This window comes from Sorex araneus, chromosome X (genome assembly GCF_027595985.1).
Source record: "Sorex araneus isolate mSorAra2 chromosome X, mSorAra2.pri, whole genome shotgun sequence".
Classification (NCBI taxonomy): domain Eukaryota; kingdom Metazoa; phylum Chordata; class Mammalia; order Eulipotyphla; family Soricidae; genus Sorex; species Sorex araneus.
Genome location: NC_073313.1, coordinates 143,901,717 through 143,973,805, shown reverse-complemented (window position 1 = coordinate 143,973,805; position 72,089 = coordinate 143,901,717). Strand labels below are relative to the sequence as shown.

General features: G+C 40.8%; 2 pseudogenes; both read right to left on the bottom strand.

The window, feature by feature from the left end:
* Window positions 1–39,307: 39,307 nt before the first annotated feature.
* On the bottom strand, window positions 39,308–40,315 carry LOC101557368 (tubulin beta chain-like; annotated as a pseudogene).
* Window positions 40,316–40,572: 257 nt separating this feature from the next.
* On the bottom strand, window positions 40,573–70,380 carry LOC129399789 (heat shock protein HSP 90-beta-like; annotated as a pseudogene).
* Window positions 70,381–72,089: the final 1,709 nt, after the last annotated feature.

The window sequence follows — 72,089 nt, the reverse complement described above, 5'->3', positions numbered from 1 at the left end:
TTTTTCTAGGTTCTCTTGTTTTGTGGCGTACAGTCTTTCAAAATAGTCTCTGATGATATTTTGAATTTATTTGGTTTCTGTAGTGATGCCTCCCTTTTCATTTCTTATTCTGTTTATTAGTGTTCTCTGTCTTTCTCTGTGAGTCTTACTACTGGTATATCAATCTTGTTTATTTTCTTGAAGAACCAGCTCTTGGTTTCATTGATCTTTCAGATTGTTTTTTGGTCTTCTGTGTCGTTGATTTCTGCTCTAAGTTTTATTATCTCTTTCCATCTCCCTGTTTGGGCTACTTTTATTGACCCTTTTCTAAAACCTTGAGCTGTTAATTCAAGTTATCTATGTAGGCCCTTTCTTCCTTACTGAGAAATGCTTGCAGATCTCTAGATTTTCCCCTAAACACCGCATTAGCTGCATCCCACAGGTTCTGCTAGCTCGTGTCTTCATTCTTATTTGTTTCCAGGTATCTTTTGATTTCTTCCTTGATTTCCTTTCTGACCTACTCATTGTTCAACATTGAGTTGTTTAATTTCCAGGTATTTGATTTGATTTTTTTGCGTATGTACGTGATTAACATACAGTGAATCGTGGTCTGAAAAGATAGTTGATACAATGTCTATCTTCCAGATTCTGTTCAGGTATGTTTTGTGACCCAGCACGTGGTCTATTCTGCAAAATGTTCCATGTGCACTGGAAAAAAGGTGTACTGTTATTTTTAGGGAGATGTAAAGTTTTGTAGAGATCTATTAGCCCTTTCTCTTCTAATTCTTCCTTCAAAGTCAGTATTTCCTTGCTGAGTTTTAATCTTGCTGATCTATTCAGATGTGATAAGGCTGTGTTGAAGTTTCTAACTACTATTGTGTTGCTAGCAATGTTCTCCTTAAAGTCTGTTAGCAGTTGGTGTAAGTATTTAGCTGCTCCATCATTGGGTGCGTATATGTTTAGGAGTGTGGTTTCTTTCTGCTGTACATATCCCACGATTAAGAAAAAGTGGCCTTCACCATCCCTTCTAATCTTTTTCAACCTGAAATCTATGTTGACAGATAGTAGTAAGGCCACCCCTGCTTTTTTGAGGGAGTTGTTTGCTTGGAGGATTGTTTTCCATCCTTTGACTTTGAGTCTGTATTTGCTCTGACTGGTCAGATGTGTTTCTTGTAGGCAGAAGAAAGTTGCGTTCAGTCTCTGAATCCATTTTGCCACTCTGTGTCTCTTAATTGGTGCATTTACACCACTGTCATTGAGAGAGATTATTGTCACAGGGTTTTGTGTCATCTTTCTGTAAGGGTTTGTTGTGCTTGTAGGGGTTTTTCTTGTCTTAGAGTAGCCCCTTTAGCCTTATTTTAGGTTTGGTTTTGAGTCTATGAAGTTCCTGAGCTGCTGTTTATCCATAAAATGGTGTATTGTTCCTTCAAATTTGAGTAAGGTTTTAGCAGATAAAGTATTCTTGGTGAAACATTCATTTCATTGAGGGTTTTTTTTTACTAGATTCCACTATTGTCTTCGGGCTTGGAGGTTTCCTCTGATAGGTGTCTGTAAATCTAAGGGGTTCTCCTTTGTATGTGATTTCCTTCTTTGACCTTGAATCTTGCAGTATTGTGTCTCTATCCATGGCGTCCATCATTCTGACTCTGATATGTCTTGGAGTCTTTTTATTAGGGTCTCTTTTAGCTGGCACCCTTTGGGCTCCTTGGATCTAGATGCCTGCATTCTCCAGCTCTGGGAACTTTTCAGCAATGATTTCTTTAGCTGTGTCCTTTTCATTGAGAATCCTTCCCTGTCCTTCTGATACTCTGATGATACTTATGTTGTTCCTCTTGAAATCTTCCCCTAGGACTTTGATTTACCCTATAGCTATTTTGAGGACTCTTCCTATTGTTTGTTTTTGCCTGTAAGCTTCCTGCAGCTCATCTTCAAGCTCTCTGATTCAGTCTTCAGCTGTAGCCATTCTACTTTTGAGGGCACCCACTGAGTTTTTTTTTTTTATTTCATCTGCCGAATCTTTTATTCAAGACACTTCTTTTTGTAGCTTTTTTTTTCTGCTCTCATTTCTTTCTGTATTTTGTTGTTTGCCCGTTCCATTGTTTTGTTCATGTCCTCCTTTAATTTGCTGCATGCCTGTTACACCATTTCTTTGAGCTCATTGAACATCTTCAACATTTTATCTCTGAATTCTTTGTTGGAAAGTTCACATATGTGGGTAATGCCTATTGAGGCTTCTGGACTCTTTTCATCATCCTCTCCTAGTGGTGGGGATTTGCGCTGTTTCTTCATGTTGTTGTTGTGTATGGAGGTGTGAGCTTCTAGTTCACTATCACTATTCCGTCTTCTTAAGAGAGAGTATTCTGTATGAGTTCAGTCAAATATGATCATCTTTTCATTTTCCCCTTCTAGAACATGTCCTTTCTCTCAGGTGTTCCTCTGTCCCTTATGTGAGGCATCCAGTGAAGCTTTTGTAGGGCGTGACCTTTAAACTGGGCTTGTATAGCTTCTTGTGTTCATTAGTATTTTGGTGAAATTGGAGTAGACTAGTAGACTATTGGCCTATTGTACTTGAGATAGCTGGGATATTTATTACTCACGGACTTGGGCAATGAAGACTGATAAGTTACTCCAGACGGTCGGGAATGGAGAAAATAACGGCAGCCACCCCCAAACTAGGCCACGCCCACCATTTCGGAGGCCATGCCCCCATTCGCAGATTCCACGCCCCCAGAAACCCTGTACCTGGGTCCTGGCTACGGGGTCACACACCTGGGGCGGGGAATAAAGCAGCTGCGGTGCTGGGGAATAGCGCACTGCCAGCCAGGGCCGATAGTTTCTATTTCTTTATTGAACTTCTCCTTTTATGCATATATTAATTTACTAATTTTATTTAGTTGTTTATAGACTCACATATCTCATTTAAGTTCATTAAGTGGATTATTTTAATTCTTAGTTGGGAATTGTGTTGCCAAAGGCTCAGTATAGTGGAGAGCAAGAGAGGTTGTCTAGAGAAATGAACATTTCTACCTCTCTGCTCAGCCAATGGACTGGAGCGATAGCACAGCGGATACGGCGTTTGCCTTGCATGCGGTCGACATGGGTTCGATTCCTCCGTCCCTTTCAGAGAGCCTGACAAGCTACTGAGAGTATCCTGCCCACACGGCAGAGCCTGGCAAGCTACCCTTGACGTGTTTGTTATGCCAAAAATAGTAACAAATCCCACAATGGAGACGTAACTAATGCCTGCTTGAGCAAACTGATGAACAATAGGACGACAGTGCTACAGTGCTACATTGCTCAGCCAATCTTAGCCACCAGTGTTCAAAGAAATGCCTACCCTAGATCAGGTCAGTCCCAACCTTGGCACAGGCATTCTGGGCCTTTGCCTCACAGAAAAAAACATTCAAGATATGGCAAAATAATGAAGCAAGGTTCATTATTGAAGAACAGAACGACGTGTGGAAAGAGATAGGGGAATATTTTCAAGACAGAACACAGGCAGCAAATGAGATTCGTGTTCAAGGGAGAACGCGAGTGTGAGAGCAGTCCCGAAATGGATTTGGGGATAAACTTCTATAACATTCTTCCAAGTGTTTTTTTTTCTGGAATTTTGCTTATATAAATGTTTAATCTAGTGATATCACAGGAAATCTTTGCATTATTTATGATTTTATAATCTAGTCCCTTGAACTTGTTGATGTCTCTTCATAATCACATAGATTCTCCTGTAGTTTCTTCTTTTCTGAGGGGCCCATGCTTCTCTGGATAAAACCTTTGATTTCTGCATGTGGGTGGTGCCTCAGTTTCTCCTCTCAAAGATCTCAGGATTTGTATCTCAAATGCATGGCATTGCACTACAATTCAGGGCTATGAAAACTTCTTTTTAAGTATTATAATTTCCCAAAAGCATATTTCCCGGGCCCCCTACCTATATGCCTACAATTTCACAGATCACTATTTCTCTGGAGTTAGTTTTCTAGAGTTTTATTTGTTTCCTTTTGTATCATCATTTTTATCTGAGTTTTTATGATATAAGTGGTGCAGAATGATAGGGGGCCTGGGGGAAGGCGGGTAACAAATGAGCTTTTGGAAAATAATAAAACTTCAGATAAATTGCTCAGCCCCACCCTCACCAAAATGGGGTTTGGAGGAACTTTCCTCAAGATAGTCGAAGCCATCTACCACAAGCCTACGGCAAGCATTATCCTCAATGGGGAAAAACTAAGGGGCTTTCCTCTAAGATTAGGCACAAGACAAGGATGCCCACTCTCACCACTTCCTTCAATATAGTACTGGAAGTACTTGCGATAGCTATTAGACAAGAAAAAGAGATTAAGGGCATCCAGATAGGAAAGGAAGAAATCAAACTCTCACTATTTGCAGACGATATGATACTATATCTAGAGAAGCCAAAAGTCTCTACTAAAAAACTTTTAGAAACAATAGGCTTATACAGTAAAGTTGCAGGCTACAAAATCACTACCCAAAAATCCATGGCCTTCCTATACACAAACAATGAGGCAGAGGAAAGGGAGATGAAAAAAGCAATCCCATTCACAATCGTGCCCCAGAAAATCAAGTACCTCAGAATCAGCTTAACCAAGGAAGTAAAAGACCTCTACAAAGAAAACTATAAAACGCTACTCCATGAAATAAAAGAGGACATGAGGAAATGGAAACATATACCCTGCTCATGGATAGGGAGAATCAATGCTGTCAAAATGGCAATACTCCCCAAAGCATTATACAGATTCAACGCCATCCCTATAAGGATACCCATGACATTCTTCAAAGAAATGGATCAAGCAATCCTAAAATTCATATGGAACAACAAACACCCATGGATAGATAAAACAATTCTTGGGAAAAAGACGATGGGAGGCATTACCCTCCCCAACCTCAAACTTTATTACAAAGCAGTAACAATTAAAACAGCATGGTACTGGAACAAAGGCAGAGCCGCAGACCAATGGAACAGGGTGGAATATCCCTACACACAACCCCAAATGTATGATCATCTAATCTTTGATAAGGGAGCAAGAGATGTGAAGTGGACAAGGAAAGCCTCTTTAACAAATGGTGCTGGCACAATGGACAAACACGTGCAAAAGAATGGGCTTAGACCTCGACCTGACACCATGCACAAAAGTCAGATCAAAATGGATTAAAGACCTCAACATCAGACCACAAACCATAAGGTACAATGAAGACAAGGTCTGCAAAATCCTCCACGATATTGAAGATAAAGGTATCTTCAAAGATAACACGGAACTAAGCAATCTAGTAGAAACAGAGATCAACAGATGGGACAACATTAAACCAAAAAGCTTCTGCACCGCAAAAGATACAGTGACCAGAATACAAAGACTATCTACAGAATGGGAAAGGATATTTACACAATACCCATCAGATAAGGGGTTGATATCAATGGTATATAAAGCACTGGTTGAACTCTACAAGAAGAAAACATCCAACCCCATCAGAAAATGGGGTGAAGAAATGAACAGAAACTTTACCAAGGAAGAGATACGAATGGCCAAAAGGCACATGAAAAAGTGCTCTACATCACTAATCATCAGGGATATGCAGATCAAAACAACCATGAAAAACCACCTCACACCACAGAGACTAGCACACATCCAAAAGTACAAAAGCAACCGCTGTTGGAGAGGATGTGGGGAGAAAGGGACCCTTCTGCACTGCTGGTGGGAATGCCGACTGGTTCAGCCCTTTTGGAAAACAATATGGACGATTCTCAAAAAATTAGATATTGAGCTCCCATTTGACCCAGCAATATCACTGCTGGGAATATATCCCAGAGAAACAAAAAAGTATAGTCGAAATGACATCTGCACTTATATGTTCATTGCAGCACTGTTTACAATAGCCAGAATCTGGAAAAATCCCTAGTGCCCTAGAACAGATGACTGGTTGAAGAAACTTTGGTACATCTATACAATGGAATACTATGCAGCTGTTAGAAAAAAGGAGGTCATGAATTTTGCATATAAGTGGATCGGCATGGAAAGTATCATGCTAAGTGAAATGAGTCAGAAAGAGAAAGACAGACATAGAAAGATTGCACTCATCTGTGGAATATAGAATAACAGAGTAGGAGACTAACACCCAAGAATAGAAGACTAGTAGAAATAAGTACCAGGAGGTTGATTCATGGCTTGGAAGCTGGCCTCACATTCTGGGGAGAGGGCAACTCAGAGAAGGGATCATCAAGTATAATGCAGTTGGAGGCCATGCGGGGGAAGGATGAGGCGGGCTGAATGTAGACTAGAGACTGAACACAATGGCCACTCAACACCTCTATGGCGAACCACAACACCTAAGTTGAGAGAGAGAACAAAAGGAAATGCCCTGCCACAGTGGCAGGGTGGGGTGGGGGGAGATGGGATTGGGGAGGGTAGGAGGGATGCTGGGTTTACCAGTGGTGGAGAATGGGCACTGGTGAAGGGATGGGTCCTCAATCTTTGTATGGGGGAAACATGAGCACAAAAATGTATAAATCTGTAACTGTACCCTCACGGTGATTCACTAACTAAAAATAAATAAATTTAAAAAAATAAAATTTTTTCTAACTTAAAAAAAAGAAATTGCTCAGCCCCAAAGTACTCCAAAGCTGAGAAGACCACATCCTTTTGAGATGCAAATTCTGAACTTTTTTCAGATACAGAAGCTGAGGTACCACCGTGAAACAGAGGCCCCACCTAGAATAAAGGTAGACTACTCAGCAAAGTAGAAGCTACAACAGAATCGAAAGGTAGTAATAAGAATATTAAAGGACCATCAACAATGTAAATTTTTTCCTGTGACTATTTCCAGGGTTAACTTTTATGTATGTAGCCAAGACAATTTGGTGGAATTGTATAATACCTCCCAAAAGTCATTAGAGGCATTTTCTTCCAAGCCCCTATCTCTCTTTTTCTCTCCTCTGCCTTTTTCCCTTTTGGCGAATCCATGTTCTTTCTTGAACATTTCTCTCCCCACAAATCTCTAAGTATCATTCAATAAAAACTATTTTTGTTTCACTATATTGCCTACTCCTGAAATTCTTTCCTATAGGAGAAAACAACGGACCTGGATCGCCTGTGCGTAGGTTAGGAATGACTTTTTCTTTTCTGCAAAGAGCAGTTCCTTACTCCAGCCTGAGTTCATACCTCCCCATAATTCATATGGTGGAGACCAGTTTCTGTGCTGTGCAGAACAAACGGGCTTCAGGTATAGCTTCACAGCTGCCTTCTGGAACTGGTAGGATGTATGCAACCATGAAATGTAGGTATAGGTGCTCATTTCAGACTGACTCCAGTCCTGACCCACTCCTGGTTTTTCCAAAAAGGTTGAAGTGGGTCAAGCAGAGATGGAAGCACTGTTTTATTGAAGCTTCCTTCCTCACTCCCCACTTTAACAGGCCACCTACAATAACTGTAATCTTGTGCTGTGAATTTAAAGCAAAAGTAGATTTTCCAGTTTATAAAAACTGTTTTGTTTTATTTTTAGTGAAGCAAAACAGTTTTTATTAAAAGAAAATTATAGAGATGTTAGGGGAGAAAAAGAGAGTGATACTCAAGAGAGGACACAGTTTTCTTCAGAAGTGAACAAAGAGAAGCAAATTACTCCAACAGGTCTTGTACTGGAGTTCTCTGCATATGTGAAAATTAATATGACATTGTCAAAGGGAAGGGTTTGCAGTCTTGATAGTCCTTTCATATTCTTATCATGGCCTTAGATGAGGGGGCCTTTCTCTAGGTGGTACATTTGCTGCTCCAAAGAGTTTAGGTTTGCATGTCAAAAAGATGTGTTCAATGTGCTTTTGGATTACTTAAGGGCTGGGAAATTTCTTCTTAAGTTTGATTATTTTCAAAAAGTACATTACTTGGACACTTTACCAATCTGCCTGCAATCCACCCCAGAGACATTATCCTCTTAAATCATTAAGGACATGGGTGAAAGTATGTCTGCTCTAATTTCCTCATTCTGACCAAAGTGTTAGCACAGATGATTTTTACTGTGCTCATGGGTTTTTGAGAGTTGTATAAAAGAGTTCCACACAAAACTCAGATGCTTAAGAAAATAAAGTATATTATCCAATTCAACTCAATGAATACATGCTCCTCATGTATGATGTCAACCATCTTATCTCTCTATGTCTGCTCTGGAGTACTACCTCCTGATCACCTCTAGCATGAGTGTGAGTGGAAGGGTGGAGCAACAGATAAAGTAATTGACTGAAGGTTAACCTAATCTGGTTTTGATCTCACCCAGAGAAAAGGTATCCAATCAAGAATAGATGATGGGATGACTAGAGTGGGAAATAATAGCAGATAAAAGGACTCCCCAGTCAGGAAAGGTAACAGTACATAAAGACCCACAGAAAGAACAACAGGAAGAAGAAAGCTCTCTTCACCCTTTCACCTAAATCACCTAAATTCAGGAAGAGAGCATATCAGATAGGATTCGTATGCTCAGACAAATGACAGAATCAGGCAGGGTTCGATTCAGCTCAGATACCTAGACAAAAGGCTAAATCACGCAGGGCTTGAATACTCAGGCAGGTCTTTGACAAGGTACTGAGCACAGGAGGTACTCAGAAAGCAAACAATGGAAACTCACCCATGCATATGGCCATGTCTGGAGACATGAAACACCAGGACAACAGTTAACAGCTGGCTTATAGTACTTGAGAGGCCTAGTGACAAGTTACAGAGCAAGTCCCAGCAAGGAGACATAATGAGAAGGTTCCTCTCAGCTAGACAGATTCCACATCAGTAGCATTGAAGGTAAGAATGGATTAAGGACAAGTTCAGATAGATCATCATACAGCTAGGATCTAGACCAAAGAGAAAGAGCTTGAAGAGAGAAGTGATACTCTAAACATAAAACACGGACCCTACTATATAAACTGTATAACAACTTTAACTTCTTAAGCATCTGAATTCAGTAACAAATATTTATACAATTCTTAAGAACCAATTAGAGAAGGAAAAATCTACTATTGCAGGAATAGTACAAAGATCTGGTCTAGTTTGGTTCATTCCTTTACTTTCCTTACTTTATTTTCCCTTCTCTTCCCTTGTTATTATTTATTTATTTATTTATTTATTTATTTATTTATTTATTTATTTACCAGACCTGGTGATGCTTATTGCTTACTCTTGGATTTGTGCTCAGGGAGCACTCTTGGTGATGTGGAGTGGTGGGAGGGATACTGGGATCATTTGTGTTGGAGAATGGGCACTGGTGGAGGGATGGGAACTCGATCATTGTATGCCTGAAATGTAAGCACAAAAGTTTGTAAGTCTGTAAATGTACCTCATGGTGATTCATTAAATAATTTTTTAAATTTATAATATTAGGGGTTGGGGTTGCTCAGGGCTTACTCCTGGCTCTGCACTCAGGAATCACTCCTGATGGCCTCTGGAGACAATTTGGGTTGCAGGGATCAAAACCAGGTCTACCACCTGCAAGACAAATGCCCTCCCTGCTGTACCATAGCTCTGCTGCCCCAAATTCTAATATTTTCATCTCTAACCATTATATCTTTACAATTTCTATATATCTACATTATCCATCTATTCTTTTTATTTATTTTTTAATTAATGAATCACCATGATGGTACAGTTACAGATTTACATGTCTTTGTGCTTGTGTTTCAGTCATACAATGTTCAAGTATCCATCCCTCCACCAGTGCCCATTCTCCTCCAACAATAACCCCAAGTATCCCTCACACCCCTGATCCCATCCACCTCACCCTACCATGCCTCTGTGGAAGGGCATTCCATTTTGTTCTCTCTCTCCTTTTGGGTGTTGTGTTTTGCAATGGAGGCATTGGGTGGCCATCGTGTTAAATCTATAGTCTGCTTTCAGCACACCTCTCCCATCCCGAGCGGGTTCTCCAACCACACTTTAGTTGGTGTTCCCTTCTCTATCTAAGTAGGCTTTTCCCCCAGCATGTGAGGCTGGCTTTCAAGCCATGGAGCAAAACTCCTGGTACTTATTTCTACTACTCTTGGGTGTTAGTCTCCCATTCTGTTGTTTTATATTCTGCAGGTGAGTGCAATTCGTCTATGTCTGTCTTTTTCTGACTCATTTCAATTAGCATGGTACTTTCTATGTTGATCCACTTATATGAAAAGTTCATGACTTCATCATTTTTAACAGTTGCATAGTATTCCATTGTATAGATGTACCAAAGTTTCTTTAACCAGTCATCTGTTATTGGGCACTTGGGTTTTTTTCCAAATTCTGGCTATTGTAAACAGTGCTGTGATGAACATACAAGTGAGGATGTCATTTTGACTATACTTTTTAGCCTCTCCAGGATGTATTCCCAGAAGTGGTATTGCTGAGTCAAATGGAAGCTCAATTTCTAATCATTTGAGAAGTGACCATACAGTTTTCCAAAAGGGCTAAACCAGTCGGCATTCCCACCAGCAGTGTAGGAGTGTCCCTTTCTCCCACATCCACACCAACAGCGGTTGCTTTTGTTATTTTGGATGTGTGCCAGTCTATGTAATGTGAGGTGGTTTCTCATAGGTGTTTTGATCTGATCTGCATCTCTGTGATGATTAGTGATGAAGAGCATTTTTTTCACGTGCCTACTGGCCATTCATATTTCTTCCTTGAGAAAGTTTCTGTTCATTTCTTCTCTCCATTTTCTGATGGGGTTGGATGTTTTCTTCTTGTCGAGTTCAACCAGTGTCTTATATACTTTTGATATCAACCCTTTGTCAGATGTATATTGGGTCAATATCCTTTCCCATTCTGTAGATTGCCATTGTATTCTGGTCACTGTATCTTTTGCGGTGCAGAAGCTTCTTAGTTTAATATAGTCCCATTTGTTTATCTCAGTTTCCACTTGGTTGATCAGTTGCATGTCATCTTTGAAGATATCTTTAGCTTTGAAGATATCTTTGCCGAACTCGTCTTCAATCTACCTTGTAGATTCTCATCTGATGTTGAGGTCTTTAGTCCATTTTTATCTGACTTTTGTGCGTGGTGTTAGGTGGAGGTCTAAACCCATTCTTTTGCATGTGGTTGTTCAGTTATGCCAGCACCAATTGTTAAAGAGGCTTTCCTTGCTCCACTTCACATTTCTTGCTCCCTTATCAAAGATTAGATGATCATACATTTGGGGTTGTGTGTAGGGATATTTCACCCTGTTCCATTGGTCTTCGGCTCTGCCTTTGTTCCAGTACTATGCTGTTTTAATTATTATCGCTTTGTGGTAGAGTTTGACTTGGGAAGGGTAATGCCTCCCATCATCTTTTTTCCCAAGAATTGCTTTAGCTGTTCGTGGGGGTTTGTTGTTCCATATGAATTTCAAGAGTGTTTGATGCGTTTCTTTGAAGAATTGCATGGGTATCATTATAGGGATCGCATTGAATCTCTATAATCCATTGCGGAGTATTGCCATTTTGATATTATTAAGTCTTACTGTCCATGAGCAGGGAATGTTTCCATGTCCTCGTGTCCTATTTTATTTTGTGGAGTAGCCTTTTGTAGTTTTCTTTGTAGAGATCCTTAACCTCCTTAGGCTGATTACGTGGTACTTGATTTTCTGGGGCACGATTGTGAATGGGATTTTTTTATGTCACATTCCTCTGTCTCGCTATTTGCATATAAGAAGGCCATAGATTTTTGGGTATTGATTTTATAACCTGTGACTTTACTGTACAAGTCTATTGTTTCTAGGAGTTTCTTAGTAGAGGTTTTAGGATTCTCTAGGTATAGAATCATGTCATCTGCAAATAGTGAGAGCTTGATTTCTTCCTTTTCTATCTGTATGCCTTTAAGTCTTTTTCTTGCCTAATCGCTAATGCAAGTACTTCCAGTACTATGTTGAACAGAGGTGGTGAGAGTGGGCATCCTTGTCTTGTCCCTGATCTTAGAGGAAGGCCCTTAGTCTTTATCTATTGAGGATAATGCTTGCCACGTGTTTGTGGTCGATGGCTTTGATTATCTTGTGGAAGGTTCTTTCTAACCCCATTTTGGTGAGAGTTTTCACCATAAGTGGGTTTTGGATCTTGTCAAATGCTTTCTATTCATCTATTGAAATGATCATGTGGTTTTTATCTTTAATAATGTTGATATGTTGATATGATGGGTTATGTTGATTGATTTCCGAATGTTAAAACATCCTTGTATCCCCGAGGTGAATCCCACTTGGTCATGATGTATGATCTTTTTGATGAGTTGTTGGATTCTATTTGCTAATATTTTGTTGGAGATCTTCGCATCCATGTCCATCAGGAATATTGGTCTGTAGTTTGCCTCGTTAGTGGTGTCTTTATTTGCTTTTGGTATTAGGGAGATATGTGCTTCATAGAAACTGTTTGGGAGAGTTTCTGTTTCTTCAATTTCCTGGAAAAGCTTGAAGAGAACTGGCAACAGGTCCTTTTCAAATGTTTGGAAGAATTCGCTAGTGAATCCCTCTGGGCCTGGGCTTTTGTTTTTGGGAAGATGTTTAACTATAGTTTCAATTTCCTTGATGTTAGTGGGTCTATTCAGTTATTCCAAGTCTTCTTGGCTCAGTCTTGGGAGATTGTAGGAATCAAGGAATTTATCCATTTCTTTTCTGTGCTCTTATTTCGTGGCATAAAGTCTTTCAAAGTAGTCTCTGATGATCCTTTGAATTTCATTGGTTTTTATTGTGATGTCCCATTTTCATTTCTGATTTGGTTTATTAGGGTTCTTTATCTCTCTTTCTTTGTAAATCTTGCTTGCAGTTTATTAATCTTGTTTATTTTCTCAAAGAACCTGCTCTTTGTTTCATTGATCTTTCGGATTTTTTGGGGTTTCCATGTCACTAATTTTTGCTCTAAATTTTATTATTTCTTTCCTTTGGTCTGGTTTGGGCTCCTTTTGCTGGTCCTTTTCTAAGATCTTGAGCTGTGAAGTCAAGCTTGAGCTGTGAAGTCAAGCTATCTATGTAGGCCCTTTCTTCCTTCCTGAGGAATGCTTGCAGAGCTATAAATTTTCCCCTTAACACAGACTTGGCTAAGTCCCATAGGTTCTGGTAGCTTGTGTTTTCATTCTCATTTGTTTCCAGGTATCTTTTGATTTCTTCCTTGATTTCCTTCCTGACCCATTCATTGTTAAACAATGAGTTGGTTAATTTCCAGGTGTTCGATTTGGTGCTTCTCGTTTGTTTGTGATTAGCTTCTATCTTCAGGGCATTGTGGTCTGAAAAGATAGTTGATACAATTTCTATCTTCCCAATTCTATTCAGGTAAGTTTTGTGACCCAGCACGTGGTCTATTTTGGAAAATGTTCTGTTTGCACTGGAAAATAATGTATATTCTTTCTTTTTGGGGTGTAAAACCCTGTATAAGTCTACTAGCCCTCTCTCTTCCATATCTTCCTTCAGAGCCTTTGTTTCCTTGCTGAGTTTTGTTCTTGTTGATCTATCCAGAGGTGATAAGGCAGTGTTGAAGTCTCCGACTACTCTTGTGGTGCTAGCGTTGTCCTCCTTAAAGTCTGTTAGGGGTTGTATTAAATATTTAGCTGGTAGCTCATTGGGTGCATATACATTTAGGAATGTGAATTTTTTCCTGTTGTACATATCCATTGATGAATAGAAAATCACCTTCGTTGTCCCTTCTAATATTTTTCAACCTGAAATCTATGTTGTCGGATACTAGTATGGCCACCCCAGCATTTTTGAGGGTGTTGTTTGCTTGGAGGATTGTTTTCCATCCTTTGACTTTGAGACTGTCTTTGCTCTGACTGTTCAGGTGTGTTTTTTTTAGTCAGCAGAAAGTTGGGTTTAGTATCCGAATCCATTTTGCCACTCTGTGTCTCTTGATTGGTGCATTTAGACCATTGACATTTAGAGAGATTATTGTCATGGGATTTTGTGCCATCTCTCTGTAGGGTTTGTTATTCGTGCAGGGTTTTTCCTTGTCTTACAGTAGCCCATTTATTCCTTCTTTTAAGTTTTGTTTTGAATCTATGAAGTTCCTGAGCTGTTGTTTGTTTATCCATAAAATAGTGTATGGTTCCTTCGAGTTTAAGTGAGAGTTTATCTGGATAAAGTATTCTTGGTGAGGCGTTCATTTCCTTGAGTTTTTTCAATATGCCCCACCATTGTCTTCGGGCTTGGAGAGTTTCCTCTGATAGGTCTGCTGTAAATCTAAGGGGTGATCCTTTGTATGTGATTTCCTTCTTTGACCTTAGTGCTTGCAATAATGTGTCTCTATCTGTGGCATCCATCATTTTGACCATGATATGCCTTGGAGTTTTTTTTTATTGGGGTCCCTTTTAGCTGGCACTTTTTGGGCTCCTTGGATCTGGATGCCTGTATTCTCCATTTCCGGGAATTTATTAGCAATGATGTCTTTAACTGTGTTTTTTTTCATTGGGATTAGTTCCCTGTGCTTCTGGTACTCCAATGACACTTATGTTGTTCCTATTGAGGTCACTCCCTAGAATTTTGAATCGCTCTATAGCCATTTTGACTTTTTTTGCCATTACTTGTTGTTGCCTGTAAGCTTTCTGCAGCTCATCTTCAAGCTCACTGATTCTGTCTTTGGCTGTAAACATTCTACTGTTGAGAGCTCCTACTGAGTTTTTTTATTTTATTTACCGGTTCCTTTATTTATGTGACTTCTGTTCATAGCTTTGAAATTTCTGCTCTCATTCCTTCCTTTATTTTGTTGGTGGTCCATTCCAATGTTGAGTTCATATCCCCCCTTAATTTATTGATTGTCTGTTCCATGGTTGTTTTGAGTTCATTGACCATCTTCATGATATCCTCTCTGAATTTTTTGTCTGATAGGAGGTCATAGTTGTGGGTAACCCCTGTTGAGACTTCTGAAATCTTTTCTTCTTCATTGTCTCCTGGTGGTTGGGATTTTCACTGTTTCTTCATGTTGTTATGGGTCTATAGAGGTGGAACCTTCCATTTCTCTATCCCTATTCCCTTTTGCTGCAAGAGGGGATTATGGATGAACTAAGTCGATAATGGTAGCTTTTTTCCCCTTCTAGAATAGTTCCTTACTCTCAGGTGCTCTTACTAGTTTATGTAGGGCTTCTAGTAAAGACTTGAGGCTATGATCTCTTTATGAAGGACTCTGTGTAGCTTCTTGTGTTCACTGACGGTTTTTGTGAAATGAGGACATGCTAATGGACTATTGGCATATAGTGGTTGAGATGGCCAGGGTGTTCTTCACAGAAATAGGTTATACAGATTGTGACCTAAGTGCACATTGCAGGAGGGGAAAAATAACTGCGGCCACTTTAGCGGCCACCCACCCCACAGGATTCCACACCCCTTTTGTGTCCATGTTCTCTGATGTAGAGGACATGCCCCCACCAAACTATTGGTGAAGCAGGCCGGAAACCTGGAGGATGCGGGAGAAGATGGTGGCAGGAAACAGGGGGTTGTGGGGCTTCCAGGCAGGTGCAAGTGCTCCTTCAGGCCAGGTGGGTAGGGCTGAGGGCTATCCATCTATTCTTTTTTTTATCGAATCACCATGTGGAAAGTTACAAAGCTTTCAGGCTTAAGTCTCAGTTACACAATGCTGGAACACCCATCCCTTAACCAGTGCACATATTCCACCACCAAGAACCACAGTAAACCTCCCACCCACCCCCTACCCCCCAACCTCCCACACTGCCTGTGTAGCTGATAAATTTCCCTTTACTTTCTCTTTACTTGCTATCCATCTATTTTTACATCTTAAACTTTTCCATTAAAAGCGGATGGAAATTCTGCTATTTTAGTAATTAAGTCCAGAGGTAATTCTGCCAGCAGCCGCTGTATTCCGAGATTGGTTTGTGTACCTCTGGGTTCATGGCTATTCAGGACCAGAGGAGCTATTCGAGGGCAGACGCTCAAGGTCTCTTCAGGTCGGGGAATAGGGTTGGTTCCGCTCCCTCATCTTGAGATTTTCCATGCACTCCATCACTGCAAGCTTCTAACTCACTGTCAAATTGGCTTTGTAAGGTGGTGGTCGCCATGCTGCCGCAAGGGGGAAAAGGCTGAGGGAATAACCTTCTCCTCTAGGGTGGCACACAACCATAGCAAAGTTCAGAGTCCAGGAGCATTTCTGCCAGCAGTGCTGAGTCCCAAAATTGGTTTCTGTGTCTCTGAGATCATAGCCATTCAGGGGTGGAGGAGTTCGAGCATTTTTTTGTATATTAGGAAGGGTCGCATGTGCGTGGAAGCCAGTTTGGAGAAATAGTCCTGGTTCCCACATAACAAAGCCATGTTTGTAGAAGCTTATGGTCTCTGGGATGTCATCTGGAGAAGGCGGAAGACTGCACCTACTCCATCGGGGGCACACAGCTGTTAATGTCTCGGTTTGGGGTCCAGAGCATTCTCCAGTGTTAAAGTGCCTGCCAGTCAGGATTCTTCACTGCTGAGCACGAAAAAATGGCGTGGGGGGGTGGGTTGAGGGCTTGACTTCCGGGATTGAGTGTGGGCTGGGAACCAGGATGGAATTGCCCAGTTTCAGTGCCCCCATGCGATTTGGAGAAATAATCCTGTCACCACATACTGAAGAAATGTTTCTAGAAGCTTATGGTTGTCGGGATGCCATCTGGAGAAGGTGGGAAGACTGCACTTGCCCCATCTGGGGCATCCCGGTGTTATCGTCTCAGTTTGGGTTGCAAAGCATTCTCCAGTGTTGGAGTGCCCACCCTCCAGGATTCTATACTGCTGAGTGGGGAAAGATGGGACTGGCAGCAGGTTGAGGGCATGACTTGCCTGTCAGGAGCGGGCTGGGAGCCAGTATTGAACTGTGCAGTTCCAGTGCCCCCATGCAGTTTGGAGAAATAGTCCTGATTCCCACATATAGGAACACAATTTGTAGAAGCTCATGGTTGCTGGGATTCCATCTGGAGAAGGTGGGGTTGCTGCACCTGCTCCATCGGGGGTACCTTGGTACTATCGGCTTGGTTTGGGGTACAGTGAATTCTCCGGTGTTGTACTACCCATCTGGCAAGGGATTCTTCACTGCTAAGTGAGGCAACATGGCCCTGGGGGTGGGTTGAAGGCACGACTTCCGGGGTCGGGGGCTGGCTGGGAGCCAGGATGGAACTGCCCAGTTTCAGTTCCCACATGTGGTTTTAAGAAATAGTCCTGGTACCCAAATACTGGAGCCATGTGTGTAGAAGTTCATGGTCACCAGGATTCCATCTGGAGAAGGCAGGGAGACTGTACCTGCTCAATCTGTGGCAGCCCGCTGTTTTCGGCTGTTTGGGGTCTGGAGCATTCCCCTGTGTTGGAATGCCCACTGGCCAAGATTCTTCACTGCTGAGTGCCGCAAGATGATGTCAGGGGGGCGATGTGGGCGTGACTTCCAGGGTCAGGAGCAAGCTGGGAGACGGATGAAACTACTCAGATCCAGTGCCCCCATGCAGTTTGGAGAAATAGTCCTGTTCCCCACATACCGGAGCCATGTTTGTAGAAGCTCATGGTCGCCAGGATTCCATCTGAAGAAGGTGAGGAGACTGCACCTATTCCATCCTGGGCACCCCAGTGTATCACATCGGTTTGGGTCCAGAGCATTCTCTGGTGTTGGAGTGTCCGCCGGCCAGGATTCTTCACTGCTGAGTGCCACAAGATGGCGCTGGGGGCAGGTTCAGGGCCTGACTTATGGGGTCAGAGGCAGGATGAGAGTTGGGATGGAATTGCCCAGTTCCTGTGCCCCCAGGGGTATGGAGACATATTCCTGGTCCCCACATAGCAAAGTCTTGGTCGCCAGAATGCCATGTGGAGAAGGCGGGGACACTGCGCCTGCTCCATTTGGGGCACCCTGCTGTTATCGGCTCAGTTTGGGGTCTGGAGTATTCTCCTGTGTGCCTGCCAGCCAGGACTCTTCAGTGTTAAGTGCATCAAGATGGAGCCGAGGGGGCGTTGACTGTGTAACTTCCAGGGTCAGGGTGAGCTGGGAGCCAGGATGGAACTGCCCAGTTCCAGTGCCCCCATGAGGTTTTGTGAAATAGTCCTGGTCTCCACATACAGGAATCATGTTTGTAGAAGCTCATGGTCGCCGGGATGCCATCTGAAGAAGGTGGGGAGACTACATGCTCCATCTGGGGCACACCGGGGTTATTGGCTGGGTTTGGATTCCGGATCATTCTCTGGTGTTGGAATGCCTGCCGGTTAGGATTCTTCAACGCTGATTGAGGCAAGATGGTGCCGAGGGCGGGTTGAGAGCATGACTTCTGTGTTCAGGGTCGGGCTGGGAGCCGGGATGGAACTTCCCAGTTCCAGTGCCCCCATGTGGTTTGGGGAAATAGTCCTGGTCCCCAAATATCAGAGTCATGTTTGTAGAAGCTCATGGTCACCTGGATGCCATCTGGAGAAGGAGGGGAGACTGCACCTGCTCCAGCTGGGGCACCACGGTTTTATCGATTTGATTTGAGGTCTGGAGCATTCTCCGATGTTTCTAGTGCCTGCTAGTCAGGATTCTTCACTGCTAAGTATGGTGAGAAAGGCACGGGGGCGTATTGAGGGCGTGCATACTGGGGTTGGGGGCGGGCTGGGAGCCTGAATGGAATTGCTCAGTTCCAGTGTATCCATGAGGTTTGGAGAAATAGTCCTGAAATACCGGGGCCCTGTTTGTAGAAGTTCATGGTCGACAGGATTCCACCTAAAGAAGGAGGGGAGACTGCACCTGCTCCATCTAGGGCACCTCAGTGTTATCGTCTTGATTCGGGGTCCGGAGCATTCGCGGGTGTTGGAGTGCCCACTGGCCAGTATACTTCACTGCTGAGTATGGCGAGATGGTGCCAAAGGCGGGTTGAGGGTGTAATTTCCAGGGTCATGGGTGGGCTGGTAGCCAGGATGGAACTGCCTAGTTTCTGTGTTCCCATGAGGTTTGGAGAAAAAGTCCTGGTACCCAAATAACGTAGCCATGTTTGTAGAAGCTCATGGCCACTGGGACTGCATCTGGAGAAGGTGGGAAGACTGCACCTGCTCCATTTGGGCACCCCAGTGGTTTGGGTTGGGCGCATTCTCCATTGTTGGAGTGACTGCCAGCCAGGATTCTTCACTGCTGCGTGCAGCAATATGGCGCTGGGGCCTTGTTGAGGGCGTGACTACTCGGGTTGGGGGCTGGCTGGGAGCCAGGATGGAAATGTCCAATTCCAGTGCCAACATGCAGTTTGGAGAAATAGTCCTGGAATACACATACCAGGGCCATGTTTGTAGAAGCTCATGGTCGCTGGGTTTCCATCTGGGGAAGGCAGAGAGACTGCCCCTGCTCCATCTGTGGCACCCTGGTGTTATCGGCTCGGTTTGGAGTCCAGAGTATTCTCCTGTGTTGAAGTGCCCACTGGCCAGGATTCTTCACTTCTGAGTGCGGCAAGATGGAGCCGGGGTGTGTTGAGGGCATGAGTTCTGGGGTCGGGGGCAGTCTGGGAGCTGGGATTGAACTCTCCAGTTCCAGTGCCCCCATGCGGTTTGGAGAAATAGTCCTGGTCCCCAAATACCGGAGCCATTCTTGTAGAAACTAATCGTCGCCAAGATTCCATTGGAGAAGGTGAAAGATTGCACCTGCTCCATATGCGGCTCCCTTGTGTTATTGGTTCAGTTTGACTCTGGAGCATTCTCCAGTATTGTAGTGCCCGCCGGCCAGGATTCTTCAGTGCTGATTGTGGCAAGATGGTGCTGGGGGTGCTTTGAGGAAGTGACTTCCAGCGTCGGGGGCGGGCTTGGAGTCAGGATGGAACTTCGCAGTTCCAGTGCCCCAATGCCGTTTCGAGAAGTAGTCCTGGCCCCCAAATACTGGAGTCATATTTCTAGAAGCTCATGGTTGCTAGGATGCCATCTGGAGAGGGCAGAGAGACTGCACCTGCTACAGCTGGGGCACCCCAGTGTTATTGGATAGGTTTGGGGTGCGGAGCATTCTCCAGGGTTGTAGTGTCTGCTGGCTAGGATTCTTCACTGCTAAGTGCAGCGAGATGGCGCCGGGGGTGTGTTGACAGAGTGACTTCTGGGGTTGGGGGCGAGCTTAGTTGCAGGGAGGGAAGTGCACAGTTCCAGTGACCCCATGCAGTTTGGAGAAATAGTCCTGGTCCCCAAATACCGGAGTCATGTTTGTAGAAACTCATGTTCACCGGGATGTAATCTGGAAAAGGCAGGGAGACTGTACCTGCTCTATCTGGGGCACCAAGGTGTTATTGGTGCAGTTTGGGGTCCGAGGAAACTCTGGTGTTGGAGTGCCCATCGGCCAGGTGTCTTCACTACTTAGTGCAGTAAAATGGCACCTGTGGGATGTTGAGGGTATCACTACCGGGGTTGGAGGCTGGCTGCGAGCCAGGATGGAACTGCCCTGTTCCAGTGCCCCCAAGTGGTTTGGAGAAGTAGTCCTGGAATACTCATACCGGCGCCATTTTTTTTATAAGCTCATGATTGCCAGGATTCCATCCAGAGAAGACAGGGAGACTGTGCCTGCTCCATCTGGGGCATCCCGGTGTTATCGACTCATTCTGGGGTCTGGAGCATTCTCCGGTGTTGTCATGTCTGCCGGCCAACGTGCTTCACTGCTGAGTGTGGCAAGATGGCACTGGTGGCGGGTTGTGGCCGTGATTTCTCACGTCAGGGCTGGGCTCGGAGCCGCAATGTAACTGCCCAATTTCTGTGCCCCCATGTGGTTTGGAGAAATAGTCCTCGTCCCCACATACCGGAGACATGTTTGTAGAAGCTTATTGTCACTGGATTCTATCTGGCGAAGGCAGGGAGACTACAGCTGATCAATCTGGGGCACCCCGGTGTTATCAGCTCGGTTTGGCGTCCAAAGCATTCTCCAGTCTTGTAGTGCCCGCTGACCAGAATTCTTTACTGCTGAGTATGAAGAATTGGCACTGAGGGCGGGTTGAGTGCATGACTTTCGGGATCAGGGGCTGGCTGGGAGCCAGGAGGTAACTGCCCAGTTCCAGTGCCCCCATGCGTTTTGGGGAAATAATCCTGGTCCTCACATACTAGAGCAATATTTCTAGAAGATCATGGTCGCCAGGATTCCATCTGTAGTAGGCGGGGAGACTACACCTGTTCCATCTAGGGCACCCCAGTGTTATCAGCTTGGTTTGGTGTCAGTAGCATTCTCCGGTGTTGTAGTGCCCACTCGCCAGGATTGTTCACTGCTAAATGTGGCAAGATAGTCTGGAATATTTTTAGGCTCCTTCTTTTCGTCCCACCTGGAAGCACATGAGATATTTTTTCTCTGATATTCAACATGAGAATCTTATAAATTTCATGGGAACACAATTATCAGTTTTCCAAAACATGAAGAAACCAGTTATAGTTGGAATTTTGTTGGGCCACCACACTCAATGGTATTCACGGTCTACTTTTAGCTCATTGCTCAGGGTCCATTACCAAGAGTGCTCATGTGGTATGGGGGAAAAAACCTGGAACTCCTGAGTTCAACTCCTGCATGCAAAGCAAATTATCCAGCCCACTAACCTGGGTTTTTTACTATTAAACTTGTCACTCTCAAATTCCACCCGTTTATCAATTATGCTTCTGTTTTTCCTACCTGGCCACTGGTTCGAACAATTTCTTCTCATATACTTTTACTCTGTGAAGTTGCGATGTTTTATCTGCTTTCAAATTTGAAGGCCAACACATTGCCCCATTATCTCACTTCTCTGACAGATCTAAGAAGAGCTGATTTTTCAGTTTGTTCATCTTTTATTTTTAGGATATTGTAGTGCCCTATAATCCCTTGCATATTAGAATGGAACCAAAAGTACTATTTGTTAGTTTCAAAGTTAAGTTTTAAAGAAAAACATTTCTTAGCTGCACATATAGTATAGGTAAGACACTTCACTGCCTCTTGTAATGATGCCGAAAAGTATGATTAGTCTAAGATACGAGTTATAAATGTTCAGTTATAGCTTATCTTTATGCCATTGAATACATAGATGTTTTATCTTCAAGTACAAGAGATTCAATTTCAATTAAATCAGTAGTTTTCAAAAGTAGTTGGTATCAGAATTATTTTTTGAAACAGTTAGTTATCACTGTCCATCCCCAGAATTTTATTTAACAAGTCATCGATACCCGAATACTTACTTGGAGTTTTGTTTTGCTGTTTACCTTTTGCTCCTTGAACACTTTGATTCTAAACTGCTAGATCTCTGTTTTATTTTTTAATAGTTATAGAAATTAGGGTAAAATAGTGTTTGTTTCTGGTATTGATGTTTATAGATATTGTACATCCCACACTGAAGTACCCATGTTCCTCCCCTATCCTTATAACACCTCCAGTACAATATTTCTTCCCCCTACTGCCTCCATATTATATGCTGATTGACAATTATTGATTCAGATTTTAAGATTTTAATTTAAAGCCATGAAAATGCATTTTTGTGTGTCCTGCAGGTGGTGCTGCTGTAGTATGTCAGCATAATTCAGACAAAGAAACAAAGGAAAACACAGTTCAGGGAAGAAATGAATACAAATTTAGGTCCTTAGATATAGCAGAAATAAAAAATCTTACTGGCTTATGCCAGAATTATAGAGATTAATTTTCACATATTATATTACAAATATAATCCAATGTTATTTGTAAGTGGATCTTAAATACCATTTTCACCTTTTCATCGCAAATGAGGCTTTCTGTAACTAGCCAGCATGTACAAGTTCATAATTATCAGACTTGTTCTCATAACATCATTGCTTTTAATAACTGACATCACATAAAATCTTTTCTCTTAAGTTTAAAAAAAGAGTTATCTTTCAATGAAAGAACTTAAAGATTTAGAAAATCTCTGCTATATGCAGAATCCTTGAGCCTGGATTTCTGAATCCGAGTATGAATACATTCACTTTTCAAAAATTCACTTTCCAAGGCATATAAGACTTAAAAGTCGGTTGAAGGTATGCTAGGGAAAAAAATATTTCCATCTTCTATTTCATCCCCTTGCTACCTCCTGCCAGATAAGTAATAGCTTAGTTGGAAAACTGGATTATCTAGCCATGAGGCTGATCCAAAGATAATGGTGGTAGCACTTTTATAAGTTTAGTGACTCACTTGCTCTAGGACATGGTTCAGTTGTAGGTTGTAAGATCGGCTTATCTACCTCTCAGTGTCTGAAATACAAACCATAATGCCCAAAAGTAGAGAGAGAGTATGGGGACTATTGTATGCTGTAGAGGCAGTGGGAGAGTGGGAAAGGTGGGAGTATAATGGGGATATTGGTGGTGGGGAAAGTGCACTGGTGGAAGGATGGGGGTTTGATCATTGTGTGACTGTAACACAAACATGAAAGCTTGTAACTATATCTCACGGTGAATCAATAAGGTTTTTAAAAATCAGTTTATCTAAGATTGAGCTGACACATCCTAATTACTTATTTCTGAGTTGCAAAGGTATAAATATCATCAGAAACAAAAACCTTCTGATAAAACAGAGCTCCCCAGTTTTTTTAAATTTATTTATTTTTTAATTAGTGAGTCACAGTGAGGGTACAGAGTTACAGATTCACACATTTTCGTGCTTGTTTTTCCCTCATGTAATGTTTGAGAGCCCATCCCTCCACCAGTGTCCATTCTCCACCACCAATGAACCCAGTATCTCTCCCACCCCCCAATACCATCCCCCCACCCCACCCCACCTCTGTGGCAGGGTATTCCAATTTGTTCTCTCTCTCTATCCTTTTGGGTGTTGTGGTTTGCAATAGGGGTATTGAGTGGCCATCATGTTCAGTCTCTAGTCTACTTTCAGCATGCATCTCCTTTCCCGCGCGGGATCTCCAATAACATTTTACTTGGTGTTCCCTTCTCTATCTGCGATGACTTTCCCCCAGAGTGTGAGGCCAGCTTCCAAGCTATGGATCCAATCTCCTGGTATTATATACTACTATACTTGGGTATTAGTCTCCTACACTGTTATTTTATATTCCACAGATGAGTGCAATCTTTCTATGTCTGTCCCTCTTTCTGGCTCATTTCACTTAGAGCTCCCCAGGTTTTATGTCATAACTCTGATATTAATTCCCTCAGTCTTCAGTGACTGGGGAGAATATGAGGCAGCTATAGTTGAGGACCATATGGAATACAATGAATTGAACCAACACTCTATCTGCTATGCTATAGCTCTGGCCCCCACTAAGTTAATTTATATTGGGCATCACTACCTTCTTTACAGTTTCTCTTATATCCAGGATATCTCCTGACTCCTCACACAAAATGAAAGTTATGTATGAGATCACCCCATTTTCTTCTCACTAGCAGTAATAATAGTTTCAAGTTATGGGTTTAGGTCATGAAGTACACACCTATTGTGGTCTGCTTATTGTTATTATAAATTAGCACTCTATGCTTTCCAGACCATATTCTTATGTGCTTATACTACCGTCACTGCCCCTACCCCCCACAGTGCCACTCTTACACAGTGAGAACATATGTAAGCACCAAAGCAACCTCTGCAGGTATTGCAAATAAAAGGTGTATGTATGAGAACCACTATCCCTGGTGAGCAAGTATGTGTGCAAGTACAATAATTAATGAAGCATAAACTTTGGCAAACACCATGGATAAGTATATGAGCACAATAAATTTATGTACAACTCCCAGAAAAAAAAACAACTAAATGCGTCAGCACCACACCCAGGCATGTTTATAATCTCCATACATCATAACAACAAAATCAAAAGTAAATAGAAGGCAAAGAGAAAAATATAAATATGAAATAACTTGACTTGTATCACTTGTTATCCCGTTGATCCTCAATTTGCTCGAGCAGGCTCCAGTAACGTCTCCATTCATCCCTGTCACGTGCTAATGAAGCCCAATGATATCTGCTTGCTCAATGAACAGGAAGAGCCTCAAATAGTTCATTCAGGGTTTTGAGGAAGAAGTATGACCATCTCATTGGTGGGTGGCCACACGGTCTTTTGACATCCTGTGAAATCCAGTCGGTAACAGCTCTAGTCCAGCGGTCATCTCGGAATCTCATTACGTGTCCAGCCCATCTGATTTTCGACGCCTTTGCAAATGAGACATCTTCCCTGATTGTTGACCATCGATAGAGGTCAGAACTCCGGATTCCTTCTCTCACTTCAGTGAAACGTGATACTCCTAGCATAGCTCTTTCAATTTCTCTTTGGGATACCTGAATAGCGTTCTCATCCTGTTTGCATAGGGTCCAGGTCTCTGAGGCGTATGTTAGTGCAGGAAGAACGGTGGGGACAAAAAAATGTGCCCGGAGCCGGAGGTTCTTCATCCTCTTAACCACTTCTTTGATGCTCTTGAAGGCGTTCCATGCTGCTCTCTTCCTCCTGCGCAGTTCTTGCGCCAAGTCATTCCTCATGTTGAGTTCTGGACCCAGGTACACATAGCTGCTGCATTCAGAGATGATCGTTCCATTGAGAGCAAATGGAACATCAGGGACTGGTTCGTTTTTCATGAATATCATTTTGCTGAGATTCAGCTGCAGTACGACCTTTCCACACTCATGGTCAAAGTCGGCCAGCATTTGTGCTGCTTGGCTAATATTTGGCATTATGAAAACGATGTCATCAGCAAAGCGGAGGTGGTGTAGTTGCCAACCGTCTATCTTCACTTCCATTCCTTCCCATTAAAGTCATCGCATGATGTTCTTGAGGGTGGCACTGAAGAGTTTTGGTGAAATGGTTATCACCCTGCCGAACCCCTCTCTTTACCCCAATGATCACATCCTTGTAGAATGGTGAGAACCTGGTGGTGAATCCGTAATACAGCTCGTGGAGGATTTTGATGTACTGAGTTTGAACGCCCTGTTTGGCTAGGGCTTCAATGATTGCTTCAGACTCAACAGAATCAAAGGCCTTCTTTAAATCGATGAAAGTTAGACAGAGTGGCATCTTGAACTCTCGTGAAACTTCAATGAGTTTGGTTTCAGTGTGGATATGTTTAATGGTGCTGAATCCTTTTCGGAAGTCAGCTTGCTCGCATGGTTGTCCTTCATCTAGTGTTCTGCCTATTCTATTTAGGATGACTAGAGTGAACAACTTGCATATGAGAGACAACAGGCAGATTAGGCAATAGTTGTCAACATCGTGGATGTCTCCCTTCTTGTACAACAGAACGGTCCTGCTGGTTTTCCATTGGGATGGAACCTTGCATTCGGACATGTAGCATGTGAAGAGCCGAGCCAGTGTATTGAAGAGAACTGGCAGCAGATTCTTCAGGTATTCGGGTCTGACCTTGTGTGGACCGGGTGCTGTACATCTTTAATGATGAAATGGCATGTCGGATTTCAGAAGGGAGAATGTTGGGAACAACATATCCATCCTGCGGAATTTGGTATGTGTGCAGGTGGACGTGACTGTTGAAGAGATCCGAGTAGAAGTCATGAATAATCCTCTCCATTGCTCTCCTGGAAGATGTGATAGATCCATCAGGACGTCGGAGGGCAGTCATCTTGGTCTTGTAGTTGGCAAAGTACAGACAAGAGTTGCAAATACTTTCCCCAGCTTCTGCCGCTTTGGCCAACTCTGCTGCTCTTCTCTCTGTGAGGTCTTTCTTTATCTTTCTTTTCTCTGCACAGCTTTGTGAACTCGGACATTAGCTTGTGGTTGCCTGAGGCACATGCCAAACCACATTGGTGAATGAGCTCAAGAGTTTCTGAAGACAGGTGTCTGTTTGTGGCTTTCCCACAAACAATAATGCGCAATCATGGAGGTGCTAAACCGGTCGATCATAGTCCTCATCGGTGTTGTCAATGACGGCATCTTCCCACGTTGCCACAATAGTGCCAAAGTGCTCCCAGTTGGTGGTCATTCTGGGAGTTCTCTTCTTAAACTTAAACTTTGCGGACCTTTCTCCCCGCTCTGTGAAGTAGAATTCTTCATGAAGGAGACGGTGGTCCGATCTCGTTTGGAATTTTGGGACAACAGCGACATCAGTCAGGCATAACCTTAGAATGAATATGATGTGATCAATTTCATTGTGGAACTGTCCACCAGGAGACTCCCTTGTCCATTGTTTAGATTCGGCATTCTGGAACTGTGAGTTACCATTAATAATCTTGTTTGACACGATGAACTATGATAGTCTCTCACTTTGTTCGTTCCATTCTAGGCCATGGGGCCCAATGTGGAGTTCTTCAGCGACCTTCTCGTCCTATCTTGGCATTTAAATCACCATCAATGATCTTTTGGAAGGTATGGTCTTCTTTATAGAGCTTCTCCAGATTTATGTGGAACTTCTCAATGTCTTCTTCATCATAGTTGGATGTTGGTGCGTAGACGACGAAGATAGAAATTGCCGGCAGTGAGCCACATCTATTCAAGCGTAATCATCCGATTCGGGTTGTTAGGCAAAGTAAGTCTAGTATGCCAATAATTAGCCCTAATGTCAACGGTCTGAATGCATAAAAAGGACACAGAGAATCTGAATGTATTGAAAAGAAGAATCTGTCTATACTGTGCACACAAAAATCATGAGCATTTTGAAAAATATAGGTGTAAAGTGAAAGTCTGGAATAATGTGTTCTAAGCTAATAATAAAAATTATAAGGAACAGCCTGTTTCATATCTGATTTAGTAGACTTTCAACCATGAAAAGGAAATAAGAGAAACAGAAAGGTGACACTAAATTACCTAGCGTTAAATTATTAAGAAGACATATAATGGTCACCAATATACATGTACCCTACAAAAGGTATGCAAATATTCGAAGCAATTATTTACATTGATACAGAGAAACACAATATTTGTAGATCTCAACATGCCACATATAGCAGTATACAGAGCATTCATACATTAGCAAGGAAATATGACATTAAATGAAATAGTTGATGAAATGGGCTTAATAAGTATATACAAAAATTTTGATACCAAAAGAAATGAGTAAACGTTTTTCTCAAGTTCATATGGAGAATTTAAAAAAAATTGGGCCCTGTGCTCAGTAGTGACCCATAGCAGTGCTTAGGTGAACCATATACAGTGCCAGGAATTGAAATGGGGTCAGCTGCAGGCAAAGAGAGACTGACACACTTCCAAAAGTACAAAAGCAACCGCTGTTGGAGAGGATGTGTGGAAAAATGGACCCTCCTACACTGCTGGTGGGAATGCCGACTGGTTCAACCCTTCTGGAAAACAATATGGTCGCTCCTCAAAAAATTAGAAATTGATCTCCCATTTGACCCAGCAATACCACTTCTGGGAATATACTCCGGAGAGGCAAAAAGATATAGCCAAAATGACATCTGCACATGTATGTTCATCGCAGCACTATTTACAGTAGCCAAAATCTGGAAAAAACCCGAATGCCCAAGAACAGATGACTGGCTAAAGAAACTTTGGTACATCTACACAAGGGAATACTATGCAGCTCTCGGAAAAGATGAAGTCATGAACTTTGCATACAAGTGGATCAACATGGAAAGTATCATGCTAATTGAAATGAGTCAGAAAGAGAGGGACAGACATAGAAGAATTGCACTTATCTGCGGAATATAAAACAACAGAATGGATGCATAACGCCCAAGAATAACAGAAATAAGTACCAGATTTTCTCCATGGCTTGGAGACCAGCCTCACATGCTGGGGGAAAGGGCAGCTCATATAGAGAAGGGAATATCAAGCAAAAATGTGGCTGGAGTACCCGTTTGGGATGGGAGAGAAGTGCATGGAGCAGACTATAGACCAAACACATTGGCCACCCAAGTCCTCCATTACTAACCACAATGCCCAAAGGGAGAGAGGGAACAGAGGGGAATGCTCTGCCAATAAGGCGTAGTGGGGAGGAGAATGGGGTGGGAGGGGTGGGAGGGGGTGGGAGGGATAATGGGGTTAACAGTGGAGAACGGGTACTGGTGGAGGGATAGATACTCAAGCTGTATATGCCCGAAACACAAGCACGAGAATATGTAAACCTGTATCTGTACCCCCACGGTGATTCATTAATAATTTTTTTAAAAGTGCCTTAACTCCTGTATTATCCCTTCAGCCCTTCACATGGAGCATTTCTATTTATAAGTGAATCAAATTTTAAAGATAAAATAATTCTTTACAAATCTTTGTAGATTGAATCATTAAACATCTTTTCTAATCATAATCCTTTTTAAGTCACTGGGTCCCCAGGGTGGGTTATATGAGGCAGAGGGAAGAGAGATGGCCGCTTTTTCATGATCCTCCTCTGCTAACCCAGGATGGGTTGGAAAGGCTAGGACTGATATAGTCTGTAATAAGGCCCTGCAAGTCATGGACGAGAGCCCCAGCAGCTCCACTAGGTGACTGTCGAGCCACACCTGATGCCTACTAGACACTCTTGGCATGGTTGTTTAATCCCCACCATACGATTTCTTGGGGAGCTGTGGACTCAGGCTGAAGCAGGATTTGCTCATAGTAGAGAAAAAAGCCAGTACAAGGCCTTATCCAGGACTTACAGTTCCTTTTTCTTCTCATAGAAAAGAATTTCAGGAGGAGACTAGCAGTGAAGTAAACACAAATTTTATCTGGAGACATTTTTTAAAAAATATTTTTATTGAATCACTGTGAGATAGTTACAAGATTTTATGTTTGGATTACTTTTTGAGGAAAGAATAGGAGGGAGAGTAAGAAGGAGAGTAACACACTAAATATAGAACACAAGCTTTTCCAAAGGCAGAGATCCCCAGTACATATCTCCAGAGGGGAGATGCAGGTAACATATGCGTTTAGGCACCACATGTGCTTGGTCACATGGACACAAGCAGCACATGGGCTTGGGCAGCATCTGTGTGTGCTTCCTTTGTTCAACTTGGCTTTTATAGGGTTTTTCCCAAGCAGCTCCATCTGGAGCTTCCAGCTAAATAAGAGTCCAATACTAGAGAGGTTGCCAAGGGGATAGAGTTGGAGGTGGGTGATCATGGTCTTCTTTGAAATTCCCTTTCTTTGCATTTGTTCCAGATGGAGTTTCTCTCAGAGGTGTTGTCCAGACTTCTCTGGGTCTGTTGGTGCAAAATGAAGTCTTATAAGACTTTAGTTCCTGTGAATGCAAGGTGGGCTTTTTGCAGTCTTGGACTATTCATTTTATTATTTCCTAGAAATTCCCTTGCCATGGGGGCCCTTACCTGTCTGTCTGCCTACATCACTTTGGAACTAAAATTCAATAACAAAAAAGAAAATAAGGGAGAGTGCTCCAGGCCCCAAACTGAGCCGATATCACAGGGGTGCCCTAGATGAAGTACGTGCAGTCTCCCTGCCTTCTCCAGATGGAATCCCGGTGACCATGAGATTCTACAAGCATGAATCCAGTATGTGGGGACCAGGACTATTTCTTTGAACTCCATGGGGGCACTGAAACCAGGCAGTTTTATCTTGGGTTCCAGTCCGCCCCTGACCCCAGGAGTCACTCCCTCAACCCGCCCCCAGTTCCACCTTGCCACACTCAGCAGTGAAGAATCCTGGCCAGCGGGCACCACAACACCAGAGAATGCTGCAGGTCCCAAACCAAGCCGATATCACTGGGGTGTCCCAGATGGAGCAGGTGCAGTCTCCCTGCCTTCTCCAGATGGAATCCTGGTGACCATGAGCTTCTACAAGCATAGCTCCAGTTGGTGGGGACCAGGACTAGTCTCTGAACTGCATCAGGGCACTGGAACTGGGCAGTTCCATCCAGGCCTCCAGTCCACCCCTTACCCCGGACTATTTTTCCAAACTGTGCTGCCGCTTCTGTGGCCACGTGACCTTTCCTGATATACAAAGTGAGAAAATGGGGATATTGGTGGTGGAAAGTTTGCACTGGTGGAGGGGTGGGTGATCGATCATTGTTTCGCTGAATATCAAACACGAGGCTATTGGCATAAATGCATCCGGAATACACATTAGGCTACCTGTGCTGGACCATCCCTGGTGGAAATGGGTTTCATGCCTTGGCCTGTTTCCCCTGGCGGTTCAGTCACTGCCACCATCTTCCAGAGGCCTAGGAATAGCCAGGGAGGGGCCCACAGTGATGAGGAACTCAAGGCCTCGTAGGATGGGGGTGGAGCCAGGCCTTTCCGTCCCCTTGCTCCTATGAGAACCCGAGTTTCCGCCCACAAATAGCCCTCTGGCTGCTGATCAAGCTGCTTATCAGCCATGATCCCAGAGACTCAGAAAAAAAGTTCAGAACAGTGCAGCTTTTGGCAGAAATCACTTCAGATTTAATTATTAAAACCTCAGAATTCCAAAATCACATGGCCGCAATAGCGGCTGCACATAATCATATGCAATTTATAATCAGCAATAGAAAACAAATTTTCTGATGTTGCCTTTTTGGCAGATCTGAGTATTGGGGTAAAATCCCAAATAATAGTGGTGGGTTTGGTGTCAAAATATTGAATGTAATCAAAGTAGAGAGAGAGTAACATGGAAATCATCTGCCGCACAATTAGGGGGAGGGGGAGGGATGGGGGTGATACTAGGGTTTTAGTTGGTGGAAAATGTGCACTGGTGAAGAGTTGGGTGTTTCATAATTGTATGACCGAGTCTTAAACCGAAAACTTTGTAACTGCTCTCACGGTGTTTCAATAAATAAAGAAAGAAAATGAGAATAATTTCAAATGTGGAAATTAAACATCATTCTTCTGAATAGCTCAGGAATAATAGTAGAAATAATAGTTGAAATTTATAATGAATAACAGCGAAAATTTTAAAAATTATCTAGAGAGCCATGGGAATGAGGAGATGAACCATTAGATCCTGTGGAATGCAACAAAAGCAGTGTTATGGGAGAGTTCATTACAAGATAGGCCTACACCAATAAACAAGAACACTCACAAACAAGCAACTGAAGGAACTAGGAAAGAAGGAACAAATAAAAGTCAGCAGGTGAGATGAAATGATATTGTATTGAATACAAGACCATCCTGTGAGATCACTGAAAGCTTCACAGGAGACCCTAAATCTAGGACAGTCCAAGTGTGTTTGTCTCCATATGTTTTGTTTGTCTGATTCTCTGTAACTGACCCCCAAAGGTGAAAGGTAGGTCCAAGGTGCCAATCTGATAGGCATTAGACAAATGGTGACCCTGATGTGATAGAATAATGATGGAGTGGTGACAGCAGGTCTCTGTTCATCCGCAATTTCCAAATTCTTCAATATTTTCAAAAATGAAAATATTGAGTAACAAAGATGCTCAGCCTTAGAGTTTAAAAGTAGAAACATGTTTTGAAAAACAGAAGGAAAAGGAACTTGTCATTGGGGAGGAATTTAACATGTAACTAAGTTAATTATGGCTGATTTTGTGGGGTTATTTAATAGGACAACTGGGTATGTGTGTTACAGAAAATGTAGAAAGTTGAAGAATGGTCTAGCTCTGAAATCTCCAGGCTCTCCTGGAGTCAGGGCTGGGCTGCCCTCCTCCCACACCGCCAATCTCCCTGTTTTTCCAGGAACCTGGAAGTCATGCCCATGAATGGACTCTGGCGCCAAATAAGCTCATTAACATTCCATTATCCAGAGACTCATAAATAAATCTTGACATTGGTCTACAAGCTGCAGAGATGTTTCTGGACTCCGCACCAGGCTGAGTCTCATCCAGGGTACCCCAGAGGAGGGCGGGTGAGCCCATCGCCCACCCAAACAGAGAACTGAAAACCTCCATAATCCACAATCACTGCTATGCTCAAGGCTGGTCTCTACAATTTGGGACAAGTCTCATCCAGAAATTGATCTGTTGAAAAACTCAGGTATACAGACTTTGTGACCAAAATCTTCAGGCTCTCGTGGAGTCAGGGATGGGCTATATCCCTCATCTCCCTGTTCTTCTGGGAGCCTGGCAGTAATGCCTATGAATTGTCTCTGGTGCCAAATAAGCTCACTAAGCAACCATGATCCAGAGACTCCTAAATAAATCTCAAAAAAATATCAGCAAGCTGCAGCGATGCTTTCAGACCCCAAAGTCACCATCCATTAAAAATAATTAACTCCAGCTGCATCACCCCATTCAAAATTTTAGTATTCCTGGAGTGTGCTGCTGCGAATACAGCTGCACACATCTCAAATTCTACACCACGGATATGCCAAGAGAAGCACACCACATTGATGAGATGTAAAGTAGAAGGCAACCAATCTTGATCAAAAAAATATTAGCATACTGGGCTCAACCTGTAACCACATGTTAAGTAATCTCTTATTCAAGGGCTTATTGGTGAGATACAATAATCCTCACACACTTCTAAGAAAAACTTTTTGATAATTTAGTGAATTATTTGTAACAAACAATATAAAATAAATTATTTATGGCCTGCTATTGGGAAAGGCTTGAGTGGTGCTTGGGAAAATTGGAAATACTGGTGTTAAGAAAGTGCAATGGTGGTGGGATTGGTGATGGAATATTGAATGTAACAAGTAATCATGAACAACTTTATAAAAATAAAGAAATACTCTTTTAAAGAGTGAAATAGCTGGTTTAATTCTTTCTGGCAACTGCCTCAGGCTTTGTCCAATATCTTAGTCTCCCTGTGAGCCTAAGCTCCAAGGCTGAATTTTATGGTCTTGGGGAATTTCAGAAATGTTAAGAGGGAACCTTGGGGATGAAGTTAGGTTCATAGGTAAAAATGGAACTGCTAAGATTCATCTTTCAATAACAGAAATAAATCATAACAGAAAAACAACCTGTGAAATGCACTGGAAGGAGAAATGTTCCAGTTCATAGAAATCATCTCAAGGTGAGAAAGTGGAACTACTATGCTGGTAGGATTTGTAGCCTCAGGAGTGAGGGCAATAATAAATAAAAAACTCTTTGAGTTTATAGTAAAAGAATTACATTAAAGTCTTCAGACTCTTGACACTGATGCTGGTGCCTATATTCAGACTAAACCTTTTAGAAAATTATTATTGTCTATTCTACAGAATTTCCCTTGGTTTCCAGATCATGGAAGTTTGAATTGAAAATTTGGGAAAGAATGGGACATACTTTGAGAGAAATACATTCCCAAATGGAAGAAGTTTTCCCTGAAATTTTCCTAACTTGGTTCATAGTAATAACAACTTTGTTGCCAATTGATGGGCTGGCTTGGGATGAAATTGAAGGAACCCTGCAGGATAAGAAAAGAGGTCTATGAAAATAAGAACGATAAGAGCGCTGAGGATCAGGCAGGCTTTAAGGCTTACCTCCACAATACTAGAAGGTGAAAAGAAATGGAAAGTACAGAAAGGCAAGAAAGTCATTATTATATGGCCCTCAAATAAGGTTAGCTAGTTTGCAGTGACATGGGGCCATTCTTCTAGACCACAATGTGGGTCACAGATCATACCTCCATAAAATCAGAGGACAGGAATTATGTCAACTACCCTCTTAGATCATGATGTGCTGAAACTGGAAATTGATCACAAACAGAAATAGAGAAAACACTCAACACTTGTAAATTACACAGCTCAAGACTGAACATCCAGTGGGTCAAATAGGAAATTAAGATTCCCAGAAACAAGTAAGAATTAAGACATAAACTACCAGAATATATGGGACATAGCAAAAGCAGTGTTAAAAAGAAATTTCATAGCAATGCCAGAATTTATTTAGAAAGGAAGATAAAACCCACATAAATAACCTAAATAAGCAGTATAAGCAGCCAGATAAAGACAAACAAAAGGAACCCGAAGCAATCCAAAGGAAGAAAATAATTAAACTCAGAGCAGAAATGAATGAAACAAAAATTTTATAAATAAAAAATCAACTAAATCAAGAATTGATTCTTTGCAAAGTTAAACAAGATTGGTAAACCATTAGAAATATTCACAAAGAAAGAGATAAACTTATAGTAAACTGAATCAGATACAAAAAGAGAGACATCACAAGTTATAGCACAGAAATTCAAAGGATAATCAGGAATTAGTTAAAAAAATCTTTATGCCATGAAGCAAATAAAGGGTTAATATCCAAAATATATAGAGTACTGGTAGAACTTACAAGAAAAAGATAATAGCACTCTTTTAAAATGATGAACAGAAACTTCCTCAAAAAATACACACAGATGTCCAAAAGGTATATAAAAACATTTTCTACATCACTATGATCAGGGTAATAGAAATCATAACAATGAGATATAATTTCTAACTTGTGAGATTGACAAACATTTAAAAAGTATGAAAACTATCCAAGCTGGCATAGATGTGGGGAGATAAGACATTCATTTATTGCAGGCAGGAATGTTGACTGGTTCAGCCTTTTTGGCAAATATGAATATTCTTTTAAAAACCTAGGAATTGAGCTCTTATATGACCCAGCAATTCAACTTTTTGACATGTACTCCCAATAGCCCCAAATAATCTATTCAGAAAGGACATTTATACTCAGATATTCATTGCAGCAATATTCACAATAGCAAAAATCTTAAAACTTGTTTGTCTTATTTGTCTAAGAACATATAACTGGATAAGAAAACTATGGTACAAGTGCACAATGAAATATTAGTAAGCTATAAGATAAAATTATGCAATTTTCTGTTATATGGATTGATATGTAAAGTAACATGCTGAGAGAACTTAGAGGAAGAGGGACAGTAACAGAATTATCTCACTCTGATGTAGGCTATAAAAAAACATAATGGGGATATAACAACTACCCAAAGACAACAGGGACTGAGAACTTGTTTTTGATAGGAAGCTTACCATATGGAAGGAATTGGGGGCATTTGATTAGGGGGAGACACTGGAACAATGGCTGAGGAAAATTAACATGCTGATTTAGTGTGTAGTGAAAGACTGTGTTATGCATGAAAACCTATCATTAACAATATTGTAAACCATGGTTCTAAAATAAAATTACAAAAAGAGAAATGATGCAAAGAACCAGTAGAAAAATATCTTAGAATTTCTCCAGTATGAAGAAGAAACTCTCTACACTGATTCAGGAAGCCTAACGAGTTCCAAACAAAATGAATCTGAAATAGAACAACACCAGGACATATTATAATGAAAATGGCAAGAACCAAAGAAAAAGATGAAGCATGGCAAGACCAGAGTCAAACCTCAAATACAAGGTAAAGCAAATAAAAATCAGATCTTTTTCTCAAAAAGTCTTATAGGAAACTCCATAAGCAAGAAGCCAATGGAATGCTCTCTCGGAGCACTGAATAAAAATAACCTCCAGCCAAAGAATCCTCTACCTGGCAAGATCATAAATCAGATTTGACGGGGTAATAAGAATATTCTCAAACAATAGTTGAAAACACATCCAGTATTCAAGCAAACTTTACAAATAATACTGTATGGGCTCCTATAAAAACATCAAAGATCAAAGACAACAAAAATTCTCATGGAAAAATTGCAATATAACCTTTCATAAATAATTTTTCTAAATAACAATGGACTTAACTCTTTTATCACAAGACAGGGAATGGTTGGATGAATTGGGCAACAAAATACCCAGGGTGAATCACAGGCACCCCATATGATCACCCTAGGAGTGATCCCTGAGGTCAGAACCAATAGTAAGCTCTGAGCACAGCCAAATGTGGCCCACCCACTCCCCCCCAAAAAAAAACAAAGTAAAATACGGATGTCCATACTTTCATCAGAAGAAGTAACGTTTAAGCAAAACAAAGTAATGATAAGAGATGTGTATGGGTATTAAATACTGGTTCAAGAATTGATCAAGATTAATTTTATAAACATATATTCACCAAATGATGGGGCAGCAAAGTATAAAAAGCAATTTATAATATATTGGAGGGAAGGGGATAGACTAAAATCAGCAAATATCAGTGGGAAACTTTTAATACCCAACTCTCACCATTGGGCAGATGATCTGGATAGAACATCATTAAGGATAGCAGAGGTCTAAATAAGAACTTGAAAAACTGGGATTAATCAGCATGTATAGGACTGTCCACTCCTCCCCAAACAAATACACATTATTCTACAAATACACATTATACAATTCATTGTATAATGAACATTCTCCAGTTTTACCACATGCTAGATTACAATTTGTATTTTTCCCTATAAAGTAAAAAAAGTAGAAATAACAACAACTATATTCTTTGACCACTATGAAAAGTAAGTAGAAAATAATACTCCTAAAAACAAATGACAATAAAAACAGAAACTAAGAGAATCTGTCGCATACAGCAAAAGCAGCATTAAGGGTGAATTTCATAGCAGTATAATATTACACCAGGAAACAGAAAAAAATTTAAATAACTAACCTACTTCCACAACTTGGAAACTATGAAGAAAAATAAACCCCAAATTTCATAGAATGAGGTTAATAATAACAATGATAATTATAGTTGTAATAAAAATCAATGATATAGAAATCAAGAGAACAATACAAAGGTTAAGTGAAACCTGGAACAGTTTTTAAAAGAATAAACAAGATTGACAAATACTAAGCTAGACTGATGAAGAAAAATGAGAGAAAACTCAAAATATATCTGATCAGAGATGAAAGGGGAAAAATTGTAACAGACACTAGAGAAATATAAAAGAACACAAAAGTTTACTACTAACAACTATATGCCAAAACATGAAGCAAGAAGAAATGAAGGGGTTTTAAGAACCATCAACCTTCCAAGATTTAATAAGGAAGAAGTAGAAAACCTGAAAAAACAATTATGAGTAAAGAAATTGAAACTAATTTATAAACTCCTTAGGAACAAAAGCCCATGTCCAGAGGGGTTCACCAGTGAGTTCTACCAAAACTTTAAAGATTTACTACATATAGTCCTCAGGTTCTTCCAAAATATTGAAGAAATCAGGTTCCTTCTGTTTCTTTGTTTCAATTTTTGATGCATTGTGATTTATAGTACTATTAATGATAAAGTTTCTTAAAACAGTGTTTCAACTTCATATCCATCACCAGAGTGCCTGCTTCCTTTCACTAGTGTTCTGAGGTCCTCTGCACCCTTTTAGTTTCTTATCAGCTTTAATAAAACAATCTCTACAAAAATATTAAAATCATACAGATATTACTGAAAAAGAAAATTATAGACCAGTATCCCTGATGAACATAAATGCAAAGATCCTCAACAAAACCTTACCAAATGAATCCAAAAGTATATAAAAATGACATAATAACACCACGATGAAGTGGATATTTTTATTATTTATTATTGAATCACCATGAGAACAGTTACAAAGCTTTCAAGTTTAAGTCTCAGTATACAATGATCAAACACTCATCCCTTCACCAGTGCACATTTTCATGCCACCAAGAATCCAAGTACCCCCACCCCACCCCTCCCCCTGCCTGTGTGGCAGATGATTTCCACTTTACTCTCTCTCTACTTTGATTACATTTAATATTTTAACAAAATACCCACCATTGTTATTTGGAATTTTCCCGAACAATCAGACCTGCCTAAAAGGCATCATTTGATAATTTGTTTTCTATTGCTGATTATGAAGAGCATATGATGCCATGTGGCTGCAATAGCAGCCACGCAATTTTTGGTTTCTAATATTTTAGTAATAAGTCTGGAGGAATTTCTGCCAAAACCTGCTGGGTTCCAAGATTGGTTTGTGTGCCTCTGGGATCATGGCCGTTCAGGAGCCAGAGGAGCCATTCGTGGGTGGCAACTCTGGGAGTCGTCGGGGCAGGGAGAAGGGCTGGTTCCACTCCCCATCCCCTGAGGCCCCCGTGTCTCGTCACTGATATCTTATACCTGGCTGTCCAATAGGCTCTGAAAGATTGAGGCCACTGCACAGCCACGGGGAAAAGATAGAAGGGATAACACCTTTCCCCACCCGGAGTGGAATGGCACCATCGTTTAATGCACAGTCCAGATGCATTTCTGCCAAAAGCCACCGGGTTCCAAGATTGATTTGTGTGCCTCTGGGATCATGACCTTTCAGGAGCCAGAGGAGCCGTTCGTAGGTGGCAACTTGGGGCATGGTCGGGGTGGGGAGGAATTGGGGTTAGTATTCAGAGTGCCAAGGATAATTAAATGTATGAAAATCAATCAAAATAATACAACATATCAATAAAAGGAAAGATTAAAATCATATGATAATATTAATTGACAGTAAAGCTTTTGACAAGATTTAATATCCACTTTAGTCTTTCAGAAAAGTGCTTGGGTGTAGTTAAGACTGATAGTCTTCATGAGCACTTCCCTGGCATGAAAATTAGCATCCTGCTGGTCCATTAGGCAGCCTTCAAGATGCACATAAGGCTCACTTGATCATACATGATGCAGGATGTAATCCATAGCACCTGAATATTTGGGGCATTGTGGCTTCAAATTGGAGTAAAGGATTCTTTGCAAGAAAATACAGTCAGTCTTAAATTTTGTACAGGTTTTTCAGGTTCAGCACATACCATTTCAGAAAGAGTTTCAGGAGGAGATAGTGAAAAATTATTTGATTTAGAAAATATGAGAGAAGAGAGTAATGCATTCTAAAAAGAATGTGTGCTTTTCTAGAGAGAAGACAGCTGAGGGTACCCATAGGTTAAAGGAAAATAATTAAACAACCAAAGTTAAAGATGCAGGGGATTCAAGCATGGGGATGCACACTGCTTGCTTTTGCAAAGCCACAGTGAGGTAGCGGCCGTGGCGGGGGTCACATGCAGCCATCATGTTCTTGGCATCGAAGACCTGCTGGGTGAGTTTGGGCACAGTGAGGGCCAGATACTGCTGGTTGCTGTGGCTTGTTAGAGGGGCAAAGCCGGGCATGAAGAAGTGGAGACGTGGGAAGGGCACCATATTGACAGCCAGTTTGCGGAGATTAGCATTGAGCTGGCCGGGAAAGCGGAGACTGGTGGTGACACCGCTCATGGTGGTTGAGACGAGATGGTTCAGGTCCCCGTAAGTTGGTGTAGTCAGCTTCAGGGTGTGGAAACATATGTCATAAAGCACCTCGTTGTCAATGAAGTAGGTCTCATCAGTGTTTTCTACTAACTGATGAACAGACAGGGTGGCATTATAGGGCTCAACCGCGGTATCAGACACCTTGGATGAGGGCACCACACTGAAGGTGTTCATGTTGCGGTCAGGATATTCTTCACGGATCTTGCTGATGAGCAGGGTGCCCATTCCAGAGCCCGTACCCTGGCCAAGGGAATGCGTCAGCTGGAAGCCCTGCAGGCAGTCACAGCTCTCAGCGTCCTTCTGTACCACATCCAACACCGAGTCAACCAGCTCTGCTCCCTCTGTATAATGGCCCTTGGTCCAATTGTTGCCTGTCCCAGATTGACCAAAAACAAAGTTGTCTGGTCTGAAAATCTGACCAAAATGTTCTGAACAAAGAGAGTCCATGGTTCCAGGTTCTAGAACCACCAAGATTGCAGGAGGAACATACTTGCCACATGTGGCTTCCTTGTAGTACATAGAGATGCGGTCCCACTGCAGGTCGCTATCCCCATGGTAAGTGCCAGTGGGGTCGAAGCCATGCTCATCCCTTATGACTTCCCAGAACTTGGCACCGATTTAGTTGCCACATTGACCGGCCTGGATGTGCACGATTTCCCTCATGGTTGCAATTCATTTATTTATTTATTTTTGCTTTTTGGGTCACACCTGGCGATGCACAGGGGTTACTCCTGGCTCTGCACTCAGGAATCACCCCTGGTGGTGCTCAGGGGACCATATGGGATGCTGGGAATCGAACCCGGGTCAGCCGCGTGCAAGGCAAACGCCCTATCCGCTGTGCTAATGCTCCAGCCCCCGGTTGCAATTTATTTTAATTTTGTGCTCACCTCAAGGTGTACACGGGGCAAGAAACTATGCAATTATTCCCCCCTGTTGCTGTTCTCAGGCTGAAAGTCCTGGAGGCTGGAGTAGCAAGGCCCGAACACCGCGACAGCAAGGTTCTGAGAGAGAGTGGGAAAACTATTTAATGTCTATAAAGTGATCACAATATAATAAAGGTAAAATGAGACAAACTGTCTTTACCAACTTGAAATCATATATACCAATATAGATAGGGAGTTACAAACTACAAATACCTCATGTTTGTATAATATGACATTAAGTTTATTAAAATTTATTTATGCCAGATAAGTTGTATAATAAAGCTATTATTAAAATATTATTAGATATATTAATTAAAACCCCAATGATATAAACAATAATTTTATTATATAATTCATATGTCATAGATTTAACCTTTTTGAAATGTATACTTATATAGATTTTAGTTTACTCATAAAGTTGTACAAAAATTGCTATAAATTTAATAATTAACTGCCTCAAATTTATTACTAACTTCAAGGAACCCTGAGATACACAGAGCATAATATCCAGGGTAGAAACAGAAGTTTTTCATTAACTTAAATAAGATGACAGAATCCTTGTTTAAAAGCTAAAAATTCTAATTTTTTTGTTTTTCTTTTCATCACTTCTCACTCTCCCCTTCCTCTCTCTTTTACAACAATACAAGAGTGTTTCTAGTTGCCTATCTTCCCTACTCATCAAGTTCATTTTAGCTCAAGGCCTTGTCACTTATTCCTTCTGCTGGAACACTCTTTTAAAAAAATATTAGTGAATCACCATGAGGTACAGTTGGAGACTTACAAATTTTCATGCTTGCATTTTAGTTATACAATGATCGAGTACCCATCCCTCCACCAGTGCCCATTCTCCATCACCAATGATTCCAGTATCCCTCCCACCACCCCCATCCCATCCCCTCCCACGCCACCCTGCCTCTGTGGCAGGGCATTCCCTTTTGTTCTCTAACCATTTGGGTGTTGTGGTTTGCAATAGAAGTATTGAGTAGCCTTCATGTCCAGTCCATGGCTTTCCTATATGCAAAAAATGAGACAGGAAAGTGACATGAAAAAAGCAATCCCGTTCACAATTATGCCTTTGAAGATCAAGTACCTCGGAATCAGCTTAACTAAGGAGGTAAAGAATCTCTACAAAGAATACTACAAAACACTACTCCAAGAAATGAAAGAGGACAAAAGGAAATGAAAACATATCCCCTGTTGATGAATTGGGAGGATTAACATTGTCAAAATGGCAACACTCCTCAAAGCATTATACAGATTCAATGCGATCTCTAAAAGGTTACCAATGAAATTCTTTAAAGAAATGGATCAAACACTCCTGAGATTCATATGGAACAACAAACTCCCACGAATATCCAAAGCAATTCTTGGGTAAAAGAAGATCTCCCATTACACACCCCAACTTCAAACTCTACTACGAAACAGTAACAAATAAAACAGTATGGTACTGGAACAAAGACAGAGCTGCAGACCAATGGAACAGGGTGGAATATCCCTATACACAAACCCAAATGTATGATCATCTAATCTTTAATAAGGGAGCAAGAAATGTGAAGTGGACAAGGAAAGCCTCTTTAACAAATAGTGTTGGCATAACTGGACAACCACATGCAAATGAATGGGCTTAGACCTCGACCTGACACCATGTACAAAAATCAGATAAAAATTGATTAAAGATATCAACATCAGACCACAATCCATAAGGTATATCGAAGACAAGGTCAGCAAAACCCTCCACGATATTGAAGCTAACGGTATCTTCAAAGATGACACGCAACTAACCAACCAAGTGGAAACAGAGATAAACAAATGGGACTATATTAAACTAAGAAGCTTCTGCACTGCAAAAGATACAGTGACCAGAATACAAAGACAATCTACAGAATGGGAAAGGATATTCACTCAACACCCATCTGATAAGGGGTTGACATCAAGGATATACAAGGCACTGGTTGAACTCTACAAGAAGGAAACATCCAACCCCATCAGAAAATGGGGCAAAGAAATGAACAGAAACTTTTGCAAGGAAGAGATACGAATGGCCAAAAGGCACATTAAAAAATGCTCTGAATAACTAATCATCAAGGAGATGCATATCAAAACAACTATGAGATATCACCTCACACCACAGAGACTGGCACATATCCAAAAGAACAAAAGCAACAAGTGTTGGCATGGATGTGGGGAGAAAGGGACCCTCCTCCACTGCCGGTGGGAATGCTGACTGGATTAGTCCTTTTGGAAAATAGTATGGATACTTCTCAAAAAATTAGAAATTGAGCTCCCATTTGACCCAGCAATACCACTCCTGGAAATGAATCCCAGAGAGGCAAAAATTATAGTCGAAATGACATCTGCACTTGTACGTTTATTGCAGCACTGTTTACAGTAGCCAGAATCTGGAAAAAACCTGAATGCCTGAGAACAGATGACTGGTTAAAGAAATTTGGTACATCTACATAATGGAATACAATGCAGCTGTTAGAAAAGACGAAGTCATGAAATTTGCATAGAAATGGAACACTGTTTTTAATTTTTTTTCATTGAATATCCATGAGAGAGACTACTACAAAGCTGCTCATGATTGTTTTCAGTCACAAATATGATCCAACACCCATCCCTCTGCCTGTGTACACCTTCCGCCACCAATGCCCACCCTCCCTGTCGAACTGTCCACCAACACCAATGGACACAAACCCGGCCTACCTCTATGACAGGCATTTTCCTCTCTCTCTCTCTCACACTCTCTTTCCTTTTGTGCATTATAGTTTGCAATACAGGTACTAAGAGGTTATTGCGTTCATTCATGGAGTTCAGTATTTTTATAGGGAAGGTAGGCTGGAGTAGCTTTTTTAACTGGGTGGTAGCTTTGGGGTATGGAAGTGACTGCTGAGGGTTCAAGATTAGCTGGGACTTTTGATTTCTTTTGAGTTTTACTTATGCGTCTCTGAAGCAAGGCCAGTGGAAGAGCTTAGTGGCACTGAAGCTGGTTCGTGAGGATGACTTCTGGTGCATCCAGGTATATAGGGATGTGGGGGGAGATAGCCTATCCAAACTCCAAGAAAGCATGAAGATTTAAGTCACAAAACCCATATATCCAAATTTTCTTTTTATTTTTTTTTATTGAATCACCATGTGGAAAGTTACAAAGCTTTCAGGCTCAAATTTTCAACAGGTTAGTATCTCAGTGAGGTCTGTGCTGAGTTAGTGGAGTCTGGCTGGGGTCATGGTGGCATTTTTGGATTGTGAGAGCAAGAGGCTGCCAGGGGCTCTGCTTGGGCAGGCATCAGGCTGACCCGCCCTCTTCCAATTTACCCTGGTCTCGAAAAGGTCCTAGATTAACTCTGCTTTTTAATCTCTTTCGAGTATTATTTATGGATTTCTGAAGTGAGTCTGATAAATGAGCTTGTGTAGCTGGGACACAGGTGGTTTGTGGGAATGGCTCCCACATACCTAACTTTTGGCTGTTAAATTTCTCGAGAGACTTGATCCCAAGTTGTTGGGATGAGGCCAGAGGCACAGTGGCAATTTTGGGGGGTAAGGATGCCTGAGGCACCATCAGGCTACTGATGCACTAGTCCTGTGGCTATAGGTTGACCTGCTGGTGACAATGCATTCTTCCACCCCTGTTGGAACACTCTTATCCAAGCTTTTTTTTAGAGAGAGAGAGCTTAATCTTTTATTTTTTTAATTTTGTTTTTTATTGAATCACTGTGAAATAGTTACAAAGTTTTCATATTTGATCCACCACCAAAACCCCACATATCCCCCTCCCACTCCCCCTCTGCCTGTGTGGCAGACATTTTGCACTTTACTCTTTCCTAACTTTGATTACATTCAATTTTCAACAGGAATCTCACTATCGTTACTTGGATGTTTTCCTCCAACAGTCAGACATGTTGGATGGCATCAATAGATTGTATGTTTTCATTTTTCAGAAAAGGTTGTGCGGCCGCGTGGTTTGGAGCTGTCCCAGTCACATCCCGGAGCCGTGTTAGTTGCTGCTCAGTGTCCCCGGGGGCTCCATCTGGAGAAGGCGTACCAGCTGTACCTCCTCCGTCTGGCTCCGCGGTGTTGCTGGCCCTGTCTGGGGTCCGGAGCAGACTCTGGCCTGCGTTGCTTACCAGAACTCCTGGATTCTTCTCTGTTGAATGCGGCAAGATGGCGCCGAGGGTGGGTCGAGGGCGTGACTTCCGGCGGCCGGGGCCACCTGGAGGCTGGGCTGGCGCCGCCCCACTCCAGTGCCCCACCACAGTTTGGAGCTGTCCCAGTCCCGCATCCTGGAGCCGTGTTAGTTGCTGCTCAGTGTCACCGGGGCTCCATCTGGAGAAGGTGTATCAGCTGTACGTCCTCCGTCTGGCTCCCCGGTGTTGCTGGCCCTGTCTGGGGTCCGGAGCAGACTCTGGCCTGCGTTGCTTACCGGAACACCTGGATTCTTCTCTCTTATCCAAGCTTTTATAGTGGCTTTTTTATTTCATAATCCATATATAAATCAATATGCTCTCCTTTAAAAGAGGCTTTCCTTGGGCACTCACTATACAATATCGCTTAGAGCCTCACCTCCCACAAAACCTAGCTTCTCTCATCAGAACCTCTCTCTTTGTAATTATCTTGGGTAGTTACTTATTGTTTAAGTTCATTGCTAGAATGTGAGCTCTGTGAAAATATGTACTTAATTTTATTCAGTGTGTATCCCATAGAAATTAGAATAATGCTGGTGCATAGTAATCTTTAAATAAGTGTTTCCTAAGGTAGATGGAAGGATATCAAGTCCTTACCCCTTTCATTGCTGCAATATTGTAAAGACAAGTTAGGCTATATTTAGAAATAAATATATACAAAAAGTAAAAAAAATCTACAAATAAAACCAGAAATAAAATGAAAAATTGCAACAGAGCTTTACAATAAAGAATGGGTCACTGACCACAACACCCTAAAGGAGAAAGAGAGTAAAATGGAATCCGCCCACCAAAGAGGGGTGAGGGGGAGGGATACTGGGAACATTGGTGGTGGATAATGGGCACTGGTGGAGGGATGGGTACTAGATCATTGTACGACTGAAACATAAGCACAAAAGTTTGTAAGTCTGTAACTGTAACTAATGGTGGTTCATTAAAAACTTTAAAAAATTTTAAAAGAATACAATAAAAAAGGAATGGGTCACTGAAAAAGCTAGTGACTGAATCTACATAAAACACACTTCAACATCATACTGAATAGTAAAACATTGAATAGCTTCCTGTTAAGACCAAGATCTTCAAACAGATGTCCAATCATTCCTGTTCTATTTAACAGTGTGTTGGAAGTTCTAGAACAATTAAGCAAGAAAAATAGTAACAATATGTGTAGTGTAAATGATGGAATAAAAGTATCTCTCTTTTTTTCATGATTTTATTTTATTGAATCACCGTGAAAAAAATACAAAGTTTTCAGGTTTAAGTCTCAGTCATATAGTGATTGAACCCCCATCCCTTCACCAGTGCACATGTTCTATCTATCACCAAGAACCCGAATATACCCCCCTCCCACCCAGCCCCCACCTAAGTAGCTAATGATCTTCACTTTATTCTCTGTATACTTTGAATACATTCAATATTTCAATAGATAACTCACTATTATTGTTTGGAATTTTACCCCAACAATCAGGCCTGCTGAAAAGGCATCATTTAATGATTTCTTTTCATTGCTGAGAATGAAGACTCTATGAGCTGTCACGGCCATGCAGTTTTGGATTTCTGGTATTTTAGTTCAGTTCACATTCTAGATACATATCTGTAAGAAGCCGCTCTGGGTGCCAAAATGGGTTAGAAGACCTTTTGGATCAGATCATAGTCTTTAGGAGCAGAGGGTCCCAAAAGTATCTCTTTTTAAATGATGCAATCATGTATATGGAAAATCCCAAATAATCTATTAAATAACTATCAGAAATAATAAGCTAGTCAACATACAGAGATTCTGGGACAATGAGATTTCCAACCTATCCCTGGCTTATGTAGAAATTGCACATTTTCTGAAGTACCATGTACATGGAATAAAACAGTCTAGACACACAAAGTTCTTAAGTTCTTCCTCCACTCCATCACTGTTGCCCATTTGTGAGAAAGTTAAAGGATTGCATTCGCATATCCTGTGTTCCCATTTTAACTGTGCCAGCCAAGCCAATATACAGAATGTAATTATTTCTGGATAAGTAATCAGTATACCCTAATGAATATTTTCTTTAGCTTTTTATTCTTTCTCTCTCCCTCCCTGTGGTTTTGTTTTTTGTTTGGTTTCCAAGCATTTTTTCTTTTGAGAAATTCCAATATTGTCTCATATTAACTAAGGGAACTACAATGTGTCTATGTCTTATAAGTTATAGGGCTAGTATTAGAGGTCAGAGGTCCCTTGAGGATAGGTGTGGGGATGTATGCATCCAACACAGCTGGAAGGGTTGGCCCGGTGCATATTGGTTTTATGTTTTGTTTTGTGTTTTGGATGATGGCTTAAGATGTCGGAATGATAGGCTTTTGGCTAAGATTTGAGTGCATCTCACAAATGAAGAATGTGGTTTCGTGGAAACTTGCCAATCTGATTAAAATTACTTTAACTCGAAGTGGTGCGGGGATGTGAAAAATGTCCATATCAGACTTAACAGTGGAGACTGTCCATGACAAAGGAGGTAAGAGGTACCCAGTCATTATTTTTTAAATTTTTTATTAGTGAATGACCGTTAGGTACAGTTAAAAACTTGCAAAATTCTGTGCTTGCGTTTCGGTCATACAATGGTTCAGTGCCTTCCCCTCCACCAGTGCCCATTTTCCACCACCAATTGTCCCAGAATCCCTCCCCCTACCCCACCCTGCCTCCATGGCAGGGCATTCCCTTTTGCACGCTCTCTCTCCTTTTGGGTACCCAGTTATTTTACTTTTTCTTTGCTTTTTGGGTCACACCCGGCGATACACAAAGGTTACTCCTGGCTCTGCACTCAGGAATTACTCCTGGCGGTGCTCAGGGGACCATATGGGATGATAGGAATCAAACCTGGGTTGACTGTGTGCAAGGCAAACGCCCTACCCACTGTGGTATTGCTCCAGCCCCTACCCAGTTATTTTTAAGGAGAAAATAACTGAGAACATTAGGAATACTGCTTCCAGCTTCAATTGTCAATATGCCAGTGTTAGGACTGTAGCAGAAAATGAAGCAAAATGGAATTTTTAACACAAAGAAGTAAAGTGTAGACTCAAGGCCAAGATGTCCATGAAAGAATTGACTAAAATACAGTCATAGGTCCTTCTAAAGACACAAATCTAATAGAAAGATTTGATTTATAGATGAACAGGAAAGGTGACTCTTTGCCCAACCACACTGACTTTGTGGCATTCTGAGTGTCAAATTAAGTGTCTGAGTGAAGTTAAAAGGAGGACCGATACAAAAGGATCTCACTCATGTGTGCTATAAAGAAAGGGGTTAACAAATGGTCAAAGGCAATAGGCTAGATAACTGGTAACCATGATGGGTGGGTGAGATGGAGGTAGTATAAGAAAGGAACACTATGACGGAGAGTGTGTTATTGGAAGGTTGTTATTTAACGAATTAGTGTAAATCACAGAGACTAAAATTCTTTTAAATATTTTATATTTAATTTATAAAAAGAACCTAAAATAGGTGGAAAAGTACTAAGGGAGGTTGTTGCGTGAACGTCCGTGTGGTCAGAGGTGCTGAGACAAGGAACGCGGAAGAAATGTATTTCATGGAGGGTCTAGGTTCTCTATGACTCTTAGACAAAGGTAGAGAGCCCCATAATCTCCTTTTATTGATCATGGAAACTCTTAAGGGTGCAATACAGTCACCAAAGGAGTTACAGGAAGATCATGCAAAGTTCTTCTGCATACGGGAAAATAAACAATGTAGGATCTGCATACTGACAACAAACAGGCTTAGTACCTAGGATCTGCATACTGACAACAGGCTTAAGCAGAAGCGGGGATCTGTGAGAAAAGACTGACAATTGTTATAATTTAGGAAATTATTTACTAAGGCAGCCAAAAGAATATGTTCAACCTCATCCAAACCACTGGGCTCATCCTGGTAGCTCAGTCCAGCCCCAACATCTCCTCCTTTTGTTTATGACGGGTTTTAATCATCATAAAAATTTAAGCTGCCTTTCCTTTTTGGATTTTAACTTCCAATTCCTTATCCTTAAGGTAAAATGCTAGGCACAAGAATGGCCAATAACAAGAACAGAACACCTATTCTCACAGATCTTCCCAGCAGTCTCTTAGAATTAAAAGAACTTAAATCATCAGAAATCTTTTGCCATAATTCTGAAAATCCAATACCAGAAAAATAGCTTTTGTGGGTACCATGAATTTATGTCAATATTCAATTATTTTCTTATGCATTAACAGATGTTTTTACCCTATCCCATGAAAACTCAATCACATTATACAGCACATGTGTTATATAGAAAAAGGCAGTATTCCAACCACATTTTAAAAACACCTGAGTGGGAGACTCACTGACTATTCACCAAGCAAAGTAACAATCCAAGGAACATCAGCCAATTTGGACTGCAGTTCAGAGTCAAATTGTCTTTGAGTAGTCCATAATTTCCCAGAGTTCTCATGCTATTTCTGGACGAATTCCACAGTCTATGTTCCTTGCTTCAGAGCTAGTCTGCCACGGCCATTGTCGATGTCATTGCAATGATTCCCCATTGATAGGAGCAATGAACAGGGCAAGGAATTTCTTGATCTGTCAGTTGACAAAATGCTCCAATCATTGGATTATCCTCCCATGCTCGATGACAAGTCACCAGCATTCAAACACCTACTCAGGCTCTGAAAAAATAAAAATTTCCTCCTGCGAGGAGTCTCATAGATGGGTTAATACAAGCATACATGGAATACTGTCTACAGGAAATCATTCCTTCTCCCTCTGTATCTGGGTCTGGATCCGGCACTGGAACTCCCAGCCCACTCTTACAGCCTTGTTAACCACCAAGCCTGAGGGGGTTTGAACTTACACATAAATGTGGTCACAATCAATAGGGGTAAAGTTCTTTCCTTCAGTGGATGCTGCTTCTAGGACAGACTCTCTTTCAGCAGGACAAGACAACCACCCAAGGGCAGAATCCCATGGGTGCGTTTCTCCTCTCCTTGTCCAACAAACATATAAGCATTCATAATATTAATCATTCTGTATGGACACAGTAAGAAATGCATTAAGCTTACAGAATTGCTCTCTTGGGGCCATCTTGATCTCAGACTACAGTGCTCAGGCCAGATTATAGTTTTTCCTATCCCTAGCAGGGCCCTTGTCTCGTCGTTACTTTTGGATCACGACAACATTGTCCATGATCAAGTTCTTAACTTATAGTTAAGAATTAGGCACTTTGGCCAGGCCCATTTCGGGGTAGCACAATAACTCACCACTTGCCCTGGATCCATCCTAACCCTTGTCGGGACCCTGCTTTTGGGGTGCTAGGAACTGAGGGCAACTGAAGCTTAAGTCGAGAAAGCAGATGCCCGGGAATGAATAATATTCAAAGACAATTAAATCCCGAATTATAAAAGCATATTAACAGCTGTCTTCCTTTGTCCATACAAAAAAAGACTTTACTTTTTTTTTCATTTTTTAAAAAAATTTTATTTTATTGAATCACCATGAAAAAAGTTACAAAGCTTTCAGGTTTAAGTCTCAGTCACATAATGATCAAACAACCATCCTTTCACCAGTGCACATGTTCCACCACTAAGAGCCCCAATATACCTCCCTCCCACACCCCCCTTCACCTAGGTGGCTAATGATCTTCACTTTACTCTCTCTATACTTTGAGTACATTCAATATTTCAACAGAGAACTCACTATTATTATTTAGAATTTTCCCCCAACTATCAAACCTGCTGAAAAGGCATCATTTGATAATTTGTTTTCCATTGCTGAGAGTGAAGAATGTCGTGGCTGCGCGGTTTTGGATTCCTGATATTTTAATAATTAAGTCCAGAGAGATTTCTGCCACAAGTCACCGAAAGACAAGGCCGAGAGAGAAAAACCTTTCCCTTTCCCGGGCGGCCTGGGATTGTAGCTCAGTTCACAGTTTAGATGCATTTCTGTAAGAAGCTGCTGGGTGCCAAAAGTGATTAGTAGCCCTCCAGGATCCTAGTCTTTAAGGACCAGAGGAGCCATTGCGTGTGTGTGGCCGCTCCGGTTCTCGAAAAGACATTACTTTAAAGTAAACTATTCAAAAGGCATAAAGAGAGGAGAAAGGCAGTATTAACTTACAATATAAATTCAGTGTCCTAGAAAGATCTGACCTTACAAATTAACAAAATCTGATTAGGGGAAAAGCTAATTAACTGTTTGGGGAAGAGAGCATAGAGAAGAGTTTACAGATCAACAAAGGAATGGGAGTGACTCAGGAACTCCTTTAAGGGTGTGACCCGGAAAAACCTAAGATCCTTGTGCCAATGTGGAAAGGTCTACCCAATGATATCCTACCCATCAAATCATAATTACCATTCTTAGTTTGGCCTTCATGAAGAGCAGGGCCAATTTTCTGTAAGCAAATTCATTTTTAAAATCCAAGTTGGAATGCTGCAGGAAGGGAAAACCCCTCATTTTTCTAATACTGCATCCATATATTAATGATTTTTAAATTGCCATACCAAGCTTATTTCTATTCCTCTGTTGTCTGTTTGAATAACTTAAATTGTAGGGTTCCAATCGATAACATTAATTTAAAAGTTTGCTACTAATCCTCTACAATTTTTCCAACAAATCCAAAATAATTTTTATACTCTCCAGAATAGATGCATTTGCAGCCAAAAGACTTCCTTATTTTAAATAGGTAACACTTCGTCCTATAAAGACACATCCCTTAGTAAAGTTGTTAGGAAGGTAAACCCAATAAGTTAGATTTTGAATAGAGGCACTTATTTATTGTTTCATTAGAGATAGGAGAGCTAAAAAAAAGCTTCAGGAGTTTTCTTTGTGTTAGTGTTGTACAGTACACTAACAACACCGTAGTCAGGGCCCTAATATCTTTCCATGTTGGAATCCCCTCTTGCTGTTTTGTTGGAAGGTATCTACCTTGAGGGAATGCATTCTGGTCCAGATTCAGATCACTGATCCAGAGTATTTTCATTTTTTTTTCTTAGCCATTTCATCTGTTTCTTCTTGATCGCATTTATGGATAAGTTAAAGCCTTTTGCTGGGACACGAGAAACGTTCCTTGTCTGTGGAAATAAAAGCAAAACCTCGCTCCCATCTTTCTGCCCAGCCTAGTATCCAATTTCCAGAGACTGGGTCTGTATAAAGAACTTTACATTTCTGAATAGTTTTTTCTGAGTTATTTCTCTTTGCATTAGAACTTGTTTCTTCCGAGCCATTTTGAACTTCCCAATGTTTTTCTGCAGGTATTATTTTATCAAAGCATTTCAAAAATTTTAAAGTAAACAGTACTCTGGATAACTGCTATCTGGAAGAATCCGTACATATTCCCCCTTTTTGTTTAAGCAACATTTCTTTAAGTGAGCAATTTGCTCTTTCAATAATAGCTTGTCCTGTACAATTACAAGGAATTCCTGTAATTAGAGTTTTTTTATTTTTTAAAAAATTTTAAATTGTATTATTATTTTTTTGAATTTTTAAAATTTTATTGAATCACCGTGATATAGTTACAAGCTTTCGTGTTTGGGTTACAATCTCACAATGATCAAACAACCATCCCTCCACCAGTGCACATTCCCCACCACCAATATCCCGGGTATACCCCCCTTTCCCACCCTCCCCCTGCCTCTAAGACAGACAATATTCCCCATACTCTCTCTCTACTTTTGGGCATTATAGCTTGCATCACAGATACTGAGAAGTCATCATGTTTGGTCCATTATCTACTTTCAGCATGCATCTCCCATCCCAACTGGTTCCTCCAAGCCATCATTTTCTTAGTGATCCCATCTCTATTCCATCTGCCTTCTCCCCTCCACTCATGAAGCAGTATTCCAGCTATGGGGCAATCCCCCTGGTCCTTGTATCTACTGTCCCTGGGTGTCAGCCTCATGTGATGTTATTCTATACTCCACAAATGAGTGCAGCCCCTCTATGTCTGTCCCTCTCTTTCTGACTCATTTCACTTAGCATGATGCTCTCCATGTCTATCCATTTATAAGCAAATTTTATGACTTCATCTCTCCTAACAGCTGCATAGTATTTTATTGTTTAGATGTACCAAAGTTTCTTTAACCAGTCATCTGTTTTAGGGCACTTGGGTTGCTTCCATATTTTGGCTATTGTGAACAGTGCTGCAATGAATATATAGGTAAAGATGTCATTTCTACTGTGCTCTTTTGCATTCTCAGGATATATTCCCAGAAGTGGTATTGCGGGGTCATATGGAAGCTCAATTTCTAGTTTCTGAAGGACTGTCCATGTTTTTCAGTTTTCCAGAAAGGCTGGACCAGTCGACATTCCCACCAACAGTGAAGGAGTGTCTCTTTTTCCCCCACATCCACGCCAGAATTGGTTTCTTTTGTTCTTTTGAATGTGTGCCAGTCTCTGTGGTGTGAGATGATATATCATTGTTGTTTTGATTTGCATCTCCCTGATGACTAGTGATGTGGAGCATTTTATCATGTGCCTTTTGGCCATTTGTATTTCTTTTTTGAGGAAACTTCTGTTAATTTCTTCTCCCCATTTTTTTGATGGAGTTGGAGGTTTTTTCTTATACAGTTCTACAAGTATCTTGTATATCCTGGTTATTAATCCCTTATCAGATGGGTATTGGGTAAATATTCTTTCCCATTCTGTGGGCTCTTTCTATATTTTGATCACTGTTTCTTTTGAAGTGCAGAAGCTCTTAGTTTGATTATATGATACTATACTTGGAAAACCCTAAAGACTCTACAGAAAAGCTCCTAGAAACAATAAGTTGATATAGTAAAGTGTCAGGCTACAAAATCAACACCCAAATGTCCATGGCTTTCTTGTATACAAATAATGAAAGAGAAGAAAGAGACATTGAAAAAACAATCCCATTCACAACAGTACCTCAGAAAATCAAGTACCTTGGAATGAGCTTAACCAAAGAGGTGAAGGACCTATACAAGAAAAATTACAAAACACTACTTCAAGAAATAAAGGATGACACTAGGAAGTGGAGACACATCCCCTGCTCATGGATAGGGAGAATTAACATTATCAAAATGGCAATACTGCCCAAAGCACTATACAAATTTAATGCAGTCCCATAACATTTTTCAAAGAAATAGACAAAACACTCTGAAATTTATATGGAACAATAAACCCCCACAAATAGCTAAAGCAATCCTTGGAAAAAAGAAGATAGGTGGTGTCACCGTCCCCAACTTCAAACTCTACTACAAAGCAGTAGTAATTAAAACAGCATGGTATTGGTATAAAAACGGACCTGCAGACCAATGGAACAGAGTTGAATATCCTGTCACAGACTCCCAAATATATGGCCACTTAATCTTTGACAAAGGAGCAAGAAATGCAAAGTGGAACAAGGAAAGCCTCTTCAACAAGTGGTGCTGGGAAAACTGGATAGCTACCTGCAAAGAAATGAACTCTGACCTCTGTCTAATGCCAGGCACAAAAGTCAGATCCAAGTGTATTAAAGACCTCAATATCAGACATGAATCTATAAGGTTAATAGAAGAAAATGTAGGCAGAACTCTCCATAACATTGAAGCTAAATGTATCTTTAAGGACGAAACAGCACTGACTATGCAAGTGGAAGTAAAAACAAACAAATGGGACTACATCAAACTTAGAGTTTTTTTTAAATTATCATTTTGCATCATATAAGTAGCCTTTACTTCTTCACTAGCATCTGTGAAGAATGTAACTGCTGATTCAATAGGTTCAGCTTTTATAATGCTAGGCCAAATACAATTAGTAAATTTAAGAAATTGAAACATCTTTTGCTTTGGAAAGGCTGTTATGAATTTTGCCCAAACCATCAGTGCAGGAAATTTGCTAATCCTCATCAAGTTCCCACAGTGCTTGGATTATTTCATTGGTCAATGACATAATTTCAGCAGATCACTCCCTATTAATTGTGTAGTTCTTTTTCTTCAAGAATTATATGAAACATTTAATACACATAAGTAGCCAAATTTTAAGTAGGTTTATTATGTTAAAAAAACTCCATTCCACAATATTAGTTCCTTGTACCAGAATCCCAGTGGGAGAATGTGAAGTGCACAACACTATCAGATTTAAATTTGCAACACTATCAGATTTAAATTTTCTAAAGAATCAATTCTATCTAGGTGAGCCTTATTTACTATTTCCTCAATTAATTCCAATTCACATTCATCTGCAGGGCTAAGTTTCCTCGGGCTCTTAAGAGAAGAATCACCTTCCAATGCATGGAACAAGTTTTGTAAGGCATAGGTCAGAATGCCTAGAGAAGGCCATAGCCAATTTATATTTCCCAATAGTTTCTGAAAATCATTTAAGGTTTTTAACTCATCTCCCCGAATTTGGACCTTTTGAGGCGTAATTTTACTCTCCCATATTATTAGTTCTAAAAATTCCCAAGGAAACTGGCATTGAATTTTATCCTGTGCAATTTTTAAACCCATAACTCTAATTCATAAATTACAGTTTCATAAACCTTCTGCATATGTTTTTGAGGTTTGCATCAGTGATTAGAATTTCATCCATATAATGGATAATTTTAATCTCAGGGTACTGTGTCCTTATTACATCCAATGGTTGAATTAACAAAACATTGGCACATTGTCAGTCTGTTCATTATACCTTGTGGCAAAACAATCCACTAATATCTTTTAGTAGGATGCTCATTTGAAGGAGGCACAGTAAAAGCAAATTTCTTTCTATCCTCTTCCCTTAAAGGGATGTTATAGAAACAATATTTTAAATCAATTATAATAATATTTCACTGCTTTAGAATGATAGCCAAATTAGGCAGGCCTGGCTGTAAAGGACCCATGGATTCCATACAGTCATTGACTTTTCATACAATCAATGACTTTTCTTAAATCAGTTAACATTCTCCATTTACCAATCTTTTTAATAACAAATATCGGTGAATTCCAAGGACTAGAGCTAGTCATGATATGTCCCAAATCAAGCTGCTCTGTAACCAATTCTTGCAAAAGTTTTCTTTTATCAAGGCCACTGCTAGACCCAAACAGGCTGAACCTGTTTCCAGACTGTTGGGTATCTAGGAGCACTTTAATGAGTCCAACACTAAAATAATTCTGCAGATATAATTTAGAGTTCTTAAGATTGCTAATCATTCTCATTTACAACGACTAAGTTGTACTCTGTAGTACTCTTTCAAAAGCATTACAGTAGTCCTATATATCTTCAAAAGGTTTATTACAATGCTCATAATCAAAGAAATTATGATATAGAATTCCAGACTGTAGAACACAGATAAAAGAGGGTTAAAATGCTCACAAGATTCATATATTTAATCCACCTCCACGTTCCTTCAATCTTTGCCCACTTCATCACCTCCAATGGGCTGCATTTCATGTTTATTTTATCAAATGACTTTAAACTCAATTTTTATTCTCTCCCCATTATACAGCGCAAATGTCATTTATGCAGTTTAGGCTTGTATTTTAAACAATCCTTGAAAAATTGCATAACGGAACGGGAGCAAAGTTTTAGAATGTTTATATCTATCTTATTATGAAAGCCAAATATTCCTTCCAAATTCTTGTTTTATTTCCTATTTCTTTCCATAATTCTTGAGATGAAACTCTTCTGCCAGAATACTTTTAAATTTTAATTCTCTTTTACCACAAATGCTTATTTTTTTTTGCTTTTTTGGGGAGTGTCACACCCAGCTATGCACAAGGGTTAACTCCTGGCTCTGCACTCAGAAATAAATCCTGGCGGTGCTCAGGGGACCATGTGGGATGCTGGGAATCGAACCTGGGTCGGCCACATGCAAGGCAAATTCTCTACACGCTGTGCTATTACTCCAGCCCCAAATGCTTATTTTGTTTTCTGGAAATACTCAATTTAAAAGGCATTCAAAACTTTGAACACTTTAGATATTAACTTCCTAACTTCAAAACTGAAATCAGAAGGCTGAGAAAGGGTAGGGGGACAAAAGAAAAAAAGGTGGGAGGAGACAACTTCCTCTCTTCCCCTGCAAGATCACTAAAACCTAAAAAGGGCTGTTCTCAGCCGCTTCAGGCTGTAAGGCTGATATCTGAGATTAATCCAATTTAACTCTTTGCTATTTAGCTCTAGAAATTTTAGAGCTTTTATTTTAACAAAAACCTCAGATCAAATAAAATACTGTAGAATAATTTTGCAACCAATTTTATAACCTAGAAACTTATGTTTTACCAAATCAGTAACTTTTAAACCTGTTTTATAGAGAACACAATTATTTCAACTCTCATTTTAACAATCCAATGCAATGCATATGCAAACAAACAAACAAAATGTACATATAGACATACCACCATAAGAACTTGGAACCAATTTTTACGAAGCATGAGGAAAATCTCTTTTGGCTTAATTGTTTTTATACCTTCTTATACCTTCTTATACTTTAGTTACTTCAAATCATGAGCTTTAAAAACGTGCTGAAAACTTTAACTGCCAATGTTTATGGCAACAAAAGAAAACCGTCTTGGTTTATTTTGATGGCTTCTATAGCTCCATTGTTTGTAAAACAGCCCAAATTCATCATTAAAATTGGCTAAGACTTCTATGACAAAGCCATAGATTCCCTGAATTCTTATTTGACTTTAGTTTCAGACTCTAGTCCACAGCTCTTCCTAGATTCTTAAGTTAAAAAGAATTTCAACTATTAATAACCATTAATGTTTCTCCAATAAGAGATTTTAGATCAAAAATTTCAATTTCTCTGTAGGCACCACATTCTGATTAGTAATCTTTGTTTAAATCTTTGCCTAACAAGTTCCAAAAACACCTAAACTTTTTGAATTGCTGGATGGTTTAAGGATTTTTACTTCTGATTATAACCTGACTCCAACATTTGAGTACTCAACACAGATAGACAGACAGAAAGACAACAAACATCACACGTACATGTGCACACATATATACTTGATCGATCTGACCCTTCAAGAATGGTAGGGAAAAAACTGATAGACTTAGAAAGGAAGGGCAGTCCCCAGGGTAAAATTCCCTGTCGGCCGATGGGATTGTTCCCCATTTCTCAGTCTAACTAGCCTGTCTCCTGCTTATTAAAATTGGGTCAAAAAGCGCTTTTGTTACTATAAAGCCAGCAATTATGACAGTTATTATAAACCGAAGTTGGAAAAATGTTGACCATTTTTTTGCTTTGACTTCAAAAAGTTCTTAATTACCTTAAATCATAAAATCTTCACACCAGACCTGGACACTAACATTTTCACACTACAAACACGCTTTCAGATACATACACATAAAAAGTCTTTGGCACTCACTAAAGTTTTAAATAGCAGCATAAGGAAACACCACAACTAATTTTATCTCTGCACTGTTTCACAAAAGCTCTTGTTTTTACCTAGACCGGTTAAAAACTAGGAGTTCAGTTAACTCCTGCCAGGCCAAGATGTCCTACCAAACAGTACCCCATTTCTGGGGTGTCCCGGGGACAGTGGGGACGTCTCCCACACTCCCCGACCAGCTACTCTCTAGTGGGCTGTGCATTTTGCATTCACACTCACCATCCACTCAGGGAACAAAGGACCAGGCTCACTCTGAGGAGCCTCTTCCGACTCCGAGTCGGACTGGACAGGAATCAGGGCCGTGGTGATTACACCGTAGACGTCCAATTCCTCTGCAGGGATCAAGTCCCCTTTCTGATGGGCACGAGACATTTCTTTTCCTCCTCTTTTCCACAGTTCTAAATTAAACTGATCTCTATTTCTGGGCTCAAACCAATAACAATACTTATTTACCCTCTCAAGGAGGCGTCGCACTACTTGTTCCTTCAAAGGCAGACCAGCTGCTTTTGTCAGAATTAAAGATATAAAAATAAACCTCCTCTGTGACGTTATGGAACTGCCCATTGCCCATCACCCTTTTTTTCTCCAATCTCCGAGAGGCTATGCAAGCTCGGTGCAACGTTTTCCCTCTCAGTTTCTTCTGTACCGGTCCTTACCTTCGGGCCTACACGTTGGGCGCCAGATGTTTCATGAACATTCTTGCGGTCGGAGGCGCTGAGACAAGGAACGTGGAAGAAATGTATTTCATGGAGGGTCTAGGTTCTCTCTGACTCTTAGACAAAGGTAGAGAGCCCCATAATCTCCTTTTATTGATCATGGAAACTCTTAAGGGTGCAATACAGTTACCAAAGGAGTTACAGGAAGATCATGCAAAGTTCTTCTGCATACGGGAAAATAAACAATGTAGGATCTGCATACTGACAACAAACAGGCTTAGTACCTAGGATCTGCATACTGACAACAGGCTTAAGCAGAAGCGGGGATCTGTGAGAAAAGACTGACAATTGTTATAATTTAGGCAATTATTTACTAAGGCAGCCAAAAGAATATGTTCAACCTCATCCAAACTCCTGGGCTCATCCTGGTAGCATAGTCCAGCCCCAACAGGAGGTGAATATAAACTATAAGAATTTTGAAAATTTACTGTTTGTTTAACTGACAAATAAATGCACATTTGACAGAGCAATAAAAAGATCAGACCAGATTTCTTTGTATTAGAACTATATTGAGAATAGATATAAAATAAATATGGGGACAAAAAATAATAGAATACCTTCCAATTGTGAATAGCTAATGGAAAACAGAAAGCATAGTAAAATGAATAAAATAAATATATTTTGAGTGATCTTGAGGAGTTATTTGCAGAGATAACTTCTTGACTGAGATAACAAAGAGGGGAAATAAACCATGCAAACAACAGAAAATGGGTAGCATATGTTCCATTTATAGAACAGTGTTGCTAAATAACAAATCTTCTCTGAGTTATAGATCAATTGATGATGACATTGTAGGCTATGATAGGGGTTAGGGTTTCATTTTTAGGACATGAGTTAATTTTAAGTAGGGAATTGATATAATCTGGCAGATAAACAAGGTAGATATGGGACTAGTCTGGGAATGAATTGATGTGGTCTTGGAAATGGGTTACAGTAGAGATGAAAGAACAGTGAAGGAATTAAGTATTGATTTATAGTATATTTGACAGTGTGTGCTGAAGTATGGGGTGAGGGAAAGGGGAAACCTAGGATTACACTCAGTCTTTTTATGTTAGTAAATGTGTTACATATTAATACAATTCAATGAGATAGGGAAGTCTAGGGAGAAAGCAGTTTGAGGGGAAAATCCAAAGTTCTCTTCTGAACATAATGGTTTTTTTTTGTTTGGGGGCCACACCTGGCTGTGGTCAGGACTTACTCCTAGCTCTGCCATCAAGAGTCACTCCTGACAAGCTTGGGGGACAATATGAGATGCCAGAGATCGAACCTGTTTGGCTGCATGGAGGACAAAAACCCTACCCAATATACTACTGCCCTGGTCTCTGAACATAATACTTTTAAGATGCTATGAGATATTCAAGTGAAAATGTGAAATGGGGTATCTGAAATCTCTCTTTTTAAGAACTGCTTTGTTGCCTCTGTCTCCCTTCACCATGCCTCACTGCACGCTCTCTAACTCTGCCCCTGACTTCAGCTAATCAGTCCACCCAAGCCCCGCCTCCTGGAATGAGATAGCTCTCTCAGACCGGACATCCCAGGGTCTCAAGAGGTTACTGGGGGAGTGGCCCGTATCCCAAGAGGCGTGGTCTCAAAAGGGGCGTGGCCACTCACGGGAGCGCTAACGTTGAGGCTGCAATTAACATTTTCTGCTTTAGCATAATATGTACAGTCTGTTTCTTTGAAAACCACCCTGGCCATTTCAATCACTCTAAGTCAAATAGCACATTAGCTTATTCTAACTTCACAAAACAATCAGTGAACAATAGAAGCTGCACAAAACCTTAGTAAAGAGAACATAGCATTAAGCCTTCACTAGAGGCCCCACATAAATCAGGAAGAGCACCTGAGAGTAAGAACTCTAGAATAGGAACAAGGTTACCATCATCAATTTAGCACATCCAGAGCCCCCACACATGCAGCAAGAAAGAATAGGGATAGACAACTAGAATGTTGAAACTCTATACTTCAATAAAAATATGAAGAGACAGTGAAAATCCCCTCCACGAAGAGAGGATGAAGTAATGATTCCAGAAACCTCAACAGGGGCTACTCACATATACGACCTTTCCGATAAAGAATTCAGAGAGCAAATCTTGAGGAGAGTCGACCTACTCCAAGCAACCATGGAACAGACATCCAATAAATTAAGGCAGGATATAAATGAAGCATTGGAACGGTCCACCAAGAAAATGCAGGAAGAATTGAGAGCAGAAATTTCAAAGCTACAAACAGAAGTCACACAAATAAAGGAATCGGTAGATGAATTGAAAACCTCAGGAGGAGCCCTCGACAGTAGAATGGCTACAGCCGAAGACAGAATCAGTGAACTTGAAGATGAGCTGCACAAAACTTACAGACAGCAACAAATAATGGCAAAAGATCTCAAAATGGATCTAGAGTGAATCAGAGTCCTAGGGGATGACGTCAAGAGGAACAACATAATAATCATTGGGGTACCAGAAGCACAGGGAACTATTCGCAATGAAAAAAACACAGTGGAAAAACATCATTGTTAAGAAATTCCCAGAGCTGGAGAAGGTAGGCATCCAGATCCAAGGAGCCTGAAGAGTACCAGCAAAAAGAGACCCGAATAAAAAGACTCCAAGGCATATCATAGTCAGAATGACGGATGCTGTGGATAGAAACGCAATACTGCAAGTAGCAAGGTCAAAGAAGGAAATCACATACAAAGAATCACCCCTCAGATTTATAGCAGACCTATCAGGGGAACCCCTCCAAGCCTGAAGACAATGGTGGGACATAGTGAAAAAACTCAACGAAATGAACACCTCACAAAAAATAATTTATCCGGCTAAACTTTCACTAAAATTTGAAGGAACCATACACTATTTCTTGGATAAACAACAGCTCAGGAACTTCATAGACTCAAAACCAAACTTAAAAGAAGTACTAAAGGGGCTATTGTAAGACAAGGAAGTACCCCACTAGAACAACAAACCCCACAGAAAGATGACACAAAACCCCATGACAATAATCTTCCTCAATGTCAATGGCCTAAATGCACCTATTAAAAGACACAGAGTGGCAAAATGGATCCGGAAACTGAACCCAACATTCTGCTGCCTGCAAGAAACACACCTGAACAGTCAGAGCAAACACAAACTCAAAGTCAAAGGATGGAGAACAAGCCTGCAGGCAAACAACTCCCTTAAAAAAAGCTGGGGTGACCATACTTGTATCCGACATCATAGATTTCAGGTTGAAAAAGATTAGAAGGGACAGTGAAGGTCATTTTTCATTTATCAAGGGATATGTACAACAGGAAGAAATCACACTCTTAAACATATATGCACCTAATGAACGACCGGCTAAATAATTAAAACAACTCCTTTAACGAGGACATCACTAGCAGCACAATAGTAGTCAGAGACATCAACACTACCTTATCACCTCTGGATAGATCAACAAGAACAAAACTCAGCAAGGAAACACTGATGCTGAAAGAAGAAATTGAAGAGAGGCGCCCAATAGACTGATACAGTGCTTCACACCCCAAAAAGAAAGAATACACATTCTTTTCCAGTGCACATGGAACATTTTCCAAAATAGATGGTGTACTGGGCCACAAAATATACCTACCTCAATAGAATTGGAAAAAACGAAATTGTATCAACAATCTTTTCAGCCACAATGCGCTAAAGATAGAAGCTAATCACACACAGACACGGAGAACCTAATCAAACACCTGGAAATTAAGCAACTCATTGTTTAACAATGAGTGGGTCAGGAAGGAAATCAAGGAAGAAATAAAAAGATACCTAGAAACAAATGAGAATGAATACACGAGCTACCAAAACCTATGGGACACAGCTAAAGCCTTGTTAAACGGAAAATTTATAGCTCTGCAAGCATTCCTCAGGAAGGAGGAAAGGGCCTACATAGATAGCTTGACTTCACAGCTCAAGATCTTAGAAAAGGACCAGCAAAAGGAACCCAAACCAGACCAAAGGAAAGAAATAATAAAAATTAGAGCAGAAATTAACGACATGGACACTCAGAAAACTATCTGAAAGGTCAATGAAACCAAGAGTTAGTTCTTTGAGAAAATAAACAAGATTGATAAACCACTAGCAAGACTCACAAAGAAAGAGAGAGAACCCTAATAAACCAAATCAGAAATGAATAGGGGGACATCACAACAGAAACCAATGAGATTCAAAGGTCATCAGAGACTACATTGAAGGTCTGTATGACACGAAACAAGAGAACCTAAAAGAAATGGATGAATTCCTTGATTCCTACAATCTCCGAAGACTGAACCAAGAAGATGTGGAATACCTGAATAGACACATTAATATCAAGGAAATTGAAACTGTAATCAAAAGTCTTCCCAAAAACAAAAGCCTAGGTCCAGACGAATTCACTGGAGAATTCTTTCAAACATTCAAAGAAGACCTGTTGCCAGTTTTCCTCAAGCTCTTCCAGGAAACTGAAAAAACAAGAAAAACTGAAAAAACCTCCCAAACAGTTTCTATATAACAGTTTGGGTATTAAAGAGGCACATATCTCTTTAATACCCAAAACAAACAAAGCCACCACTAACAAGAAAACTATAGACCAATATTTCTGATAAATACCGATGTGAAGATCCTCAACAAAATATTCGCAAATAGAATCCAACAACTCATCAAAAATATCATACACCATGTCCAAGTGGGATTCATCCCGGGGATGCAAAGATGGTTTAACATTCGGAAATCAATCAACATAACCCATCCTATCAACAAAAGTAAAGATAAAAACCATCTTATCATATCAATAGATGCAGAGAAAGCATTTGACAAGATCAAACATCAGTTCATGATGAAAACTCTCACCAAAATGGGTTTTGGAGGAACTTTCCTCAAGATAGTCAAAGCCTTTTACCACAAACCTATGGCAAGCTTTATCCTCAATAGGGAAAAACTAAGGGCCTTTCCTCTAAGATCAGGGACAAGACAAGAATGCCCACTCTCACCACTTCTGTTCAATATAGTACGGGAGTTGCTTGAAATAGCGGTTAGGCAAGAAAAAGATATTAAGGACATCCAGATAGGAAAGGAAGAAATCAAACTCTCACTATTTGCAGAGGATATGATATTATATCTAGAGAATACTAAAGCCTATACCAAGGAACTCTTAGAAACAATAGACTTGTACAGTAAAGTTGCAGGCTATAAAATCAATAGCCAGGCACAGCTGCTTTGCTGCTGAACGAGCAGGATCCAGAGCCAGCCATATGACTTGGGGTTCGAGCGAGTGCTTGCAGCCATGTCTCCAGACTGTGAACTAAGCTTTTGCTCCATGCTGCCCCGGGAAGGGGAATGATTCAATTTCCAACTTACATCTACCTGGAATTAATTACTAAAATACAGAAATCCTAAAACCGCACAGCCACAAGGGCCGCACGACTCTATATTTCTTCATTCTCACCAGTGGAAAACTAATTATCAAATATTTCCCTGTCAATAGGGTCGTATTCTTGGGGGATAAATTCCAACAAGAATAGTGAGTTCTGGGCTGGAGAGATAGCACAGCGGGTAGGGCGTTTGCCTTGCACTCGGCCGACCCGGGTTCAAATCCCAGCGTCCCATATGGTCCCCTGAGCACAGCCAGGGGTAATTCCTGAGTGCAGAGACAGGAGTAACCCCTGTGCATCACCAGGTGTGACCCAAAAAGAAAAAAAAATAGTGAGTTCTATGTTGAAACTCCAACAACAATAGTGAGTTTTGTGTTGAAATATGGAATGCAATCAAGGTAAAGAGAAAAAGAAGTGAAATTTTTCAGCTATGCAGGGGAGGTGGTTGGGGGGGTGGTGCATGGGATGTATAACCTTTTTTTTTCTTGTTGGTGGTCGAATATGGGAATTGGTGAAAGGACGAGTGTTTGAGCATTGTATAACTGAGACAAAAGCCTGAGAACTTTGTAACTTTCCACATGGTAATTCAATAAAATAAATTTTAAAAAATAAAATAAAAAAATAAAATCAATACCCAAAAATCCATGGCCTTCCTATATGCAAACAATGAGACAGAGGAAAGGAATATGAAAAAAGTAATCCCATTCACAATCGTGCCCCAGAAAATCAAGTACCTCGGAATCACCTTAACTAAAGAAGTAAAGGACCTCTACAAAGAAAACTATAAAACACTACTTCATGAAATAAAAGAGGACATGAGGAAATGGAAACATATTCCTTGCTCATGGATAGGGAGAATCAACATTATCAAAATGGCAATACTCCCCAAAGCATTATACAGATTCAACGCGATCCCTATAGGGTCCCCATGACATTCGTGAAAGAAATAGAGCAAGAAATCCTGAAATTCATATGGAACAACAAACGCCCATGGATAGCTAAAACAATTCTTGGGAAAAAGACGACGATCACCCTCCCCAACCTTACACTTTACTACAAAGTGGTAACAATTAAAACAGCACGGTACTAGAACAAAGGCAGAGCTGCAGACCATTGGAACAGGGTTGTATAACCCTACACACAACCCCAAATATATGATCATCTAATCTTTGACAAGGGAGCAAGAAATGTGAAGTGGAGCAAGGAAAGCCTCTTCAACAAATGGTGCTGGCATAACTGAACAACCACATGCAAAAGAATGGGCTTAGATCTCGACCTGACACCATGTACAAAAATCAGATCAAAATTGATTAAATACATCAACATCAGACCACAATCCATAAGGTACATTGAAGACAAGGTCAGCAAAACCCTCCACGATATTGAAGCTAAAGATATCTTCAAAGATGACACGCAACTGACCAAGTGGAAAAAGAGATAAACAAATGGGACTATATTAAACTAAGAAGTTTCTGCACTGCAAAAGATATAGCGACCAGAATACAAAAACAATCTTCAGAATGATAAAGGATATTCACCCAATACCCATCCAATAAGGGGTATATAAATCATTGGTTGAACTCTACAAGAAGAAAACATCCAACCCCATCAGAAAATGGTGGAAAGAAATGAACAGAATCTTTTGCAAGGAAGAGATACGAATGGCCAAAAGGCACATGAAAAAAATGCTCTTCATCACTAATCATCAGGGAGATGCAGATCAAAACAACCATGATATACCACCTCACACCGCAGAGAATGGCACACATCCAAAAGAACAAAAACAACAGCTGTTGTAGAGGATGTGGGGAAAAATTGACCCTTCTACACTGCTGGTGGGAATGCCGTCTGGTTCAGCCCCTTTGGAAAACTATATGGACATTCCTCAAAAAATTTGAAATTGAGCTCCCATTTGATCCAGCAATATCACTTCTGGGGATATATCCCGGAGAAGCAAAAAAGTATAGTTGAAATGACATCTGCACTTATATGTTCATCGCAGCACTGTTTACAATTGCCAGAATCTGGAAAAAAACCCGAATGCCTGAGAACAGATGACTGACTAAAGAAACTTTGGTACATCTACATAATGGAATACTATGCAGCTGTTAGAAAAGATGAAATCATGAACTTTGCATACAAGTGAATCAACATGGAAAGTATCATGCTAAGTGAAATGAGTCAGAAAGAGAGGGATAGACATAGAAAGATTGCACTCATCTGTGGAATATAAAATAACAGAGTAGGAGACTAACACCGAAGAAAAGTAGTATATAATACTAGGATGTTGGCTCCATGGCTTGGAAGGTGGTCTCACATGCTGTGGGAAAGGCAGCCCAGATAGAGAAGGGTAAAGTAAAATGTGATTGGAGAGCCCGCGCAGGAAGGGAGATACGTGCTGTAAGTAGACTAGAGACTGAACACGATGGCCACTATTGCAAACCACAAAACCCAAAAGGAGAGAGAGAACAAAATGGAATGCCCTGCCACAGAGGCGCGGTTGGGTGGGGGGATGGGATTGGGGAGTGGAAGAGATACTGGATTCATTGTTGGTGGAGAATGGACACTAGTGGAGGGATGGGCTCACGAACACTGTATGAGGGAAACACAAGCACGAAAATGTGTAAATCTGTAACTGTACCCTCACGGTGACTCACTAATTAAAAAATAAAAATTAAAAAAGAACCGCATTGGTTTTTTTTGCACACATTAAAAAATTCAGAGCGGGGCCGGAGTGATAGCACAGCGGGTAGGGCGTTTGCCTTGCACGCGGCCGACCCGGGTTCGATCCCCGGCATCCCATATGGTCCCCCAAGCACCGCCAGGAGTAATTCCTGAGTGCAAAGCCAGGAGTAACCCCTGAGTATCGCTGGGTGTGACCCAAAAAGCAAAAAAAAAAGAAACCAAAAAAAAAATTCAGAGCAAAACAAAAGCAATATGCAATACTCACACCTGTTGCCAAATAAGTGATGGGATGTAGCTTGACACCCTTCCCCTATCATGCCTTAGAAATATAAGACAGGAGTGAGAAAAAAGTAGACAGGGCCAATGGGGACTTCTACAGAAAGATATGGAGACACTACAAAGGTTTATCTGCAGGTCTACTTCTTCAATGTGAGATACACACTTATCACCTCAATAGGGTGATATTTCATAAGTTTGCGTCAGAAAGAGCATCACTGGGATCCTCAGCCATACTTCATTTTCATCAATGCCAAAACATAGTGTGCTCATGGATAGATACAATTGAAGTGAGCCTGGAGATAAGTGAGAAGCCAGAGGAGAGCAGTGATATGTCAAACATCAGGACATCTAAGTCCTTGACAGATTTGTCATTCTTTTGGGGGCATGGGGTGGGGAACAGCCAGCTGTGCTAAATGGTTATTTACTCCTGGATCTTGCTCTCTCCTGAGCACAGTGCTCAGGTATCAATGCCAGTTGTGCTTGGGAGAGTGTATGCTGTGCCAGGGTTAAAACCTGGATAGACAGTGCACAAGGCAAGCACCTTATCTGTTGTATCAAATCTCTGGTTCCAGCATTGTCATTCCTACCTGCCTCTGCCTTTTGCCAGTGTCTCCACATTGTGCTTATTGGGGTTAATCTCCAGGTGCTCTTTGGCCATAATTGCAGAGTTGTCCTGAAGGATCTAAGTTTTCATAATCTGCATCATGCTGGCTGTCCAGTCATAGCTGCTAGTCTCAGTGCAGAAGGGGAAATTCATGAGCCTATTAGATATTGTCATTGTCTCAGCCTCTTTAACCAAGATTTCCTCAATGAGTTATTACAGGTTCTCAAACTTAGCACTGTTTTCTCCATTTTATTCTTCTTCTCTTCCTCCTCCAACAAACCCCAGCCCTCCCTTGGTAACTGATACCAGGCTCTTCCCAACACACTTACTATGCTGCTGCACACAGTAGTCATCAAGAGAGTATGTTACATATACTAACGTGAAGCACTCCTTCTACCACAAAAGCTTGAGTTTGCAACATGCTTTTTGTTCTCACCAGTGATGTGATAAATGGAATTCTGTATCTCCTTTATTTGAGAGACCTATACTGAGGGAGAATTCATCTCATTTCCAGACTTAGAAATGTGATAGATGCAGAATCTCCTGACCCTGCGCCAGGCTGTTTTCACCAGGGCACCTCAGAGGGCAGGCAGGTTGAGTATCCCTCCTTGCCTCAAGCACAACCCAGGCAGACAAAAACCTCCAGAACCCAGCCACAGCCATGCTCAAGGCCACTCTCCACGTGCTCAGATGAGCCTCACCCATGAGGGAGTCAAAGGTATGAGGGACCGTCACTGAAATCTCCAGGTCTGCTCCGATCGAGACTGGGCCTCCTCCACCTAGCTCCCTAGTTTTCCAGTAGCTTGGCAGTCACACCCACAAAATGCCCACAGTGCCATATAATCTCATCAATGGCCCAGATCCAGAGACTATAAAATAAAACTCCCAGAAGAGAGTGATGCAGTATTTCCTTAAGCTTTTCTTATACTCTAGCTCACTGATGTACCTAAAGTAGCACACATTTGTTTGGTTTTAACATACTTGCTTGTCTTCTCTTATATATAGGATTAAATGGCTCCAGAATGAAATGCAACAAACTTCACACACTTCCCTCTTATTGTGATAGGAAGATGTTTGCTGATGGGGTGGGTGTTTTGATGTTATCTGTAATGAACTATTGTGAACTACTTTATGAATATAAAATGTATGAAATCTTAAAAGAAATTAAAGAGAAAGAAATAATAGGAATAGATAAACAAACAAAAACAAATGTGATAGCATAGTAGCTCAGCTCCAGTTACTGGAGTCTTCTGGATTAAAAACTTTAGTTTTTTTAAAAAATACTTTATGATACTCATTTCTTTTAGTTCTCCTTGTATTCTGTCAGCTCATAGAAAATCTCAAGACATTTTTTATATTTTGTACTTCAAGAACTTGCTTGGGGCCGGAGCGATAGCACAGTGGGTAGGGAGTTTGCCTTGCACGCGGCCGACCCGGGTTCGATCCCTGGCATCCCATATGGTCCCCCAAGCACCGCCAGGAGTAATTCCTGAGTGCAGAGCCAGGAGTAACCCCTGAGCATCGCTGGGTGTGACCCAAAAAGCGAAAAAAAAAAAGAAAAAAAGAAAAGAACTTGCTTGCTGGAGCATTTATCAGGGGGAACACCAGGGGGCAGATCTTCAGAGTCAACTATGCCACAGATAAAGTTTATATACTCTGATATAAGTTCATCATAGCTGTCCAGGATGAACACATGGTGAACATAGTGTTTGATGTTATTTTTTTATTCTTGTTCTCAGAGAGGTTAAAGAGATCCTGGAAGCAAATGATGAACAATTCCCTGAATTCTACCTGACCATCTAAAGCAATATTACTAACTGCCATGTAGTCTTCCCAATCATTGGTTAGACTTTCATAAAACTCTCCATATTCTTTGTGGGTAATATCAGAGCTTCTTGTCCAAATTGGCTAGTTGTGTTTAGTTCCCCCAATCAATATATGTCTCCTTAATCTAATTGGTTTTATTTTTCTTATACTTGCCATTTTATTGTCTTCCTCATCTGAGCCTAGATCTTCAGTTGTGGGCTTCTCTCCATCTTTATTGTCCTCTTCTTTTTCATTTTTCTTCTTCTGCATTATCATTACTGATTTCTTTCTCTCATTCCTTTCCCAAATAAAGGATTATGGAAAATGTGAGTGTTTCTTCACCATTTCTTTGATTCTCCTTTCCACTAAGATTTATATCTGGTCTTCTTTAAGGTGGAGGAAATTTGGCAAACCAGCCAATAAGCTAAATGTGGTTTGCATTTACTGTGACAAAATACCAAGCAGAATATATTTTGAGCATAGTGCTTATCATCACAATACTTTCTCTGCCACCAAATAAGCAGAATAAAAACCAACATCAAACTTCTCAATCACTGAGAAATCTGTCCCAAACTTAAGAGTCTTCATAAATGCTTTAGTGCCAGATTTAATAATGATTACCAAACTATTTATGAGACTAGGATTGATCATGCCAATGCCTGTGTGCACCAAACTCAAGATACATTACTTGTAGGTTAGGGATGAAGTCAACTGTCAACTATTTATCACTGTCTAAGTTGGAAAGTTTCATCAGGACACTCTGTGAATTTTGTACAAAGTATTAAATGAATTATTGATTTATTTTAAAGGGAATATTTTCTTGTTAAAATAAAGGGCATTAATTATTAGTCACAAATTTTGGGTAATTTTTGCAAGTCTCCACGATCTCCTCTTCATGGTGTTTATCCTCTGACAACTTTAAGGAGAAGTTGCCAATACTAGAGACCAGGGTGGGTACAAACTGCGGCCAGATCATGTACTTCAAAAGGCTGTAGGGATACAATCCAAGATATTAAGACTTCTGTTGGGGACTGGCTTCGGCAGCCCCTCCCCAGACCTCTGTAAAGAGGACAGGCAGGGAGAACTTGGCCTAAGGGAGAATCGTGCCCTCTTGGCTAACCCCGTTAGCGGGGCTGAAGAGAAGGCTGTGCCTGATCGCCTTGGCTGGGCCAGAAACCACATTCTCATTCCGTCCTGTTTTGCTAGATTCCTGCCCTGTTTTGCTAGAGAGAACAAAGTACTGCTCATGTTAGCACCTGCATAATAGAACAGCAAACAGAATAGCTTTATCAATCTGTAACTTTTGACTGCTTCATGAATTGTTTACTGTATACTATATTAACCCATGAATTTTGCAATAAAGTTACTGTATCCTTCATACAGTCCTTCCTACCCTGTCTTTGCAGCAATCATTCCCTCTCTCGGGCTGATGTTCGACTAGCTGTGTGTGTCGCGGCACTTGGTGCCTGAACACAGGGATTCGAGCACGGGGGAGTCAGTGAAGAGCCCTTAACAAGAAGAGACGTGTCGTAAGTAATTAGGAAGTTGGGGTTTTGTGTTATTAATAGGGAGTAAAACATGGGGCAGGCTAATCAGCCATCAGCAGCTATTTGTGCAAACTCTTCAAATGATGCTTGGCGCTAAGGAAATAAAGGTAAAAGAGAAACAAATTAAAGCTTTTCTTGAATATGTTAAGGAAGTTTGTTCTTGGTTCCCAAAAAGGGGGGTTTTGAATGAACAAACTTGGAGTCAGGTGGGCCAAGAGCTACAACAGCATTATAATGATTGCAGTCCTGAAAAAACTCTTGAAGATGCTTTTGGATTATGGAGGCTAATAATGGATAATGCCAGCTTGTCTTCAGTGACAGAAAGTAAAGATCAGGAAGGTGAGCCGTTACAGGCTCCCATGCCCTCTGCTCCCCCTCCTTCTACAAAAGAAACTCTGGCCTTTACATATAAAGTTTTTCAGGACAAACCAGAGGACAGAAGCAGAAGGAGAGTTTGTTGAGTGAAGGATTAAAGGAGTTGAGACTCTCTGATGAATGCTCTTCTTCATCTCCCATAAAGGAGTTAAATCCCCAGTTAGTTGAGCAATTAGAGTCCCTGCCTAGTTATAAACAAGAGCTTTATGAAATAGTACAAAGTTAAAATTAGCTTAGGTGTTTTTTTATGCTGCTATTTTAAAGTTTGGTGCGTACAAATGGCCTTTTGTGTGTGTGTCTGAAAGCATGTTTGTATTGTGAAATTGTTAAAATTTCACACAATCATATTTTTATGATTTTTTAAATTATTTTTATGATTTCACACAATCATAACATTGTGTAAAAATTTTATGATTTGAGATAATTAGGAGCTTTTAAAAATTAAGCCAAAGAAGGACCCATAAGGATGGGTCCCCTCTGAATTTATTGTGCCAGCTTTATATTCTCAAAAGCGCTTTCTTGACCTAATTTTAACAAACAGGAAACAGGCTGGTCATGCTGGGAAACGGAGAGCAAGGACCCAAGCATCCAACATAGCAAATTTTGCTGTGGGTTCTGTACCTTTCTTTCTCATTCCATCAGTTTTTCCCTTGCCATTTTTAAGGGTCAGATCAATTGATCAAG